The sequence below is a fragment of the Aythya marila genome, assembly GCF_965140915.1.
Source record: "Aythya marila genome assembly, chromosome: 1".
NCBI lineage: Eukaryota > Metazoa > Chordata > Aves > Anseriformes > Anatidae > Aythya > Aythya marila.
In genome coordinates, this window is record NC_139042.1 from 89,481,409 (window position 1) to 89,553,497 (window position 72,089).

Genomic DNA, 72,089 nt, shown 5'->3' on the forward strand with positions numbered 1-72,089 from the left:
CAGAACTTGTTTCCGGCAGTCTTTGAAAACTCAGTTAAAACATTTGCAATTTCAGAGGCAAACTGCAGGACGCTCAAACACACAAGGACAACAAGTGATTTAAAACTTAATTCAAACAAATCTCACCTTGATTCAGCTCCTTATCTGAGCGTTTGGTTGGCTACCAGAAAACTGAACACATGGAAAATGAAAATTAAAACTACACTTGTAAACAGCCAAGGTTACTTCTCAGAAAGGAACAGAGTTGTTGCTGGCCTGTGGGAAATGCTTCCTTTTTCTAGTAGTCTTTTTCTTTCAGAAATTGTTTAGGATAAAGGCTTCAGATGTGGTGCATGGTAACAGAAGTGGTGTATATACAGATATATACACACACGAAAATTCAATAATCTCCCCACAGTCTCAGGTTGGGAATGTCACCTCATACCCACCTGTCACTAGTTTACGTGCATTGCTTTCTCTCCACCCTGTGGGGACTCCCCCACATTCATTTTCAAGTGCTGAAGTTCAGTGGGGCCTTCATCCTCCAGTACACTCAGCTGCCCATGAGCACGAACAACATCAGATATTTCTCTGCATAGGAGAAAGCTTCCTTTTGGCCTGGGAATGCTCAGACCTCAAACCCAGCCCAAATCTCCAGCAAAATATCCAGTCTTTTTCAGACATTGTTCTATCACCTCTCAGTCTGACGTCATTGGTTTAGCTGAGAAAGACGGAACTACAAAATCTTTCCCTATTGATTAGCAGAAGCAACATTTAAAGATTGCCAGGGTTTTCACCCCAGTGGATAAGCTTCGTGTTTCAGAAACAAACTGTAATCACCTGTTAGACACAACCAAGCTAGAATAGTACTTACTGATAGAGTACCAACGCTCAAAACCACAGGTTCAAGGCTGCAGTCTAAATCAGAAACCAATGAAATGATTGTAAATAATGTAAGGGCCTTGACAGACTCATTCAAGAATAAAGAAAGAAGCCTTGTGATGGTTGTCAGGGCAATAGGAGCCTCGAATCCAGCAAGGTAGGCTAGAATACATTCACAAAAGGATTATTAAAATTAGTTTGAAACATCCTTCTGCTTAGTATTTGAGAATACTAATCCATGAAGACAAATGATCAGATGACAGACTAATTCTGAAGGACAGAAATTTTCTCTGATTACAACAGCAGCCTTCTGTCACCACTCACAAAGTTACCCACAAACAATTCAAAGGGTAAACGTGAGATTGTTTCTAAGGTTCACATATAGAGATAGCCATGTAGGTGAGTACAAGAGACCTGGCCAGTAGCTTCAGCAGAAAAGGAATAACATTTAAGATTATACAACATCCAGTTTAAGAATATTTTTTTAATCCAGTTTATTAAATATTGCTTTTTGGGGACATGTTTACAACAAGCCCAAATAAATTGTTTAAGGATTCAAAGCAGTCATATTAAAATACAGCTTCAATATAAAGTTTGTCACAGTTTTACAGTATTCAAAAACGACAGACCTGCCTTAAAAAAAGACCATTACACCAAAACATAAGAAAAACAAAAAAACAAACAAGTTTGGCATTTTCATACTCTGTATAGTATAAAACAGAATATTAAATCTATTACCAGCAAGCTGATACTTCAATCTATTACCTAGTCTGAAGTGTCTCCCATTAAAACACACTATACAACAGCACTATACAAAAGTCGTGGTGATACTTATTTGATGAAAGTGCATCCCTGAAAGTTTGCCAGTTTATTAGTTAGCTCTTAAAAAAAAGTAAAATTAGAACGTCCTCTTTTAATTGAAGGCTTAATTTCAGAGAGATTTTTTTTTTTTTTGCTGTTTTGTCTCATTTTCAGCCTTCTTTTAAAAGTGTCTATGGACGCCCACCAGGGGGCAGCGTAAGATTAACCATCAAATCCCGAACGGCTGCAAATATTGTGCATTCACCTGGAACAGGGAAAAAAGACATGTTAGCATCACACGCAACAGCAGAGCAACAGGCAGGGCTTAATTCTAACAAGCAGGCGAGGCAGCGCGCTACTCGCGCCCCCTCCACGCTGGGACGTGCCCTCTGCCTGCTGGCACACTTCGCAGTGTGGCACTACTGCTGTCGTAGCCCCAAACAGGGAGGAGGTCCCAATCATTTACAAGTTTAGCTAACACAGTGGTGATACAAGAGGTTCACAGTAACTGGTGGTTGCAACTTGCAGATTCCAGTGACCTCCAGGGAAGGCTGGATTTGAAACGAGTCCAGCTGAAGAAAGTTCAGCTTCCTCCTGTTGGTCACGAAACTGCAAGAAGCCACTGACAGCAGCTCTGAGCTTTTAATAGCTTTGAGTGTCATGAGTCTATGACAGAATTTATCACATATATGGCCCTGCAAACTGTATTTGTATGTATGTTATAAATCAAGAGTGCTACATTTTATCAAGAAAAAAACAAACCAACCAACCCTTTTTCAAATTCCATTTGCATTGATTAAGAACAGAAACTAAACATTTCAGAAGACCCAAGTATGACACAGCTGGAAAATGTTCTTTTGCCCTAAGCTTACTTTTGGAAACACTTTTAATTCCAAGACTGGGCAAAAATCACTTTTTTTTTTAAATTAATTGTCTTATTTTATTTTCCCACCCAACTGAATTGCTCTGGTTCTAGCTTTGGCTTCGAAACCGCAAAACAAAACGCAGAGCAAGTAAACTTTGCTTGAAACTGTTGAAAACAGAAAAAAAAACAGCCATAGCTGTCACGAGTTTCAAATACTGGCATTTTTTTAAAAAAGACACACACATTCTGAAATAGCTTTAAAAATGGAAACCAACAGAATCAAGAGGGTTTACATAGACCAGCAAGAGGTCAAGCATTATTAGACAGAAGTAACTTTCATCTACTATTCCCAATAACAGCATACAATGAATAGCCCCTATTGTACCCTGCCACCACGGGCTGAATTGTTCCTGCATATTTTAAGAAGCATCAAGCAGAAGAGACTGCATTTTGTTGCTGAAGAAGCAGCTGTGTGAGCAAAGAGATGAGAGCAGAGCACGCGGGGTTGTATTAATCCTAACTGCCAAACTAGTGACTCCCAGGACTATTTGGGGCAAGTCATTATCATATCAAAGCTACAAATCAGGGCTAGTATCACTGAAAACCAGACATTAGGCAATGCTTAGTGATGAAGCGTTTTAAGAAATATCACACAAGTCCCTTGAGCTCCTCTCTACAGGTCACCTCCTGCGTCAGTAGGGACTTTCCTTACCAGACATCAGTCCACTACATAACGCAGGTTGTAGGCTTAGAGCTCAGGGTTAACCCTGTTATTCCAGGGCATCGATTCCATCTCAGTTCACATAAAACTATTTCCCCAAAATCAAACGTTTTTCTCCCCCATGGAGTCATTGGTAAAGTGATCTCGGAAAGGCAGCGTACTCGCACCGAGCCAGCGCTTTACTGTTAAACACAGCATCACGTGCTTGTCCACAGATCTGAAAATAAAACTCTTCCAAAAGAACTCACTTTTCAGTTACTACCATTTTATTAAGAGGAAAATTAAGCTGAATACAAAATACTTCCTCACAAAGAGAGAAAGGTAAAAAAGATACAGCCAAAATGAGGCAACACTGATTACGGGTTACAATGAAAGTGCCAATAATACCATACGTGCATGGTGGGAAGCCCTGCTCCTTTCTGACTGAAAGAGTTAAAAATTCACTTAACCATGCAGATTGCAATTAATGCAGCAGAAGAGCTAACACAGGTAGGAAAATCCTGAGCACAGCACAAAAGCATCGTAAGAGAGAGGATATGTGTTTTGGGTCTCCCATGTACTGCTGTTGTTAAAGAAGCCTCCCAGCTATCTGCTATAATCTGCTGGCTCTCCCATCACCGTCAATGCCAGAGAAAAGAAGGCATCTCTTCTCTTTTGTCAGATAAAATAATGCAAATTTTGGCAATAAGAACACAGGGAATTGCACGTTCAGTGTCCTCAGGAAAGATCCTACTTTGGGTGGGAGAAATCAACAGACTCATCTTTTCTTTCAGAAATTAGAGGAAAGCCTACTCGAAACATCCTCTGCTCAGCTGGGATTCTTCTTTGCCCGGGAGTAAGGTCCTTCTTGAGGCCAGAAATATAAAAGCTCTTTTCATATGCATTTTTTTCCCCTGTCTGTTCTCTGCTCCCTGTACTGCAGTCCTGCGTTACTTCCAGACTCATGTGACAAACAAAGGTTGTCTATCCTAATCTACCTAATGATCACCAGAAGACATCTCACCTAGGATACTCAAGAGCAGCTTTGCCAATTGCTCCCTATGCTGTAGCATTTTGTGGAGGGTTTACCTAAAAACACAATTTAGTGCAATAATACACAGCACAACAAGCAGCTACCCTTCCCCATTAGGGGGACTCAGTGGGGAAGCACCTTCCGAAAGAAACACTCGAAGTTTAGTCAAAGTGTTTTGAAATAAAAGTGCTATTCAACCAACAGTTCTATCCTACACAGAACTCTTACAGGGAACTCAAAGCTATTCTCTCTTATTTACCTACGCTATTACTACATGTTAAACAGAAAACCTTAATTTAAATCTCATCACAGTTCTCCAAAAATGTATACATATCCATACCAATGTAAGATAAACATTACCCATGTTCTAGCAATCAAAATAAACCGTCAGGCATTGTTAAAATTACCACATAACGAGAAGAATAATTATACAGAAGGAGAATTCAACCTCTGGATTCACAATTTCAAGCTATTCACTGGGTTACTGGCAAAAAACTTCCATCTTCAGTGTGCAACTACAGCAGAACTGAAAGATTTTGGCCTTTTGAACCACGTGGGTATTAGGTCCCCAAACCACTGCTTACAGACAACATACTGCCCAAAGAACCTGCTACTGCCGTTCAGTGTTGTCAGATATTGAAAAAAAAAAACTAAAAAGTGTGACAAACGAGAGGGAAAGCAAAGTACGATGCTGCTCACAGCGCACTACCTACAGGCCAATGAACATTCAGAACAATCTATTTAGCTCAAACACTTCACAGCACGTTTGGTGGAGGGGACTGTATGCTCCTCTGCTAGCGTACACACTGACAAAAGGAGCACACAATCACACCAGTTACTTTTAAATCATTCACAGCACATGGACAAGTTTTGATAACTATTTTAACATCCCTTTATATTCTACCGTTAAGCTTAATAACTTTATAGTTAACCATGAAAACTGACACTTGACCATAGCATATTTATCGTGATTCATTCTGGGCCCATTTGTAAAAACCTTAGCTCCTACTGTGCAGCAAGAGTCGGGCCAACAGGAGGTGCATCCTATTACTTGGGAGTAATACTCTGACAGTGCTATTCAGCCTGAATCACCAGTGTAACCTTCTGGCATAAAACTCTGCTGCACTGCCAGTACTTGCTATTAAGTTACGTATTGCCTGTCATATCAGGAGTTTGTGATCGCTAAAGAAGCATAATAGGAACCCAAGAAGAATTCAGACTTAAGAGAGATTTAGTTTTACACTGGAGATTTGTCACAGATGTCTGGGTGGAGAGAATATATCTACTGGACATGTACAGTACCTGGTCGTGGTGAATTCAGTTCAGCAAACCTCTTTAGAATATTGCTAACCATCATTGGAGCAGCAACAGAAGAGTTCTGTTGCCTGGGAATGTCAGCCTGTTGAGTTGTACCCGAAGCCATATCATAAATAATTGGGACAATAATACTAACAGCTTCCTGGGGGACTGTCGTTTTCTGTGTTAGCTGGAGCTGTGGGGGAAAAAAACAAACAAAAAAAAAAAACAAACAAGAATTGTGTTAAATTGAACAATGCACTTCAACACAACTTCCCATATGCTTAAACACTCTAGACCTACAGATTAAGTTCAGTTCCACCCCTTCAGTTTTCACACATCAATCCTGTAATAGAGAAATTGTCGCTGAGGAGTAAACTATTTCATTCTCAAGACCACCCTACACTGAGTGCTGCCTTGGAGCTGACACCTACACGTTTGCTCTAACCATCTCCTTCATGCTGTCCTTTCTCAGCACAGCTCATGTACATCACTCCACCAAGGCAGTAAGCGCCTCAAAGAACAAAACAACCAAAAGTTGAGCATACAAAGATACCTGCAACTCAGGGGGAACTGAGCTTTAGGATATATTGTCAGCATCTCTTTGAAAGCACAAACATTAAGAGATGCATGCAGATCTAGGCTTCCAGACATTAGAGCAGTCTTAGCTACTACGATTGCCAGAGACAGCACGTGTATGTTTTGCCCCTCACCAGCGGTGACTTCAAAGACATGCAGCCCACAAAATTTTAAAACAGGTAGCTCTACTTACAAAAAACAACATTTTGGATTTCAGCACAACTGCAGGTGTTCCTGGAGGCGCAATTGGCGGTGCACTAGGAGGAATTGTTAAACAGAACTGCACGTTCCATTTCAGCTGACTTGCCTGATCAGGGAACTGTTCAGAGAGAGCATCACAGAGAAAGAACAGCAAAAGTCTCACGTCAGTGTCATTCATCAAAAGTCTCACGTCAGTGTCAGTCAGTGTCAGGGAAGAGTTAGAAAGTAAAACCTTCCTCTACAGATGTTGCCAGGTTTAGCACAAGTCAGAGCAACTCAAAGAACTGAGCATATGGCAAACAAGAATACAGTGAGAAAGACTCCAGCCAGGCTACACATGTGCCTATAGCTCAGTCACATGCCTGAAGTTTTTCAAAATCATCAGTTTAAAGGGAGAATTTGGGGAATTTCCAGGAGAGCTAATAGTAAAATGAGAACTTCTTCATTAACACTTAGTGACATATATAGAAAGTAATTTATGTGTTTGGAGATAAAGATGTGGCACCTTTTTTTCCTTTCCTTTTTTTTTTTTTTTAAATACAGTAACTGAAGTTGAGTGAACTACGTAGAAGTTAACTTACCAGCTCAAGTTTCATGATGTGAACGCAGTCCCTGAGGATATGCGTTGGAGCCCCTAGTAATTTTGTGAAGGCTATTAGGGTGTTTGCTTTAAAAGGTGGTCCTGCAACCTAAAGAAAGACACCAATTAGTACTGCCTATTTAGATAACAGCTGCACCATTTAATATGGTAAACAGTATGAACAACTGTTAAATTTTTTTTTCCAGCCCTTACGGACGTATCCCAGTGAAACTCAGCAGAACTACTCAAAACACCAACACACAGAAATATAAATGTTATTGATTGGAGTACTTACTCTTGTTTCAAAGAACTTTTCCAAAACTTGTAACTCCTCCGATTTCCACTGTCCTGTATTTTCAGGTGTTACTTTTAGTTGCAAGGTCTGGTTGGTTTTGGGATTGAGAGCAACCCTGCACTTCAGTGCCTCTGTCTTAAACATAATTACACCTGGTTCGTTGGAGTTTAGTAACTGTAGCTGTACAAAAAGAAAAATTACGTTCAGTGAGTCGTTCATGAAATTGCCTGAGAACACACACATTCACTCTGAAGATTCTAGTGGTCAATCTGTGGTGCTTCCAAAAAGAAATGTGACATTTCTGTGACCTGTACAAAAATGACAGGTAAACATGCCTTGAGAATGAACCTTAGATTTGGCTTCTTTCCCTACTACCAAATGAACGCCAATGAAGCAAAGAAGCACGCATTGTCTGTCTCACTCTAAAGCATCATTCATGACTAGATCAGTTATTGTCAATTGATAACTAATTTCTCAGGCATTCTTGCCAGGCAGAGGCATCCACAGTAACCCTGTGGCTGTTCTGGTTCACTCACAATTGATGTGCTGAACTCACAGAAGCCAGGGCATCAGAAAATTTGGTCATAGTCCTGTTATTGTATCAGTTACTTCACCTGACCAAATAGGTTTTCCACTTCTTGCGTGGAAAAGAAGAAGAACTAAATGTTTTCTCTATATTTAGATGCTTGAGATGGCAAGTTTCAGAAGTATAGCATAATAAGTTCAATAGCAAATCCTTGTTATATTTGAAGCAGTTTGTGTCTGATTTGAAAGACACAGAGTACAGAAGTACTAAAAAGAACAGTTACGAAGTCAGACTTGCAAATCAATATTAAAACAACCTAAACCATACCGTTTCCTGTTGTATGATCCTCTGAAGATGTCTCCTCATAATAACTGATCCAAGGAATCGCTCAAGAGGGGAACAAAGATAGCTGCCAGCTAGTCCTGGCACGAGCCCAGGAGTAGGAGAGGGCAAGAGCAGAATATTCAAGGCACTGTGGGTGAGGATTGTAGGTATGGATGCAGCCCAAGAGCGCTGAGGTAGTTTACGAGGTGGAGGCATGCTCGTTGGCATTGCTTGGGAACCTATTGGTAAGGAGGAAGTACTTGTAGTAAGGAGGGATTTAAGGTGAAACCTAAGACATGTATTCACTGTTAGCTTTAACTATACAAGCAGCAGGCACCCTGGCCAAAACTTAATCTTTCTTATTTAAGAAGTTGGCTGACTAATGATAGGCAGAGCAAAGTCAAAGAATTGGAGCTTTGACCCTCCACCAATGCAGTCTCAGTTAAATTTAATCCTACTCCCTTCTCCCCTTTTTTTCTCTCAACATACCACCAGATACCAGCTTTGTACAACAAACTGAATGAAACCTAAAGATGGCTAGATAAGTCTTGCAAGAGCAGCATTACAGCTCTATAATGTAAAAAGTTACTATCTGCATAGGTAAATACGGCTATCATAGTTTTCATTCCAAAGATTTTTCTCTCAGTAATGGAGCTTTCACAGTTTAAGACTAATCTCTGCAGTTCAAGAAGAAGCATCAGTCCTGTTGAGGTTTATGCTGTATCATTCAACTCATCTTCCAATTTGTTATAAAAGACTTGAACTAGGCTGGAAAAAAGGCTTCAACTCCTTAGGTATTTTACTACACAAAGACAGTAAGAACTGTTAGGCTGAGACAAACCTATCAAAAACGATCAAATTAGAAATATTAAACATGAGTGTTTTGCAGTTTTTAACAGCAGTAACGTAACCTACTTGTTCCAGCTCGTGGGGAATGAGAGGCATCTGGGACAGGTGAATGAAGGGAAGGGTTGGCTGGTGACATTCCAGGCATCCGTGCTGCTGGTGATGGACCAGAGACCTGGGGAGATCCTGGCCAGTTCCCTGCACGCTGACTGGGTGACATCATGGTGTATGGTGAGCTTGGGTCTATGGTACCTACAGATGTTACAAGACCATCATCTTTAAAAAAGATTCAAGGTTTTCTAACCTAGAAGTCTAAAAAAATCACAGAAACATAGAAGGGTTTCGGTTGGAAGGGACCTTAAAGATCATCTAATTCCAACCCCCCTGCCATGGCCAGGGAACACCTCCTGCTACACCAGGTTGCTCAAAGCCCCCTCCAACCTGGCCTTGAACCCTTCTAAAATGCTGATCAAAATCTACTGAGTGTGAAAATGTCTTAGATTCTTTTACATATTACAACCGTATGGATAAAATGTAATGGGGAGAAAAATAAATAAATCAAGATACAAATTCAAAAAGGGTTTCTGGTTTTATTTTTCAAAAGGTAAAATAAAACTGAACATTAAGGCAAATCAGCATGTTTAACATAACTGAAACAGAACTAAAAAGCTCTTGCATCTAGACTTAGGCTTCTACTGTTCCTTAGTAGTTAAAAGCCTCAGAGACTGTTCTTAATCTATGGTGTGTCTTGTAGTAATCTTTGCAACACTACTTTTGGTTTGGTACTCCATTATAACAACTGATTAGATCAAGCTTCTTAAACAATCTACTATATAGCTCTCTCAGGTTCTCTCAGTAATTATAATGGTGTGCTAAAATTACTACCTGAACTTTCATTGATTGTGATCCGTGGAATGGTTTCCAATGCACTGTGATTACAACAAATATTTGTTTTGGCAGCTTTCAAAATACTTAATACATGAAAAGACAGAGATGTTGCTTCCACGTATGTATGTCAAATCAGCAAGACTTTGATAATGTTTTCAAGTTGCAAGGATTTGAATTTCTAATCTGTTCCAGTTTTATTTTGAGTAATCTTAGTGAAAATAAAGCAACTATTCTAACAAGAGAGCGCTCATTAGAAGCTGCAGCCATGGTTCAGCTACAAGTCCACATGGAATTTCCCCACATTAGTAACCAGGAAACAGCGACTGATAGACAATTTTTAAAATGTTAGTGAAGACGTCAACATGCCACGCAGTTACTTTTGACTACCATTGACAGTTACACCCACATGTATAAAAGCAGCTGCTTAAGACAAATACAAAACTCTATTTTTTTCCCCAAATTAATTTAAGTATGCCCAGGAACACTTAATTTCAAGCAGCAAACATGCTCCCCCGTCTCTATATGCAGACATGCCAGTAAGGAACTCACCGTGGGGGCTGGCAAAGTTAGCTGTTTGTCCCATTGTGATTCCAAGGGAGGAAGGGGAAGGTGTTGGACCAAAGGATGCTGGTGATGGTGCTCTCAAAGCTCCACTAGGTGAGCTCGCAGCATGCAAGTTTCCTAATCAAAGATACAACATCACAACACACACATTTCCCATTTTTCTGGTATATTTTTTTCTGTCAACTGCTACAGCTCTCTGCTTTTTAGGGAGACAGCAAACGAGATTCACTAGGATTTGTGCTTGCACTCGAAGGCTGTATTTTACACATGCATGAGGATTGTATTTTCCAAACTGATTCACCACACAAAAGAAGCTTTTCAAGATATTTGGCTTGAAGAATGGCATTTCCCCTTTGCCCAGCCCTTCCCCAAGCTTAAACACTTTCAGCTGTTGTACTGTAACAGCTGGGAACAGAAAGCTAAGCTTCGGTGGTAAAAACTTTTTATGAAGAAACAGGTATTTAAAACGAACAGGTTTTGACTGAGCAAGCTGTAAGGCTTAAGAATTAAATGGTCCCAAAAGATTTACGCAGCTGAAGATGACACCTTTGCCAAGGGCCCTTTTTTTTTTTTTTTTTTTTATAAAAAAAAAAAAAGCTCCAAAATGTACTTTCAAAGCTTGCCTGGCAGGACTTCACTGTTTTTCCACATCACAAGGTGCATTACCTTGGCTAACCTGGAGCTGAAACACAGCTCAAGTGACAGAAAGCCACGCACACACAAAAAGCAGCATGTGTGTTGCCAGTACACGATGAGCACACACTCTCAGCCGTCTTACCTGGTGACTGTGTGTGCATCATAGATGGAGAAGGTGTCACTGTGTTGTGATAGGAGGTGGGTGGAGAAGTAAGAGGATACGCTCCTGATGCTCCTGCCTGTTTCGCAAATGGCTGAAAGTGTCAACACAAGACAACAAAAGCCTTTGATCATTTTGAACTCAAAAAGTAAGTATCTGCAAGAGAATACTAAATGAGAGTTTGGTCCCCACCTATGATTTATTCGCCTCACTACACCACCTTGCTCATAGTTCACTATTTTTTCCAGAGTCTTTCTATAGTTCTTCCGAGACATAACACACCTGTACCTCATTCTTTTCTATCTGCCACATTATAAGGAGATTCCTCCTAACTCTCCGCTCTGTCCCCTCCCCATATCTTTTTATCTTAAACAGTCGATTTCCCTCCCTCTGTCCTTTGCTTCTGAAGTAGCAAGTCTCACGTGGCCCTCCACAGCTGCTGTTCACCTGCCGTGGGCTTTTTACACTGGAACAAGAAATGACAAAATAATGTTTTGCCCTAAGGGCAATTCCACCGCACACTTTTGTAGTGTCCCTTTCCATTTTTTATCAACTTTTGGAAGTTAAGTTCTTAAAAACCCACAGTTGTGGAAGACAAACACTTATTTTGTCTGCAGGCTACCTGTTGTTGTGGTTGCTGTGGTGGTTGCTGGGGTTGAAGCTGTGATATCAAAGAATCCATCATGTCACCCCCGATAGGAGAAGGTGGGTTATCGTCTTCATTTACAGATCGTCTTCGTGCATCCTGATTGCTGTCAACAAACATGTTGAGGAACGTCTGTGGATAAATCAGTCTTGTTATCAAACAGTTTCTCCGTTTACATTTTATGATATAAAATGACCACAGTATTTCCTAAGGTTGTTAGCAGTAGTAGAACTAACTACTAGTGGGCATTTAATACACACAGTATGAATAGTTTACAAAATATAGCAATTTCATAGAGTTTCTCAGAGTATATTTAAACTTAGTTCCCTCCCCCTCTTTTTTTTCTGTTCGAAAATAAAGGGGCCTTTCATCACCACCAAACAAGAAACCTTGCTCATGAATATGAAACATCTCTAGTTACCTGAGATACCAACATTCTTCTTTTTTTCTTACAAACAAGGAAAAGTCTACAACTAGAAATGTCTCTTCCCATTCCTGTACTTGGGCAGTTCTATAGCGGTTCCAGAACAAGTCACCAGTAGCCAAAACCTACTGGGCTCTTGTACCACACCTACAATTGCTCTGTTTGGTTACAAATGCACAGATCACCTCCTCCATAGCATTCTCTTGTACCCAAAGCAATTTAGTGTTCATTTGTGATTGAAGAAAAATCAGCAAACTAATCACAAAGCTTCACCTAGTTTTAATAAAAAATCCTCCCTAAAAAAAGCCTCAACATTATTTTTATCACCTGGTTAAGAAAAAAAAAATTCTGATATTTGAAGTTAGCTTTCTTAAAGGAAATGTTTTAATTCAAGCTAATTAATAAATTTACATATGAATCAGAAAATTCCTCCTGCATTCAAAATTTTGGAAGGACTACAGCTCTCTACAAAAGCTCTTCACATCAGCTCCATGCTTCAAGTTAGAAGCTCACTTTTACACACATGCCAGAAAACACAGAAATAGTCACCTTTAATCCAGGTGCAGGGTAAAACCCTTCAACTATTTTGCTGTTGTCAAAAAGACTGTATGCTCCGTCACGTATCGCTACCACGCCACGACTCCGGCAGTAGATGTCAATGCAGTACATATTCCTAAAAGCCAGCCTGATATGCGTGGGTGACTGTGGCAGAATTGAGAAACACTGATAGGCAGTGTTGGTGCGTTGAGTCAGACCCAGCATGGGCACAGTTGGAAGTTTGTTGATGGCATTTAACGGAGCCTGAGTGTCAAACAGAACCTGAAAGAGAACAGATATTGAGATGAGGTAGCTTACCTTTAAGTACAAGTCTGCAAAAATCTGGGTGGGGGAGAATGATAAGGGCAAGAAAGATAGAATGCTCCCCAAGCCACCTTCTGCCAATGAAATGCATAAGCAATCATAATACACACCTAATTTTGAAGACAAGAGTTTCATCAGAACCCAGCTCTTATTTACCCTGCGCTTTCCTCGAGAGAAATGTTTAAAACATTACCTGTAACAACAGCACCACATTTGGTGTTTTATTGAACATCTCCTGGAGCTGGTGCAGAATTGTGTTGTGACAGTTGCTGCAACCTGAGTTTGGGCCAACAGTTCCCAGTGAAATGTGGAACTTCTGGAGTATGGAGTTCCACTGAATGCTGATCTACAACATCAAGAACATGAAATGATCTTGGAAACTAGAATTAAGAGGTTAGAAACAAGAAAGCTGATTTGCTGTCATTTTCCCCATTTTTCATGAAACCTCAACAGATTCCTAGCTCAACTTCCTCAAGTTGTTGAGGTTCTGAAAAGAATGCTGTTAGCTTTGACACAGCTAATGCATTTAGTTAGCTGGATTGTTGTCAACCATAAAACTGGACAATTACTCTGCCAAGTCAAACAAAATGAACCATCTCAACAAAGGTGAGATTAAGGAAAATAAACTCGAGAGATTCACACCACAGATACTGATTAAGAGTTGCTGGAGGTAGGCTGATTTTCTCAGCCATATCACACACACATGCTGATACGTAAGGAAGCGACATGCAACATCCAGACTGCTACTCAGTGAGATTAACTGTCACAATCAAATGGATATAGAAGAACTCTTAAAAATTCAGCTTAAAACACGAACAAAAAACCCTTTTAGGATGCAAATTTCAAGTGCATCAACTACTTTGCATCAGTTGCACACAAAAATACATTCTTTGTCTGTAATAAACATTACAGACACCAGTTACACCTCTACCCTGCATTTAATGCAAGGGTATGAGCAAGTACATAGTTGTCAAAGTAATTAATATGCTGTAAATTCGAATACTACAGAATAAGCTAGACTTCTGAACAAGAGAACAGTACTGCTACAAAATACTTAAGGACTGCATAATTTGAAAGCACATTACTACATTTAAAACTAAGTCCTTTCTAATAAGGCAGCATTAAGCATATAACCTATGTTCAGATCAAAAGATTGACATATCCCAGTATAACAGGGAGCAGTGGCAATGCATTTGTTAGAAAAAAAAGTTATTAAGCCATCTTTCACCAGCCAGGAGCACATTAACTGTCCTTCACACTACGTGAAGTACATTATACAAGTTCTCAAAAATCTCCACAATAATGTAACGCAAGGAAATATTTTGTAGCACAATTCTGAGAACTCTACACCTACCCATTCTGTTTTCAAATATACATTTTCAGTGCACTTAGGAAATACTTACTGAGCTCCCCTTGGTAGTTCCATAACAAAGGATAAGTTTTCGGTAATTGTAGATACGAACTTCTGAGAAAACGTTTAAGTGGTTAGGTATGTCTTTGAAGAGAGGAGGGAAAAAGAGAGTGAGAAAAATTGTAGTAATCTGGCAAACACAATTTTCAGATCAAAGGAGATTGTTTCTGTACCTGGTAAGGATCGTGCAAACTCCAGGACACATTCATAGAGCCGAGCGATACTATTCCAGTCATTGAGGAACATCTCAACAACTTTGCGACCTCCAACTGGTTCAGATAACTGGTTTTCATACGTCAGGTAAACATGACGGGTTGGTCCTGCAATGTTAGGAGAACAGCAAATACTGATTGAACCAGTAGTTCCTAACCAATAGTTTACAGACTATAACCAAACCGTGATAAGCAACCAGGAAGCATACTTAAATAATAAAAAGTTCATCAACTCAACAGCCAAAAAAAGTCTGATTCAGGTGCACTGTGGCTCATGAGAATTCTTAAGAGCAGACGGTTATCCGTATCGCCACAACAGCAGAACTATACTGGAGCAGACAAAGTAAAACACAAAGGAACAAAATTTACCTGACCTCTCTTACCTTGCTCCCTGGATGAAGTGCTATTAAGCGGACAATTTGCAAACACCAGCTCAGCCACCCACGTGCGATTATTTCTACCTTGTAACCGGAAAGTGCAATCAAGAAGAGATCGGTCCAGAGCCTTCTGCGTTTCCTCATTCACACCTTTACAGGGAGGAATTCTATTCGTGAAGAAAAGAGGTCCTCAGTTGTACACAGTATAGCCCCCAAACTGCAAAATACTACTTTTTTACAATTTCTGGAAGACTTTCAAGTCTGGACGTGAAAGAAAGAACAAACCAATGGCAAGACAGACAGCTGGACTGCACAGATGGATATCTTATTCCTCTTCAAGGACTCTAATAACTGTGTTATAAAAGCAATCTGAGTTGAATAAGTATAAAAACTGCTCTTAACACCTGTGAATTACAGACTACTAAGGGATCTGATGAATTGTCCTGATCTCCAGATGGAACTATAAAGCTTTTATCCAGAGGCACCAGGCCCTACCTTTTTAAGACTGATGCCTTTATACCACCACATATTGCAGCAGCATAAAAGAAGATTATGCTTTAGGAGGTCTATTTTTTTCTTCTTCATTCTTTGGGATTAACACAGAGACCAATAGCATTAAACAAATTCAACAGCCTACATGATGCAAAGGAATATAAAGTTTGCAGGTGATGCAGTTTGCCAAACCGAAGGAAGCACTCCGTATGCTGGTGGACAGGGCTGCCATTCAGAGGGACCTCGGCTGGCTCAAGGATGAGGTAACAGAAACCTCATGAAGTTCAAAAAAAACACAAATTCAGTCCTACACTTGGGAGCAGATAACTTCATGCAACAGCTCAGGGTGGGGACTGACTGGCTGGGTAGCAGTTCTGCAGAAATAGAGTGTGGGGGCCCAAGAGAGATGCTGAACAGGAGTCAGCAGATGCCCTTGTAGCAGTGGCAGACCACTGCATCCTGGGCTGTATTAGCATCAGCTTAGCCAGACAAATCAAGTGACCGCTCCCCTCTGGTCAGCATTTGAGACGTGTCCCACAAAACCCTTGGAGAATGGAAAATTCGGCTGATCAGCCCTGCTTTGAGCAGAATGTTGGACCAGATGACCTGCACAGGTCCCTTTCCATGCTAAATTACTGTAGGACTCTCAGATGTTTCCTCCACAACTTCTTAGCCTTGAGTTTGTCTTTTTTAGGATTCCTTGCATTTTCCTCTGCAGTATTAGATACTGGTCATTGTTAAATAACACACGGATTAAGTAGGCCTCTGACCTACCTAAAATTACATGTTCCTCAGTCACCACCATACTGCATCTTCCTTAGCACTGCCTGAATGTAAGGACTGAGCACCATCAAAGGCTGTTTTCAGAGCTCCACAGTTTAGGCTAATGACAGAAACAAATCATAGTTGGCTCTGAATCTACTCTTGCCTTCCTCTTTCTACTACACTGCTTCACACAGGAGTGCAAGGCACACAATAATTGTGTGAAACGAAATGGAACAAACTCTCCCTCCACCCCACCCCCCAACATTTTTAGTGTTACTCTCCAAACAATCCTTTTTATTTCCTCAAGCATACGTAATGTAATGAAAACAGACACATGAGCATATCCTCTTACTTTAATAAACGTATGGCATGGCTGAAGCCATCTCCTTCTACTTGTACTCCTTGGTGAGGAATGTCCATATTAGATAACTACAAATGAAAAAGAAAAACGTTATCCCATACAAAAACAAGTGAAGCTTTTTCAAGCTTCTTTTTCTGTCTTTTTTTTTCTCCTTTCTCTAGGGGGTGACAGATGTTTCACACCCTCAAGCACTGGAAGGCCAAAAAACGGGCTGTGCAAATCTGGTATAAAGTAGTCTCTCACGCCCTCCCCACAAGGATCTCTTTCATCCTCTCATTTTCCCTTTTCCCTAAACTTCTCAAGTCTTTTGTAGTTAGTGCTTGGTATTACAGAACCAGCTACAGCAGGAATAGAGCAACCCTGTGTAGAACATCAGCCACCCAGGCTTAGCTAGCAAGAGAACTAGGAAGTGAACATGTCCACAAGTTCTCCAGACAGTCACATCTAGACAAGAGAATCAGAAGCAGTGGAGGGAAAGAAGCAAACAAAGTGTTTCTGAATACGTACCTCCATACGAAGCCCTATAAACGGCATATTTGTATCACACATGGCTACTATATGAGCTAGGACTTTATTGAAGGCACACATTTCTCCCGACCGTTTTGGTTTCTTAGGTTCTATGGAACATGTATCACCAGATAACTGGAATTAAAATAAAGACAAATGTACTTGCACGTTTGGAGTAAACATTTTTAAAAGATGTCAGAGCACCATCTCACTCATTCATGTTCTAAATGAACCATGCCCTGAGCACAAACTCCTAAAATGATTCGTTCCACTTCAAAGCTACAGAAATTGAAGTAATTTAATAATCACCTCCTTCCTCAAAATGGTATTTACCCATCACCAAGTCAGGTCAACCTGACCTGAAGTAGCTCTTATCAGCTCCCACAAGTCTTTCAGAGACTACGTGGTCTATATGGCACTAAGCATATCATACAGATACCAGCACTTTGCTTATACTCTAGCTACCTCTGCCCAGCATTCTGCCTTGGCTCTTCAGAGCAGCTGAGAAGGCCTGGCACCAATTAAAAGACAATAACCGTTGCAAAATAGTTTCCCAACACCTCCCCAGGGAAGTTAGCCCAGAGAACCAAGCCTCAATGTAAGTTGTCAGCCACACAAACTTTGAAACAATACTAAAACTGGTACTAATGCTCAGAACATGTCTTTGGTTTCCACACTCTAGTACTAGCCCGAAGGCTTCTGAAGCACATACCTTGCGCTTGACACCACTTTTCATTTGTTTCCCACTTTTTGTGTCTAGTACCAACTCTTCAATGTTTGGTTTGAACTGTTGTAATAAAAGTGCAGTAGCAGGGCTGTCATCTCCTTCAGCATAGCTCACAGAGAGAAAATGGTACTTGTACTCTAGTTCTGTGGGGTTGCCAGAAACGTCAAACATCTCTACAACCTATATTTAAACAAAACAACAAATCAACAAGACCCTCAATTAAGAATATGTCTACATCAGTTCCTATCCTTCCCCCTTTCAAAGAAAACATACTCTTTTTTTTTTTAAGATATTTATACTCGTGGCTCAGAAAGGGATCCAAGAAGAGAAGGCAGACTAAACTTTCAGGAAGTAAGAAAACAATGCTACAGCCACAGAGTAATAAATATTTATGTCCCTCCTCTCTATGAACCTAACTGCTTAACAAACCCACTGACAGAGTAGGTAGAAAAATGTTAGAGGCAAAAGGATTACAACTATGACTTTGTTCCTAATGTTAGAGTTACCAGTACAAACTGCCTGAGAAAAAAAGATAAAGAGGCATTTTTTCAGTTACTTACAATGTAGTACTGTGGAAGGCGAGTGAGTTTGATAAACAATTTGTGTTTGGAAAGGTTTCCCACTGGATGGCTAGCGTAATTAGCTAGCTGAAGAGTTTCACTGCTTACTGTAGGCAGATGCTTTATAGACTGTTTGCAGCGCTGCTGTCCAAGCCAGAACCTTACAATGAAATAAAGGTTTTAGTACCCCAAGACTGTTTTAAATTATTCTAGTACATTGCTGCTCAAAGCATTAGTGTTGAATTAAGACCCAATCAGATTCCAAGACAACACCTAACTTTGCCACACAAAAGCTAAACACAGAAAATCACACAGAAAATTTCTTGAGTTTATATTTTCTTATTACTATCTTTATATATTGTCTTCTGCCTGGGTAACAGACAGCTGCTAATTTATGAAGAAAAGCCCTGACATTATTTGCTCAAGGAATATATAATAATTTTTTACAGAACACGATATAAAATTACAATCTAAAAAAGAAGGGATAAGTTGTAAACCATGCAGATTACAGTCATTTTATGATTTAGCATTTTCAATTATTTTTGGTATAGAAAAGTACAGTTTGCTCCTGTACGATGGTACACAATACGCTAAGAGAGTCACCTAGGATGGATTAATGTCACTCTAGATTATATTATAAACAAACTCATTCACCTGAGTAAGTTTGAAAGTGAAGAGCCACAGCAAGACATCAAATTTATTCTGATGTTTGGATTTAAACTTTATTCTGCTCCGATGGATTTTGACCATAGTGGCAAGACTAGAAAGCCCAGCTAGGCTCTAAGGGCCTCAGAAATGCGTGGCTTAATTTCTCAGTGAAAATTCCACTGAGCACAGCAGTAAAAGGTGTGGGTGTTCAACGTCCCTCCATCAGGAGAAGCCATGTTTATTCTCATAGATACATATGAGGTATCTGTCCTAAAAGACATTTCACAGGACTGCCTAGCTTCCTCAAAAACAGCAGCACTACCCAAGCCATTATCCGGAGTACATTATCTATAACAAAGGGAGGTTGATTAGTTTCTCCAGGGTGCCAGTGCTTCATGCGTCATCATGCTTCTTTTAGAAGCAAAATTCCTCAAACAGAGGGTTCACTCTGCAATTAGCTCAGAGTCCTGGGAATTTCCAAAAAGACTGAGCAGGTGGAACTCAATTTTCATGCAGATGCAAACCGTATTTGTATTAGTTGCTACAGCCTCTTACAGGGGAGCCAAATGTACCTTGTGCCTAAATCTCAGGGCTTTATAAAGGGCAGAGGTTTAAAGCAGCAAGGGCTGAGGTGTTAGAAGATAGACAAGATACTCTTTAAATCATTCCAGGCCAATTCCTGGTTTTCCCTCTGTATTGTGAAAAGGGAGATTGTTCTTGCTGAGAAACAAGCAGAATTCAGCTGTAGAAACAGAGTGGAGTAGAGGAGATGGAAAATGAGCATGGAAACAAAATGAGAACCCTAGGAAGCAAGAGATCTGCTACTGACAAAGTGAGAAGACCTCACACAACATGTGCACACAGCAACACCTGAGGCTACAAGCAACAAGGCAAACTAAAGGAGGACTATGGAATACTCTTCCAGCAAAACCAGAACTTCCTCGATCCATTTAGAGGAGACAGCAAATACTCAAATTTGCATAGAACAGAGAGGAAGGATATTCCCTACTGTGGCAAAGCACAAAGCCAAGCAAGTATGCTCATCCAAAATACAAACATGGTGATTCATTCTGTGCAAACTAAATTAATTATACAAGTCACTTACTTGAGCTGCTGGAGCCAAGGAATGATACGTTTCATATCATCATTAACAGACTTCTCTATGTCATCCAGCGTCAGTTGATCTGTAAGAATATTAGGTGAGTAAATGATCTTAACAGCTGTTCTTAAAACAGCAAACTTTTGACCTGTTAATGAAAATGTCTCATCTAATTTAACAACCACAATTAAGACACAGAACAAACGACCCATAATGCCTGTAGAACCAAAGCAGTACATTTTAATGCAATTAAGTTAAAAGAATTAACTTTTATCTCTCTCTCTGTCTCTTTTTTTTTTTTAAAGGTAATCTGAAACCTCAAGTTCGACTTGAACCAATATCTCAAAAAATTTAAAGTCACATAATGCAATTCTCAGTTAGGCCCATATGAAATGACTGCATCAATTATCAGTACTGCCCAGAGATCACAAGCCATAAAGAACAAGAATTGCAAATGATGCCTAACAATGCTTAAGTCTGTCCTGCTCTTAAAAGATGCTTAACTGAACCATAGATCTTGAACACAAAGATCCACTTTTCCATTCCCCATAAACTCAAAGACCTATCTGATTAGTCAACATGCAGTGTTTATTTGCTTAACTCTTATTTACTCACAGAGCTTCACAGATTTGACAGAACTGTTCACACAAAATAACCTCATAATACAGGGTTGTTGCAAGATATCAAATACAGCCTGTTTTTTCACCTACTTACCAGCACCATAGAGCATCAGTTGAAACATTCCAGAATGAAGATCGACAAAAACATGCAGACACTCTGATCGACCACATGGTTCCAAAATTGGAATTACAAGAGTTGGAAGAGCTGTCTCAATGAATGCTAAAAAAAAAAAAAAAAAAAAGAGGATGTTAATAATTTGACACAAAAATCAAGCCCATCATATTAAAACTCAGACCATTATAACACTCATACATGTTTGTTTTTAATAGGAACAATCTACTTCCAGCAGTCCTGAATTCAGTATGAGTATTTGCACATTATTACACTCAATATAAAGAGGGAATTGAATACAAGAATTTCTATGAAAACAGTGCTAATAATAAACCAGCCAGAAGAAACAGACTAAATTTGACAAAGATTATAAATCCTTGAATAACTTCTAACTCACTGCTTCAAGATTATAGGTTCGATTTGAATCACAAATGTTTTGAAAGCAATTAAAGCAAGGTCTTCACCCAAAACCAATTCAAGAAAGTGGAAGATTTGCTTTCGATTCCAAACAAGTTTCACAATACACAATGTTTAATCATTCTAGCCAAAATCATAGAATCATAGAATATCCCAAGTTGGAAGAGACCCATAAGGATCATCAAGTCCAACTCCTGGCAGCGCACAGGTCTATCCAAAAGTTTAGACCATGTGACTAAGTGCACAGTCCAATCACTCCTTAAATTCAGACAGGCTTGGTGCAGTGACTACGTCCCTGGGGAGCCTGTTCCAGTGTGCAACCACCCTCTTGGTGAAGAACCCCCTCCTGATGTCAAGCCTAAACTTCCCCTGCCTCAGCTTAACACCGTTCCTGTGGGTCCTATCACTGGTGTTTACAGAGAATAGGTCACCAAATATAATACTCTATCAACTTTACCTATTATACTATATAAAAGGTAGATATTGTTGAGTATTTTAGTTATCAATGCATAATCATTTAATGCTAGGTCTTATTTTCGAACACACTGTCTTTTATTTTTGTTCATGTATTTTGTTCAAATTAATGAAAACAAGAAACAACAAAAAAAAGGGAAAACATTCCCAGGCATAAAGGGAAATAAACTTGAAATAATGTTCAGTAGAAAACACATACAGTTGTCATTAACATTGTAGCTCTTAAGAATGGCTTTCAGCTCCTGGAGTTTCTGATGAGATCTCGCATGGACACTGTCTATCAGGAGTTTTTCTATTGATAGATGGTCAATCTGTAAAAAAACAAAAACAAAAACAACAAAAAAACACAAAAACAAAACAAAACAAAAAAAACAAAAAAAAAACGTGAGCAAGTTCAAGTTTGATGCATAAGCTTTATGAACTAGCACACAAGAACAATGCTTAATAAAATGATCATTCTGGAATTAATTTGCTGAGATCTGTGGTGAATCAAATACATTATTAACCTTAGTATTCGGGTCACTACAAAACACGACAAACATATGATGTTGCTTGTGAAGCATGCAGCAGGAGGCCTTTTGAGAGTAGAAGAAGATGCAAAAGAAAAGTTTTACAAACTATGCTGTTATCACTTGCTGTGCACACCTACTTGTTCTGGATAAAGGCTGGAGTATTCTCCACCTTGGCATTTTTAACTAGCCTAAACTAAGGAAAAATAAACAAAACTCTATTAGAATGTGATTGCCTCTACAAAATCACAGAATCATAGAATGGTTTGGTTGAAAGGACCTTAAAGATCATCTACATGTAGTTTCAACCTCCATCCCCCAGCCATGATCAGGGACGCCACCCACTAAACCAGGTTGCCCAAGGCCCCATCCAACCTGGCCTTGAACACCTCCAGGGCTGGGGCAGCCACAGCTTCTCTGGGCAACCTCTCCCAGTGCCTCACCACCCTCTGAGTGAAGAATCCTTCTCATGTCTAACCTAAAACTCCCCTCTTTTAGTTTAGAGCTGTTACTTACTGCTTGTCCTATCCCTACACTCCCTGACAGAGTCCCTCCCCAGCTTTCCCGTAGGCCCCCTTTAGGTACTGGAAGGCCACTATAAGGTCTCCCCGGAGCCTTCTCTTCTCCAGGCCAAACAACCTCAGCTCTCTCAGCCTCATTTCATAGGAGATGTGTTCCAGCTCCGGTCCTCTGATCATTTTTATGGCCGTCCTTCGTGGTCCAAATACATACATAACTATAGCATGAAATATAACATACTAGTTTTAGTTTTGCTAATAGGGTAACAATAGGGTTAAGATGCAGTGACAGAGTGTAAAAATGAGCTACCCTACTGAATCTAGGAATTCTCTACAGGCTTGTTGCACTTCCAGCACTGAAGCTCATGTCACCAGCTTATATTCAATGTAAGTGACTTGTGCAACACAAATTGAAGCATTCGCATTCATATCCATTCGCATTAGTTACATTCTTTACATATTTTGCATAAGCAAAGCCACGGCTTACTACAGACCCTTTCTCTAGTTAACATCACGCTGTTTTGAAAACTGTTCAAGGTGAATTAAACCCAAATTTTATTCTAGCACAGGAGATAAATGAAGAAGAGTTTTATACCAGCGCAGAATTACAAAGAATTTTAGTACCTGCCTTCAGGTATACCAGAACAACCTTCGCCTAAAAGACAGCTTTCCAAGGCAAGGTCTTAAAATCAAATGTTTATCCATTCACAAGAATATTTCAACTCAGCAGCCAGTCAAGTCCCTGTCTTCACTAACAATTGACTACAGCTTCTACTGCTACAAGAAATTTTCAGTACACTGATGTATAATAACCCACTTAGCCATATGTTTGAGCCAGCTTTGTGTATTAGCATGTTGCATTTGTTTGTTTAAGATATCTACATCATTAAAGCTAAGATCATTATTCAAACAGTAGAGCAGCAGCATTTTTACCATAGCCAATAAAATTTCTAAGCTCTGAGCAAGTAGTTAAAGGGAACCAGCATTAATATTGCTAAATCTCAAATTTACAGCAACTTCATTAGTGATAACTTAAAACCAAGCCTTGAATAACCCTCATAACAAGAAACCCACATTAACTCTTTTGTACATTTCCAAACCATAACGTAAGATTTTCTAAACTCAATAGCACTGCTGGGAAGCCAGCTCAAGCTACATGGGGAAGCTGAGTTTCAGCGGAAGGCTATGCAGCATCTCCAAGACAGGAAAGGGAAGAACTGGCTCCTTACGAAGTATTTCACACCAAGCACTAACCGTAACTGAAACTTTGCTGCTGTTCCCTCCCAGCCCCAGAATTTTGTCATCAAAGGTGGTATAAAAGGCACTGAAAAATAGGTGTAACGTTAAAGAAAGTGAAGACCACTAGTTTGTAACAACAATTTAGTCACAACATAACACACTGTGACCTAGAGTAACACGAGTGTAAATCTTAGTACTGCTAGGAATCAAAGCAGAACAAATGTTTTTAAGTTGCTCATTTATAAAACAGATGCCTATGGCAAAGCAAACTTTTACCTTCATGGCTCTTTCCATCAGCTTGGAATCACACGCTGGCAGTGGAGGTTCATGAGATATTTGTAAGGGTTTTGAAACATCAGTCTCATCAATCTTAATAGTGACCTTGTGAACAGAAGCAGTCCCCGTTTTCCTGCCAAGCACCTGTTGGCTTAAAATAAAACGAAAAATTAAAACATGTAATTGGAGTAGCACGAAGTATGCTTTCCGATAGCTAACCCTTGATTCTGAGAGTTCTGCACAAAAATAGTATTACCTAAGCTGAACTGAAAAAACATTTTTGTTTAACCTTTTAATGCAGAGAGATTAGTAAACTATACCCCCATAAGTCTTATATATTATATATTTTATTTTGTCATGTAAGTCAAGCAATAGCTACAGTGAAACTCTAACAAAGAATTGTCCATTTATTTATATATTCACATAAATACAAGCTGATTTTATGACTGCATCTACTGTTCTCATGCACACCCCTCACTTCTTTGCAAGTACAGCAACATGTAGGTACTTAATAACACGAATCTCAGAGTCCCACATCAAGAAGAAAATACAGTTCTGAAAATTCTGGCTCAGGCTTGTAAATGAAAATGTTCCTATTGTTTCATTTATTGTTAACAGCCCTTTTTAAATCAACTTACTTCCAAACAGAGAGTGAGAGGCACTTTCCTGCATGGTATCGCTCCACTTGCACTAGGTCACCCCAGCGCTCTCGAATCAGCATTAGTGTTTGTGAATGCAAGACTTCCAGCTGAAGCGCTAAGCAGAAGGAGTCTGAGGAACGGAGTTAAGAAAACAGAACACATCCAAAGAGTCTGTAAACTACACAAATCCATTTCTGTATGTGACCTAAACCCATTCGTCACAAAAGTCAGACGAGATGCTACCTGAAAACACACTAATGAACTAATCCAGAGATAAACACACACAAACAGAATCCAAGGGTTGTTTTGTTTGTTTTTTACACTACAGAACTACAGTTCTACAGGAAGAATTGTCAGCTCACATGCCTTTAATGCAGCACTGTATTCCATCTCCAGAATCAGCACATGCAAACAGCTGCTGCTTCACTGACTTACTGCACTGCCTGATGTTTCAAGCACCTAACCTTTGTTAAGTGTGTAAAATATTTTTTTTTTTTTTTTTAATACACGGGCAAGTGAGAATAACCATCTCCAAGGCCATCACTTTTTACTCTACTTCCAGACATTTCTCCTTAGCTTAATAGGGCATCCATCTTCCTTGACTTCCAGCTACTAGAAACGGTAAGACTACATCACACAACTTATTCAGAATCAACTTTCAGAAGGATACGCAGACAGCTGTACATGTCCTGAAGTGGCTTTTCATCAGCGAACAGTCGGGACTGGACCAACTGATGGATGAAGTTGATCTGCATGCTGTGAACCAAGGCTCGACCATCTTTCAGGAATTAAAAATAATTCACGAGACATCAGGAAAGCAGGTATTTAAAATAATTAGATTATAAAAAAATAAATTAATAAATCATAAAAAGAGAGACAACTGTACAAAGCAATTGCCACACTGGACTTTCTAAGAAAGTAACATAATCCTTGGTTTACTCTGTAAATTTTACTCAGTCTACTGTAATGTCATAGACTACTACTGGTAAGGTATCAAAAGCATACAGAGTATGGTGAAAACCAGACATCTATATGCTGCTTCATTATCTCAAGTTGTGATATGCAACACAGTGTATAAACAAGATTTGCTGTACCAGAGATAAACATCACATTAAAATTGAAGTGTAAATATGTTATTATTATTATTATTACCGCCAGTTTCCTTGTCTTCAACCAAAATTTCCAGCTTGAGAAGGCGCCAGGGGATGTCAGGGTCATCACCCATCACAGTCAAGGTGGCCTCAAACTCCCCCTCAACTCGGAATTTCACACGGCCATTAGCTAAGGAAGAAAAAAATGTTTTATTTTCCTCAGTCTTACAAGATGCCTTATACAGTGGGCAGACAGTGATAAGACAAGGGGTAATGGTTTTAAACTAGAAGAGGGGAAATTTAGATTAGATGTTAAGGAGGGAATTCTTTACTCAGAGGCTGGTACTGACACAGGCTGCCCAGAGAAGCTGTGGGTGCCCCATCCCTGGAGGTGCTCAAGGCCAGGCTGGATGGGCCTTTGGGCAACCTGGGCTGGTGGGAGGTGTCCCTGCCCATGGCAGGGGGGATGGAACTGGATGTTCTTTCAGATCCCTTCCAACCCAAGCTATTCTGTGATAATATCAGTGTAGTAGCTCCTGGCACTCACATGGATTACTTCCCTGTAATCTTTGCTCTGCTGCGTATGTTTCTGTTCCACTCTGAAGACGTGACAGCTACTTATGTAACAGGACCAGCACCAATAAGCAGCGTGGACAGAAGTCCCCAACTGTCTTGCACAGCAGTACTTCAGTCAGGATAATTTAGCCTTTGTGCTACTTTAACACAGAGTAACATTGAGTTGACTGCTAGCATGTCAAGTTACATAAACAAAATGTCTACGTTAATTTTCCAATTCTTTGCATTCTCAATAACTAATACTTGAAGCAATATCCAAAAGAGGTTCATGAACAAAAAGTCCAGGCTAGCATGGGAAACATATAATGTTAATTAAATGATTTGCAATGACATAAAAATATTTTAACTTCATTTTTATGTAGTTTTTAAGATACACTTTTGCACAATTTAAATATATGCACACAAGCAAAGATTAGGTACGCTATTTATGCAATTGACACATATGTCCTTACACTTTTGTAAACACTGCTATCAGTTTCAAGAGCTGGGAACAAAGATGGCCAAAATTATGTAAGTAAGGTCATAAAGGGAATGAGTAGCACAGCAGACAATTTGGTGCAAATCATTAATATAAACTGTGGGTCAATCTTTTCAATCACCTAGCAAAATATGTCATACATACACCTTTACAATTATTGAAATTTAGAAAAATTCCTACTGCAATTTTAACCATTGAAACTCAAAGTTGCATATTCTGAAGCATACCAGACATGCTCTTAAAACAAAGTAAGTCCAAACCAGAAACTACTAATCATTGAAATGTTAACTAAACAATCTGAAGACTCAGATGTGTATTTACAATACATTTACACTACAGACAAAAAAAAAGGCTCTATTACTATGATTTTTCAGAAACAGCTTCAGTCTAGATCTGTGGGGTATGAGTTATATGTGCCTAATATTGTGTTAGTGAAAAGTATGGCCTAAGTCCATCCCAGACCTATTTTCTGTCTGCGATTCTGCAATAATCTAGTTTATAGCCACCCTGCCTGTTAAAAAAAAAAAAAGACAAAACGTCATCGTAATGTCTACCACTACTTAGGCTAAGCGAAAACAGATCTCAAAACAGATCTCTGTTAATAAAGAGATCTGGAGCTGCAATGAGCCACAGAACAAAATGTGTGCAGAAATACGAACAGATTTCATGCGTGAAGATGAATATCAAAACAGACTAAAAAAAGCAACATTTGAGTAACTTGCTTAAGCTAAAATTCCAAGTTTCTACAAGAAACATCAACCAGTATAATTATATCACATTTTTAAAGTAACTTAAGGCAAAGCAGTCACACTGTTAGGTTTAACATGGACCAGGAAATGAGCATCTCTATTTGTTACAGTATTGTCTTAGAAAAGGGGAGAACCTTTCATAATACACTTGTTGAAAGAGCAAGGCAGTGTCTACAACCTTTTGCTACCACCTGCAAAACATTTCTGTTTGAAAGTAAATATTTCAGCAAGATTCTGAGTGTCCTCATTTTTCAATATGGGAAAAGACATAATTTGACATGCCGAGGCAGAATCCCAGTTTTATAGATCAAAGATGCCTGATGACTGCCTAACAATCTCACTTCAGTTTTTAGCTCTTTTTTTTTTTTTTAAAGAAAAAAAAAACAAAACAAAAAAAAAAACACTAAAGCAATAATTTTAAGTCAGTTGGAAACAAACTGTTCTTCAAGAAGTAATTCCAGTTCTTACCAACTGTAAGATTTGCCAACTGGGGAGGGAGATCTGTAGTCACTAGTCGATGTCGAAGAATCTGGTTTAGCTGATGAAGGGTGGTTTGCTTTTCACTCTTTGTAATTGGGTCAGGAGGAATAATTTTATCCTGTTAAAATAAACACAAAATAATCTATACATCTCAAACACATTTAATACATTACCAGAAGCAATGACAGAAACTTATCAGAAGTCTGAAAATATGAATACTACAGGCTAATACAGCTGAGGAAAGCTGTTTCCAAACCTCCCCCTCCCCCCCAGTTATTTACATTTTACCTGAGGCTGATATCACAGAATAAAACTGCTCAACTTGGATCAGTCAAAACAACTCTTGGCCTTACAACAGGCTAAACTCCTTGTTAAATACTAACATTTGAAAGCCATTCCTTATCTATAGCTATAGGTCTAAGTCACAGATACTGCTGTTTATATTTCTTCACAAGTCTTCTTATTTTGCATTTCATCAGTAAGGAAAGGCAGCAGCATTAAAGAGATCAGTGATTAGTTCAGTACGTTTCCAAATATAATATGCTATAGCCAAAACAGAGAACATCAGATGCCACTAATTTTTACACCACATTTTTCTGGGATGGTGTCTTAGCATGTACAAATTGATGAAGAATGCAAAGAAAAGTTGTTATTATACTCACCCTAGAGCAGAACCAGTTTAAACTGAAAGAATGTTTTACTGGGAAAGGAAGCCTTTTTCAAATAGGAAGTGTTCTGTCAGAAACTGACGCTACAGAGACTTGGCGTTACGCCTGTATTAAACTACACTTCCATTTGCACATATCAGAAACTTAGGTTCATTAGCATGCATTTGATTGGGATCCCTCTCACCCCAAAACATACTGTAGTGTTATTTACCCTAATGCAGGTAGGCAGACGTGGGTATGATCCAGTTGTCAGAACATCAATTGCATATGGGATAGCAAAACTAGGTAGCCGAGCATGAACCAACGCATCTCTAGCTAGAGATGCCAGACGATCAGCAGTGTCCACAAACAGAATGGCTTGCTGATCTAAAAAACTTGATATCATCTGTAGAAGACAAGGGGAAGGAAAAAGATTGTCAAAAAAAAAAAAAATCACAAGTCAATGGCTGTTTACATTCAGCTCATCTAGAGCACATAGGACTGAGATGATTCTATCCCTATCTGTTACTTCCTTTCCGTTCAAGTAATCACATCTGTAAAACAAAGAATGAATGTTCCGGCCGTTTCTTACATTCAGATGCTGAGGACACTTTAAATCTGCATGCCATTTCTGATGCTGCGGAGGATCTGTGAAGCCTCACAGCTCTTTATCTGATTATTCCTACCGGAATGCTACCAAACTTGTTTGTCATCACTCCAGGCTTGGTGTTTGGTTTGCAACATTCTGGGCTGTACTCATATTTAGCCAAGAACAGGATGAAAATGATAAGAACTAACACACTGAGATCGCCACCTTCCCCAGCCTATCGCCTAACCCCCGAGCACTCCTAGAAACTCCGTGCAGACATGTCTTTTTCATTTGCTGCCACTGAGTTTTTGGGAACATGACCTGTTACGAGACAGTATTATACATTTTTTTAATAGGAGGAAACTGGTTGTCACTTAGTATACCTTTGCCTGTGAAATACAAGTTTGGGTTTGTTTTAAACTTCCATAGCAAGGAAAAGGCAGGGTGTACCAAAATCCCATAGCACTAAAAATTATTCCATACCAACCTCTGTTACCAACTTACCGCACACTTTTCCACCTTTCCAGCATTATTAGCCCATTTGACTAAGGCTAACAGACGAACAAACAGTTGACGAGTGCGGCTTGCAAACTGTACTATCTCTATTTTTCTGCAAAAACAAGAAACAAACAGACATTAAACCAGCATTCAGATAAATAGTAAAGCTGCAATTCAACTCTTTACCAGTTAAAAAAAAAAAAAAAAAAAAGAAAGCTGCAATGATAACTTCTATTGGTGTTAATGTAGGCGTCACTAATAGACTGCATGTTTGAACAGAGTATGTGCTTAAAACAGTGAGCTGAATTTTTTTTCCATAAATGCTAACAACGTGCAGAGATTCTAACCAACCAAGACTGGCTGGGGAAACAAAAACGCATACTCATGTGAATTAATTACTAATTTGAAGAGAAACAATTCCCTAGTGAACTCAACTACATTATCTGTTATACCTTCTATGATTAAGTTTAAAGTAACGAGAGAAAGCAGACAAGAACATTCCTCACCACAACAGGTATTAGCCTCTACCAAACAGAACTTGTATCTCTCCTTCTGATCCTAACCTGTAAAATACATGCTCATAACACAGACTGCCAAGTGTTGGTGTAACGAGGTAAACCCTTTTGTGTCCTACATAAAGCACAATCTGATTGTAGCAGGTGACTGTTTAGGCCAGAAGTACCACTAATACCATCTATTAGTGGTTCAGCCTCCTGTGTTACGTACTATAAGCCTCATCCAAAAACGTGGGCATCAAGTCAGTAACTTCTCTGCATTGCAGAGCATGTGTTTCAGAATGCCATCCAGCCCAATATTAAATTTTCATATGATAGACAAGCTGCTATGTAAGTATCACTCTAATACTACAGTAACTATAGGAATCAAAGCAAGATGTTACAAATTTTAAAAGGTTAACAAAAACATAATGGTATTTGGAAGATGTCTACAGTGAGACTTCAGAACATCAGAAATCTCCCCAAAAGATTCACCACAGAGGATGCTAAAATCTAGAAGTAGTTACATCAACCAAACATTTGTGGTGAAAAAGGCATGATAGCAAGAAAAATTAAAACTGATGTTCTGTGGATGGAAATCAAAGGGTATCCAAAACAATAAATAAAGAAAAAAAGCACAGCAATTTAACAACTATTTTTTTTTTTATTAAAGTACAGTATTGCAGTAACTGTTTCATTAATACCACTATATAAAATTATAGAAGGCTTGTTATTTCAATATGAGACAATCCTATTCCCATAATCATGGCTATCACCCCTAAATCACAACTGCACTTAGAAATCAACATCCATCTACACCTCTACCAAGAACCCATAGAGTTTTTCCAATATTGCCGTGTTCTTTCATTCTTCATTACAGATACAGAACCTTATGTTGGGCTGCACAAAAAAGAAATTGTTCAAGGAAGATGAAACTTCAGGAAAGAATACATTTACAAGTCCTATAAATGCAAAGCAGAGCACATTAAAAAGCTTTTTAGTGACCACGTTTAAGAAACCCTTCAAAATAATTCATCTTTAATATAACCAAAAATCACAAATGCTTTGTTTCTAACAAAGCCTGTTGCAAGGAGCAGAGCCAAGCAGGTTTGGCAGAGGCCAGCTTGACTGAACAGGGAACCCCTGACCAAACTTAATGCAAATGGCAAGCACAAAGAAGGTGAGAGAGGGCAATACACAAGAACTGTTCAAGCATGCAAGTGTAGGAAAATCAGAACTCAGAAGCAAAACTAACTGCAGAAGAAAGTCAAGAAGGACTTCTAAAGGCACATCAGCAGCAAAAGACTAAGGAAACAAAAATCCAGTGCTCAGCAGAGCAAGATGCAATTGACATGGAAAAAGCCATGGTACTGAGTACATTCTTTGCCTTCGTCTTTACTGGTAAGTTCTGATCTTGGATACTTCACGTCCTTCATCCTAGTGGCATAGTATGGGGGTGTCCTGGTTTCAGTTAGGACAGAGTTAATTTCCCTCCTAGGAGCTGGTAGGGTGCTATGTCTTGGATTAGGACGAGAAGAGTGCTGGTAACACGCTGATGTTTTAATTGTTGCAGGGCAGTGCTTACACCAAGCCAAGGACTTTCCAGCTCCTCGCTCTGTCCTGCCAGCGGGCAGGCTGGGGGTGCAGCAGGAGCTGGGAGGGGACAGCATTAGCTACAGCAGGAGAATACCAAGTTAAGGACCACTTAAGAAAACCTGAAATACTAAAGTCCATCGGAGCAGGTCTTCATAACTGGAAAAAGACAAACAACATGCCAACCTTCAAGAAGAAGGATTCAGGAACCCATGTGCCAGTCAGCCTAAGCTCAGTTAACAAGAAATATTATGTAGAAAATCTTTCCAGAAGCTACGTCCAGGTAAGCAACAATCACGAAAGTGGTTTGGGAGCTGTCAGCGCAGATCTGCCAAGGACAAGCCATCCCTGAACAACACAACTGCCTTCCACAGGACAGCCAGCTCCATGATCAGGGGGAGAACAGAAGATGTATTTACACTGACTTTTCCACAGCTTTTGACAAAACTGCCCATTAGTATCCTTACAGCCAAGTTGGTAACATACGGATATGTAAGTGCCAGACATAAAAGGCTGACTGGCTGCCAGTTGGATTTCCTCAATGGTGGTTACTACTCATGTTTCTTAAGAGTCAACACTAGGGCCAATACAATTTAACACTGCCATCAACAACCTGTATGATGTGAAGGAACGCACCCTTTGAAAACTTGTGGGTCACGTCAAACTGGACAGAGCAAACAAAGGGACATCAGTTGGACAGAGGAACTGGTTGACATGAATCTGAACTGGGTTCACTTGGCAATGGTTTGGTAGCAAGGGGGTTGCAGGGGCAGCTTCCGTAAGCATAGCCTCACACCAGATCAGAGCCAGCTCCAGCTGGCTCCAAAAGGGACCTGCTGCTGGCCAGAACTGAGCCAGGGAGCAACGCTGGGTGGGCCTCTGGGAGAGCAGAGTTAAGGAAAGGAAAAAAACACCATGCAACAGCAGCTGGGAGAAAGGAGTGAGAACATGTGAGGGAACCAGCCCTGCAGCCCCCAGGTGAGTGCAGCAGGAGGGCAGGAGGTGCTCCAGGCAGGCAGCAGCAGTTCCCCTGCGGGCTGTGGAGAGGCCCCTGGTGGAGCAGGCTGTCCCCCTGCAGCCCATGGGTCCCACATGGAGCAGATCTCCACGCTGCAGCCCCCCCATGGGTGGAGGAGCCCCCATGGAGCAGGTGGATGTGGCCTGGAGGAGGCTGTGGCCCATGGAGAGCCCCCGCAGGAGCAGGCCCTGGGCCGGAGCTGCAGCCCATGGGCAGTTTGCTCCTGGGGGATGAAGCTCGAGGAGCTGCTGCCTGTGGGCAGCCCATGTGGGATCAGCTGGGGAAGGACGGCATCCCGTGGGAGGGACCCCACGGGGAGCAGGGGCAGGGAGGGAGTGGCAGAAATCAAGCCTCAGGGACTGACTGCAGCCCTAAGGAGGGCACAGGTGGGGTTGATGGGGGGAAGGTGTCTTTATTTTACTTTTCTTACCACTCTAGTCTGGTAGTGGTAGGCAATAAATTACATTAATCTCCCTGTGTTGAGTCTGTTTTGCCTGTGACAGTAATTGGTGAGTGATCTCCCCGTCCTTATCTCAACCCTTGAGCCCTTTCCATTGTATTTTCTCCCCTTTTTCATTTAAAGAGGGGGAGTGAGAGCACTACTGTGGAAGTCAGCTGCCCAGCAGGGTAAAACCACCACAGAACCTCATGAAGCAAAGACATGCAAAGTCCTGAATGTGTAACCAAATAAAATCATGTAACAGCAGAGGCTGGAGACAATGCAGCAGCTGGGCAGATATGCAGAAATGGACCTGAAGGTCCCGGTGGACAGGCATCAGCAACGTGCCCTTGCAACAACAGCAGGCTGTATTACCACTAACCCAGCCTAGCTCAGGGAAAGTGATTATTTGCCTTGAGTCAGCAATTGTCACACTGCACCTGAAGCATTACACCCAGTTTTAACTCCCTAGCCTAGAATGATTATCACCATACAGAAGTTAGGGGCCAGCACACAGGAGATACAAAGAGCAGCTGAGGAAACTTTCTTTGCTTTTGCTTAAGAGATTATGGTTAGATACTCCTGCTGTCTTCAAATATCTAAAGGGGTGTTATGGCAAAGATGGACACAGATTCTTCTCAGAAGTGCAAAAGGATAAGGAAAGGCAGCCACAAACTACAACATGGAAGCACTAGTTAGATACTAGGAAAGCAAAAACAAACAAGCAAAACAAAACAAAAACAACACACACACAATGAGTTAGTCAAAGACTGAAGCAGGTTGCCCAGAAAGATTGCAGGAATTCTATCCCTGAAGATACTTAGAACTCAACTGGACACGACCGTGAGCAAATTGAACCAGCTTTGAAACTGTCTTTTACTTCAGGCAGAGATTTGGGCCAGGTATCTCCGAAGCACGTTGCAAACCAAAATTATGTATGCCTATGAAATGAGTGAAAAAGCAGCTATTTTGTCATTATTAAGGAATGAAAAATGAACATTTTATAAAAGACAGGCAATTGTACTGCTGTTGAAGTTATGAATAACCCATTTTTACAACAGCTCTGAACTCTGTTCTCCTTAAAATCTTCTCATGTAGATGATAGCCTTTCTTGCAAATTTGAGAAAGTAACAGACTGGTTCACTAACTACTGCAAAAGAAGAGGGAAAATTCTTGGTTTTAGGAAGTGTTTATGTAGTTGTTGGAAGAATAATAACAGGAATTGTTTGTTGGGAAACACAGGTATAAGGTTCTACCTTCCATTTGCCAACAAAAGAAGACAGGGCCTTGCAAAGGCTTTGTAATCCGGGTTCCGGTTAAAAATCTTATACAGGCATTACTGTATTTAGAAAAAGAATTTCATGTACATTACACTGTTGGAGGATAAAGGAAAAGAAGATAAAGAATACTGAGCAAAACAATTCCCATTACCAAGAAGAAAGTCCCTGGATTTTCCCTAGAATTCAACACTATTTTACACCACGTTATGGTTTTTAATCCAATTACTTTCTTGACAGAAAAAGATTTCAAGGGTGATTTATTCCTATCAGTGATAATTATGCTAATAAACGATGTTTTGCAAAGAAAAGCCAATATTATATTAAGATTTATAACTTTCTATCAGTTTTTCTCTTCACAGCTTCTCTTAGCTTGGCACCATAGTAAAGAATTTAGATTTTATGTGAACTTTATTAGAGGATAACAGCATCACATCTTCATCAAAGTATGTATGCCATGTCACTAGGCTAGCTTCAAGAAGCAGTGCTTAAAGCACAGCTACTGCTGCCATTGCAGATCTCAAAGCTCAGAAAAAATTGAATAATTTGGGTAGTTAAACTACTCCCCTTAAGAGACATCCTACAGAGCTGGAAAGCCATTTCATCAAGAAGAGCTATATAAGTCAAAGTTAACATGCATATGAACATTTAGTTTCAAGATGCTTTCAATGCAGGACATCCTTTGTGACCATTCAAGACAGTCCTAAGAGAATACAAGTAAAAGAAAGTCAGCCCAACATGTTACTTCAACCCTGCGTGCCCCACACAGCAGGGAAGCCCCCAGATGAGTAAGAGGGAGCTCTGGACCCAAGCTGAATGTCATAGCTTCAATAAATATAGTGAAATTTTCAAATACAAGTAGATTTTTTTTCTTTATAAAACATTATGCATAAGAAAAAGGAGGTGCAAGGAATCACCCCAGGTTACGACTTTCTGAAAACGGGATCAATTTCACAACAGGTTATCAGAGTTTTGAGGTAATTGAATTAATGCTCATCCTGTTACACAGAATTCTTTACTGGCATTCTTAGAAATATCGTCGCTGTTATGTGTCTCCGAAGAAAAATAGGTCAATAAGAGTGTTAATACAAATAATAAAGGAAATTAAGTTTATTTAAAAGAATAAATAATGAAATCTCATAAAATTTATTCAGAGAGACAAAAATCAAGCTCTTTAACCTTTGTGGAAGGGGATGGCGGACATTTAAAAAAGGAAAGCCTGTTCTGGTCTCTTACACTTGTACTCTAATAATCTTAATAATGCAAAACCACAAAGAACAGGTGAAGAACATGGCTCTTTTAAATGATATCCTTATGATAAGGAAGACAGGTAACACAGAAAAAGGCAGAAAAGTTTTTACCTTGTTTCCATTGTTGAACTGCTACTTCTGATCAAAATGTTTCTTTATCACACTAACTAGAACCTATTTAAGTTCTGCAGCTCCCTTGCACATTAGATTTACTGTCACTTCACTGCTATTAAGAGAGAAATGCCCTTAACAGATTTCACCTACTATAACAACAACAGTACGTTACTGAACTGTGCAAAAAAAAAAAAAAAAGAGCCCCAAAACCACCCTCCCCCACAGAAAAAAAGTTAGTATTGCCATTGATGCTGAGGAAAATCTTGAAGCTATGTGGTGACAGCAAGACAATGAAGGCTTATTTTCTTGTATAAAATATAAAATTAGGAGAAAAATAGTCTATTGAAACAATTCTTAACATTCTAAACAAAGCTGTGTATTTTAATAGGCATTACAGACTGTCTTATCATAACTCACCTTTCCATATCAGTCTTTCTTGGTAGTCTGTATTAAAAAAAGGAAAAAAAGAAAAAGCATATTACATATTGTTCCATTCCATGTCATACCACTATGAGAAATCACTAGTAACCTTCAACTAAGCGCATGAAGAACTTACACATACCTACAAAGAGCATAAGAGCATTTCAAAGTTTCTACAGTTGCAAATGTTTCCTAAATACAAGGAAATTGCATGTTTGACATCTCTAGAAAATGGTCTAGTTTAGGCAGTAGGGGGGTGGGGAGCAGGGAGAATCAGGTGTGTGCTGATACCTGCTGGGACCCTGTACCGGTTAAGCTGGAACTGACCAAATGAATTTAAAAGCTTGAAGAACATTAAAATCCAAAGGCTTCTGCTAAACCAGGAGAGCCACACGTACAGTACCACTACCTGCGCTTCGCAATTTAGGTTCTCAGTAAGCATCCGTGACAAGCATTAATTAATTCATAGTAGCAATCCTAAATCACGTACAGCAGGTGTTAAATTCGGCTGTTTACTGACTCGCCTGAAGTGAGTTTCTCTTTCAGCAGTCTAGACGGGAAGAAGTGCCCATACTGCGGAGCTTTCTCAGCTACCTGTACGACAGATTCTGCTGCAGAGAGAAGACTGTAGCCCTGTAAATCACAGTGTTCTAGAGGTGTTACAGGCACCTCGTTTCACGTAGTTTTCATTCCAGGACTAGGCTGATGCTGGTAAAGGGGCAAGAACTCATTTTGTTGGAAGGAAGAATACTTCCCAGACAAGCTTTTTATTAGCCAAATCCACACTTTACAGGGAAATACAGCAGAAAACTCTAGCTCATTCCACTTTTGGAGGAGACATCACATAGCTTATAAACTACCTGGCGAATCAAAGTGCTGAAAGCAGTCTCCACGTGTTTTTCAAGCTAATTTACTTTGTACCTTAATTACACTCAAGTCAAAAGAACCAGCTCCACACCATCAAACAAGCATAGAAGACATCAGAGGCACACGCTCCTACAAGAACGTGCACAGAACCAATTGCTGCCTGCAGATACCATAAGCATAAAGGAAAGATACTGAGTAAATTCTGGAAGCTTTCCGTTGCAAACTAAGAGTCCTTGTCCTTTCTAGAGTTTGAACAGTCTTAACCCCAAGTTTGCACGCTCGCCAGGTATTGTGTTGTATAAGAGCTATATGTGTTTTTGTCCCTATTTTGCTGTGTGTGTTGCATCTTAAAACATACACAAACCTCACAGGAATCTCTAAAGTTAAGCAGGCTAAAAGAGAAAGAGGTTCGCTCGCTGTCTGAACGCTTTCAGGAAAGTTTCCCTTGGCCCAAAAACATTCCTTTGTTTTGCCACTTCAAACGCAACAGCATTAGCACGACAGACTGCGAAGCAAACATAAATATTTTCTTTTCCTCCCAAACACCCAAGCGGTGTTTTAAAGAGTGCTTGAGCAACTCCCAGAGCTGCAGCACCTGAAAATGGATTAATTAACGCCTTAGCTGCGTGCATTTCGTGCAATTTGACATCAGCAGCAACACCACAGCTGTGCTTTTTGGCTGTCCCGGGGCTGTCCCGGTGCAAGGCAGCGCTCCGCGAACCGGGCACCGCCGGGGGTGGCCGAGGAGCCCCGGAGCCCCCCGGAGCCCCCCGGGGCCGGGCCACAACGCGTCGGGGAGGGAGAGGGGTGTCACTCACAGGTCTGCCAGCACGGTGAGCTCGGCGTAGGTGCGGTGCAGCAGGAAGTCGATGAGGGTGCTGAGCCGGTAGCCGGGGCTGGCGGCGGCTGTCACGGCGCCGGGGGCCGGCGGGGCCGGTGCTGAGGCGGGGCCCCCGCCGGCCGGCACCAGCTGGTTGCTCTCCAGCTGCACCGGCGCCATGGCGGCGGCGGCGGCAGCGCCTCAAGGCCGGGCAGGAGCGATCTCGGCAGCCCGGGGAGCGAAGAACCGGGAGGAACCGGGGGGTGGCGGAGCCCGGGGGGGGAGCGGAGCGGAGCGGGGCGGGCGGAGCTCAAGGCCCGCCGGGCGCAGGGGCCGCCGCCATCTTGGCGGCACGGAACCGGAAGCGAGGGGCCGGGGCGGACCGGAAGGAGAACCGCGGCGGCACGGCCAGCGGCGGCGGGGGCTACTCCGCGAGGGGGCGTGGCTTTAATTGAAGGGGCGTGGCCTCGTGTAAGGGGCGTGGCCTCACGGAGGGGGGTTGATCTCGCACAAGGGGGCGGAGCCTCAGGGAGGGGGTGGGGCCTGCGGGGGGAGGGTGCTTGCGGCCGTTGGCGGTGGCCGTTGCGGGGAGCTCGCGCCGAGCCGTTGGGGCGGGGCCGCCTGAGGGGGAAATGGCGCCGCGCAGAGAGCCCGGGGGGGAGGCTGTGTGGGGAGAGGGGCAGCCGGGCTGCTGCGGGTGTCCGTGCGCAGCGCGGGGAGCCTTTCTGAGGCGCCTCGGGGTGTTTTTGGCTTCCCCAGCAACTGTTTGTTTTTTTTTTGTATAAAGAAATATATAAAGAATATATAAAGTATAAAGAAATGACGTGGGGGTGAGGAGGGGAGCGGTGTAAATCCCGGGGGGGTTCGTTAACGGCTCGCTCGAGTGTTAAACCGTAAATTCTTGCCGGGTGACTACAAAGAGTTCCCCAAAGTAGACGTAATATAGGCAATAAATAACCCAAACCTGCAACAGGTAGCAAAATGCTACCACTTCTCAAAGTTTTTTAAAAGAAATTCTACTTGTTTTTTAAAATGCAGACTTTTAAAACATCTCTTCTTACCTATCTCTTCCAAGAGGACACTAAGCAATAAAAAGCAAAGTTGTTTGTTTGTTTTTTTGTTTTTGTTTTTTTTTTTCCAAAGTGAGAAATGTGTAATCAACAGTTAAATAAACATGCATCTGTGCCAGGAGCGAGGAGAGTCAGTTGTGTTCCTGCAGGGAGTGCTCACTGCACCAGGTTGCGAGCCTGTTGCCGGCTGACAAGGAGCAGCTTCGCCTCTCTGCCATAACCACTGTGGAATCACAGAATCGTTAATGTTGGAAGAGACCTCCAGGATCACCTGGTCCAACCACCCCCTACCACCAGTATCACCCACTAAACCCTGTCCTCAAGCACCGTATCCAATCTCTCCTTGAACACTCCCAGGGACAGTGACTTCACCACCTCCTTGGGCAACCCGTCCCAGTGCCTGGCTGCTCTTTCTGAGCAGAAATGTCTCCTCATTTCCAACCTGAACCTCCCTGGCACAACTTGAGGCCATTCCCTCTAGTCCTATCACCAGCTACCTGTGAGAAGAGGCTGACCCCTAGCTCCCCACACCTTCCTTTCAGGTAGCTGTAGAGAGCAATGAGGTCTCCCCTGAGCCTCCTCCAGACTAATCAACCCCAGTTCCCTCAGCCACTCATCGAGGCAGTACGTTGAGCAAAGCAGTCTGGCTCTCCATCCCGTGCATCCACCTGGAGTGGAGTGTGGGTTAGAAAGGGGCTGGATTGCTACAGTGGTGAGCTGTGCCAGCCCCATTACTTGGTGCTGTGCTCTGCAAAAAATAATTCTGTAGACTGCTTTGGTGGAAGTGAGACAGATGTACAATCCTTAGACTGGCAGATGGGCACTGCTGCTTGTTTGGGAATTTTTTATTCCTAAAACCCTTAAAATATATTCAGAGCTATGTTTTACTCCTCCTTTACCCCCCAGTACAGGTAAAAGAAATGCCTGCTTTGTGCTGCTAAAATTACAAAGGATGGAATGATGAATACTATCGGGATTATATTGTGAACCAAACAAGTGTGTTTTGCTTGGTGTGTATTGAAAGTTCTTGCAAAGATGTGTTTTTCCAAGTGTATGAAAAGCATTTTTCCCCTCTCTGTGCATGAATAAATGCCATGTACCCATTTTATGGCCAACTAGTTGCATTACTGAAGAAAATGCCAACTTCAACATGCACTGGAATGTGATTAGACTGTATATTATAAGGCCTATAACTTAGAAATACAGGCTATTTTTTAATTGTTCTTTCTCCTTCTTCCCATCTCTTCTCTTACAATTTAGTCCAGAATAAAATTCCCATTGATTTTAGTGGTGCAGGCTGAGACTTTTTGATGAGGCAGGTGGAAACTCGTGATGGGGTCTGACTTTGCCCCTGTGAGAGCTGTTCCTATAGCCCTGGTGAATTCTCCAGCTTTGCTGGAGAGAGGCTGAAGGAGGCTGCCTTTTTCCATTTACCTTGGAGAGGAGAAGGTTCAGCAGAGCTGCTGCAGGGATCACGCTGAGCTCTCCTCTCACGTGGCTGCCGAGGAGAGAAGCCCTTGATACTGTTTTGAAGGAATTGAAGCTCAAGGCTTATGCTTGCGGGCAGACAACAATGGTGCTGTTGGGAGACTCTGCAAGATTTGTTGTTTTGACAGTAAGCTGGAGATGAATATTAGGAGCTCAAAAATCGAGTGACTGGCCTACATAGTACTCATGAGAAAAGAAACATACGTACATATATATGTGGTTTTGCTTTTTGTTGCCTCTCTGAGGTTGGCAGCGCTCACACCCTTTCTTAAACCACTTCTAAGAAGAATGAGCATTGTATCTAAACTTAAAAACCCTGCCTTAAAGAATGTGGAAATAGGTTTCACAACTCTTTTGGGGTGGCAAAGGCAGAACTATAGGAGGGAGAAAGCAGGGGCTGTTGGGGTTACTGTAAAGGTACCAGGATTTTTGGGGCAGAGGAAACTCCACACCATGTTGTGATAAAGACCTGATGAATTGCACAGCTGTTAGGGAGATTGTAGATAACCTCTGTATAATCTACCGTTCTCCCTAAGGTTGATGAATGGAGTTTGGATTTAATCGAGTTCTAAAAAAGGACAACAAAGCTCCTGCAATCTCACAGATACTCAATTTCTTAACATTTAATTGCACGAATGGAAAACGGTATATCTGGTTGTGGACTGCAGCTGTGGGCTGCAGATCAGGCCTGCAGTCATATCTGCATGTACATAGCAAAGTGTCTTAATATTTCGAGACAAATAGCATTCTCTAGATGCAGTTCTCCAAATAAAAAAATGGACTCCCGATACAATATTTAAGCAGAATAGTCAAGCAGAAGCAATGAAAAGGGACGAAAATTAATCCAAGTTGCATTCTTTGGTACAGTAATATGTATCTTGGGAGACTGATTGGGAATTAAAGAATTTTGCAGTTAGCAAGTGTAAGAGGATAACAAGGCATAAAATATAATCTGATTTCATTTGACAGGTGTAGTTTATTTTTCTGTTTATAGTTAATCAACTGCAGTTGGTCTGTTTCTGTAGTGCCTTGTTACTGTGATCATGAGAGCTTACTAAAACTTCTGAATCTGCCATTGAATAATTTAAAAGCAATGAAATTTTAACAGTCCAGTATTGCTGTGCTCTCCTGTTGCTTTTTTTGCTAAGAGAGAGACAGTGCCAATTTGTGGGGAGGAGAAGGATGACTGTGTTCACGTGCTCATGTGCCTTTCTTTGTTAGGTGTGGTTTTCCTCCTGCTGTCACCAGCGTAGCTGGCTTGCCTACAGCCCTTGCCTAGATGCAGCGGAGCCCTGCTGGTTTACGGCCCGACTAAAACGTGCTCAGCCAGATGCCAGCCCGGCCAGCTGCTGCTGTGTACATCGTGTCCTCCGCTGTCTGGTAGATGTCTGTCGCTAGCAGTGTGGTAGTTTACCCTGTTATAATGACTGTACTGCAGTTGTAACTGCTTAGTCTGGCTTAAAGGAGGTTTGTGCTCAAAGGAGGATGGAGCATTCCTGCTGCCAGGAGTACACCAAGGAATCGGAATACCACGTTCTCCTGCTAACATTATTATTAATATTCCTTGTGCCTCCAGGCAAACCATTTCCTCTCTCTGTGCCTTGACTTCCCTTCCCTTTACTTCACTTGTGAAATAGCTACAGTAATAATTGCAATTAATATTTACTCAAGTGTGCAGGTAAATATTTTAAATTGGCTCCTCATTGTTACCATAATGGTAAGCCTGACCTCAGATATGGATTTGCTGGTCAACTAAAACCCGTTGCTATTCAGTCACTGTTAGCATCCACAGTCATGGAGCTAACTGTGACAGAGCCAAAAGGAAGGATGGCAGATAGCCTTTGGTTTCCAGAAGAGTTAGACATTTAGTATTCTTTGAAGCTGTGGGATAAATGTTCAGTGGGAGGTATGCAAACCATATTGCACTCAATGGTTGTGAGACAGCCTCCCAGCCATTCTGTGCTTCTGTGCTTTGGAGTTTGGACGTTCTGTTTGTCTGTCAAAACTTTTTTAATCAGAGAACTATCTAATCACATGGATGATAATCACACAGTCCTCCTGGGCTTGACATTTAAGCATTCTTTTAATAGTAAAAAAAAAAAAAAAAGCACATGAATATTATATAGTGCAAAGATTTTTTGTTAATCACTTCGTTTATAAAATGTTGTGACATTTCACAATATTATAACCAAATGCCTATACGAATTATGAGTAATAAAAGTTTTGTATCTTCCATCCTTTTCAGAAGACATCAGAGAATCGGATATATTGTGGGTGAGTTTACATCTGTAGTGCTGCGTATCATGAACTTAAAATGCTTCAGCCTTGCATTCAATAAAAGCTGAGGTACGTATTTAAATTCTAATGAGATAACGTGCATCATTATACATTAAACACATAACCACTACCCAAAAATATTTAGCCTTTTCCATTTTAGCCCTTGCATGAATGTAAGTTTTTTTTCTGTTTTGATGGAAGGCCAGTTGAAAAATATTGATAACCTTGTAATCACAAAATAAGGAAGAACAAACAAATGATTTTTTTAGCTTGTGTTTTTATCATCAGTGATTGCATTATTCTTTGACAGTTCAGTGCTTCATGACAAATCACTGGTTTGTGACTGTACGAGGCTATTGTACCTACAGTAGATCACACTTTGCAGAAGTGTATTTGTGTGTGTTACAGGAATGGGGTTCATAGCTGGTTACTGCACAAGTGCTCTGTTTTTTTCCTTTATTGAAAGGGTTACAGAGGGAAGCAAATTTTGAAAAAAAAAAAAAAAAGTTTTAAAATAATAAGTTATTTCTCTCTTTTTTTTTTTTTTTTATCTGCTTTGTTCATATGATTAAGTTTGTCAACTATTTATGGAATGGGAGAAAATACATAGTAGCAGCTTGAAAGTTCTCTGGCAGTCATTCACGCTTTGTAAAACAGTGTGCCACTGTGAGATAGAGCATCTCTTGTACAGTGTGTAGTAAAGTACCCTACAGTTCTAATTATATGTTGTGAACAACTTAAGAAAAGAAACATTCTCCAAGTCATAAAATAGAATCTTTGATTTTATTTGAATTTACAAAAGTTCCCTTTCTTATAATAACACAAAAATTGATTATTTTTTAAATGCTGAACATAGCCTTATTGGTCTGAGCTGCTTTTTTGGCTTCTTTACTGACAACGTTGATGTACGCTGTAAATCTTATATTGGTTTGGCTCTGTCAGACTGGAACTAACTCTAGCTAAAGGTCTTGTTATCCTCAAAAGAGTGTATTTTCATTATTATTATAATTCAGTTAATTACAACTCAATTTACTATTTCAACCGTACAAGCTGCATTTTTCTGTGGGTAAAAATGCTTTGTCCACAAGTAATTCTGAAATGGGAGCAAAACAGTAACATCCTTTCTGGACCCCTCATCTTTGAAAAGCTAACAAAGGAGAAAGGACCCCTGATCTAACTCGTGGCAGTGAAACGATGAATTGCACTGTTCAGTCATTGCCTCGAAAAAGTTGACAATATCATCCATAATCTGTGATTCTTCCTTGTCTAACACTTCCTGAGTGTTACTCACAGAGCTTGAAAAAATAAACATACGAAGTAAAAATGCAAAGTGAACACTGACTGCAACATGAAAGTACTTTTGGCAGAAAGAATTTATGTGCAGAAACACCTAAAGAGATGGAAAGACTATCGGGAAGTAGATCTGATTAGTCATACCCAGTGGGAGAAGGACTGCAGCTGTGAGGTATTCTGTCCTAAACTTAGAAATAGACAGCTCGATTGTATTTAACTGCTGCTGGCTAACACATTCAGACAGTGCAAACTCTTGCACTCTTCTAAGACAAGGGTGGGTATCAGAACGTACTTAATTGCAAATGCTTTGTAGATCTGCAGCTGTGGTCAGATAGCGTTTAAATGCTGATCCTCACACTCACTCAAAAGTAAGGACATACTTAGAGAATTATTCCTGAGTTGCCATCCTCCACACTGACTTTGGAGGCGAAAGGAATTGTCTGAATTTTTAGGCTAAGATACTATCCAAAAAGTTCTTGCACAGCTTCTAGAATGGACTTTTTTTTTCTTTCCTTTATTTATTTATTTATTTATTTATTTATTTTTTCCTGAAAGGATAAATTAGCACTTTTATAGAAGTTAGGAGAAACTTACCTGAACTCTACCTCTGTCAAAAAAACTCCAAGATGTCAGCTTTGACAGAAGGGCTGCAAGAATGGGTTTGACTCCAGAGACTGAAGAGCTGATTACATGTTTAGCTGTGAGACTGCAGACCTGGGGGACTGTGAGTGAATTCCAGGTGCTCTTCAATGTGGGGACTGTTAAAATTGAAAGAAAAGCACAGTGAAAAGGCAGAATGTTACATCTGTAGCAGTGCAGGTATACTGGTCCTGTGGAGGATTGCAGTATATTTTGCTTATGGACAAGAGGAACAGGTTGCTCTTGGTAGTTGTTGGAGCACGTAGGAGTCAGTGCCAGTTTTGGAGGCTAATGGAGGTTGAGGGTGGAATCACCTCTGTGAAAGGATCCCAGTTCTCCAGGAAGCACAAACTTCTTATACCAAACTAATTATTGCCTACTATGCCAGAGGGATGTGTGGCATGTTACGTGGGATTGGGCAGCACATAGCCTAGTAGTTGTTTATGTGGGGCACAGACCACGTGTTGAGGTTTGCATATATCCCACCACACATGCACCTTACAATTTACCTAAGAAGACAAAGGTTCCTGGCCCTGCTGATTGAAAAGATAACCGACAGCCAGTGGCATGTTGTAGTGCTGTCCAAGCTTACAAAATGTTAAAAATTGTTACCTTTTCGCATAGCTGAAGAATGCAGAAGATATGGTACAATCTCGCTATATCCCAGCATTTCATTTTAAGCTGAGGTTTAGCCAGGAAGGCTGTAGCCCTTTCTGTCCTTTGTTTGTGTTTTAGAAAATGATCTGAACCTGAAAATGGGTACTTCTTGTGAAAATGCTTTCTCAACAGAAAATACAGCACTGTACAATGGCGCTGTACCACACAAGGAATAGATCATGGGGGGGAATGACTGAGCTGCACCTCCGTACGTCACGCATTAAAATTGTTTCCTTCGGGCTTGAGAGCATGACTGGAAAGAAGAGCAATAGCAAAGCTATCTCTCTCCCTCTAGTGCCTACAAAGCCAGACTTTTCAGTGTGACAGCTCAAAGTAAGACTGAAAGAGATGGAAAAAAATGGTGTTTTTCTGCAGTGTATTTAGGACAAGCAAAAGAACATTCACAGCTAATTTTAAGCAGCCTTCAGAATGCAGTGTAACACCTTATTAACTCACTTGTACTTAATCCATTGCATTCTGGTATTTTTAGAAGCCATCATGCAATTCAGCAGTACTTTCAGACCATATCTTCTTTGTAGTGGCTGACACCGCTCTGTTTCTCGTTTTAATATAGAATTAGCTTTGACAATAAGTGTAGCTCACACACGAAGTTATACTGATTTCACTAAATTAATTTAGAAACGACATTGAAAATGCCCACTTTTCCTTCCCTTCCCTTCCCCCTACCATGGCATTTTTAAGTTGGCTGAATGCCTTTTGTTGCAAAGTAGGATGAACTGGTAAAGGCCTACCTTCCACACTTGCCCGTGTCTAATCCTTTGCAAAGCAAGGAGAGTTTTGTCTACTTGAACCTCTTGCAATCTGAAAGTGTAGGAGGGTGAAGTCACCTTCACAGATTTAGGGCTCTTTGCCAGAGGGTTAGCTCCCTTTACCAGATTTGTAGCGCAAGTACCCCTGCAAGTACCTGATCACAGCAATTTGAATGGATACCCTTTGAGTCTTTTGAAGGTAGTGCTTCTTCATTTACTACCATCTATCTTATTTTTTTTTTTTGATCATATGGAAATTTGGTACATAGTTGTATCAAGTGTAAACAGTCCTATTTTGTCTGTGCATAGTTTTATCTTGATCCACTATCTCCCAGCCAGGAGACGTACGTTAGCTTTGGGCTGCCTCTAATGGGCTGAAAAGGAAAACAACATCCTCTAAGCTATGGTTTCTCATTGTTACATATTATCTAATCGTAGTTCTCTGAAACAGGCCTTTGGAAACATGTTCTCTGCACCAGTACATGAACTGCACTTATCAGACAGTTTATGTTAAGTCCTCTCAGGAGCAGAGAGAAACCTGCAGGAGTCTTTTTGATGACTTTTTTGACTTTTTTTTTTTTTTTCCTTCTGAATCTATAATGCATTTGCTTATAGATGTACGAAAAAAAAATCCTCTCTCTAATGTCTCCTAGAGCAATAGTCAGAGGTACAGTATGTAAAATACCACTATATCAAGATGTAAGAATTTAGAAAAAGGTACAGTAATGCCCCACTGTTTGTTTGTTTGTTTGTTTGTTTTTTCTGTAGGAAAACAAGAAATGCAAAACAAAAAACAATTCCTCTTCCTTTGGCTTGGTAGAATGTAGATAAAGAGAGAACTAACATTTCTAGGGACGGTTTTGTGCACATAGGAAAGCTGATGGGAAATCAGTGAACATAGGTACTTAAAACATGGTTATTCCACACTTTTCCTTGCATGGATCCCTTCATTCCACAGGAAGAGTGTCCTCTTCCAGGTCAGCTTATCTGTTTCCAAAGGGTGAAAGAAAAGAGACCACATGATGATCTAATGCAGAGTATCTGCTGCAGAATAGCTGATCAGACCCATTTCTCTATGCAAAGAAGTTCTAGTTTAACTGCAGTTAGTGCAATCAGAAAGGAGCGACAGATCTCTGTGCATGAGGCATGTATCAGTCTAAAATGTGACAAGAGCACAAAACTTCCCCCGGAAGTGTTATCTCAGCCCTTGCCTGGAGTTGTCCCTTCATTTTACCCTAAAGTTTGTCTGTTAAAGAGGTTCACAATTTATAGTTGTATTACATTGCTAATTTCTTCATAATATTTCATTATATGAGGAATTCATACCTATGCCATGAGTGTGCTGGTAATTGCATACTCAGCTCTTGGAAAGAGGGGCAAAAGGACAAGTGAATGAGTATGCAAATGCTTATCAATTGTAAGTATTTTACATGGCTACTTGAGTATGGGAGAACTTAGATTCTTCACATGCTCTGGACTGTATCTAATTTTGATGGCCAAATGAGCTGATGTGAATACTGCTACTGTACAGCCACACAGATACAGGTAGTGGAAGCGTGTGTGTACACAGTACGTAGCAGCAGGAAGTGCTGAGCTTGACTGGGGCCATTATTCTCTCCTATAATAACGGCCATAAATCACAATTTCAGAAAGTGCAGGGGAAGTAGCAAAGAGCGATGTAGATGGGGGCTGCCGTGTCCCCTCTCCCCCTGTGAGGAAGGAAAGCCAGTCTTCTATCCCAGAACAATTTAATTCAATAGTCTGTTTGGTTCCTCCCTTCAGGGCACCATTTCATTTTCAAACACAGAGACGACAAACTATCTGGAAGCAACTGACTTCCCAACGCAGAGCATCCTCCACTTGGTCTTTCTTCCGTCTGACTCCAGTCTCATTGTGTCAGAGGCTTTTAAAATGTGGCTGAAGACATGTGATTCACAACTTGTCAAGGCTGATGGAAATGAGAGCTAACTAGGGTACTAATTAGGCCACTGAAGAACTCTGGTCCAAGGAGTCTTACAGAAAGGTGCTTTGTATTGAACCTATTGTTAGGGCAAGCTCTTACCTCTTCAATATCTGCAGTTCAGACTGTGTGTCTGCATGCGTTCTGAGTGTAAAACGTTACCATGAAAATAGGAAATAAATTGTATAAAATATTATAAATAATAAATAAATATTCAGAAATAAAAAATATTTCTGCTTAACCCATGAAGACAGGCATACATCCTCTGGATGTGTGCATTCCACGTGTGCTCCCATCAGAGCTTGAGCATGAGGGGCTGTGGCAGAGCACATAATTTCTCTCTGTCATATGAGAAGCAGAAATGACAAAAGCATTTCCAGTACGTTGCTAGGAGAATGCTGTGAGATGACACATGTACATTCAGAAATTACTCTTCTGAACAGAGAGAGTTTAGTTTCTGGGATTGCTGGTTCTGTGTTTGTGTCCATTGATAAAGGAAGGAAGATGTTCTCGTGTTAGGGAAAGGAGGAGGATGGATTCAGCAGGTGAAGGGAGTAGGGAGAAGTCCTCTTTGTTTTGAAAGAATAATGGTCAGTGTGCTCAATACCCAAAAGGTCTTGCTTTTTATTTCTTTGTGTAATCTGTATTTCACAGAATTACAGAGTATACGATTATCTCTTTTGAACTTCTGTACTAACCCTATTACTGAGCCTCACACGTTCAAATACCTTGTCTTTGACATGATGTGTCTCGAAGAAAGAGTCCTGTCTTGGTCCGAAAATACCAAAAGATTCAACAGCCAAGATTTTACCTACAGTTTTATTTCAGAGAGGAATCGCTTTCACATTTTGAGTACCATGCTGCTGTTAGCTCCACTTTTGCAGTCCTCCAAAACAGGGTAGGTCATAGTTGATAATGCTTTTCAGTGCTTCACATATTTGGCCTAACATCCCTACAGGCAGATTATCCTAGAGGTCTAGAGGTGCTGTGCTTGAAGGGGGATTCTGTAACACTCTCATGCTCCGACATCTAGGAGAACATGACAGAAGTATAGAAGGGAAGGAAAGGGAAAAAAAATCATTACTGCATATCCAGAACAGTGAGAAACAGTTCCTCTGTTTCTAGGCATCTAGATTATACTCCCATTAGCAGAGAAAAACTGAGCTATTCAGACCGCTTTTTACTGCGAAAAGGGTCAGTCCTCTTTGCTCTTCAGACTCCCTCCTACGTGATCCTGACTTACCCTTGGGCTGATGTGCATATTCACTGAGCTGATTCCTCTTATTAACCCAGCAGAAGACTGTCCCCTTTTTAATTCTCTGGATTTATTTTCAGCCAGTTCAGTGAAGGGTTAGGTGAGTGTAAAACATGCTGCAAGGAAGCATCAGTGAGGAACATAGGGGTGCAATTAGGAGAAGGAAGAGGGAAAAAGACAGGAAAAAGCAAGATGAAAGAACAGGATTGCTTCTTTCTATGACAAAAAGCCTTATTTACTTATTAAGATCAGCCAAATTTACTTTATTTGCATTGTTAGGAAGGTAATTTGATAGAAGCATAGAATGGTTTGGGTTGGAAGGGACCTTAAAGACCACCTGGTTCCAACCCCCCTGCCATGGGCAGGGACACCTCCCACCAGCCCAGGCTGCCCAAAGCCCCATCCAGCCTGGCCTTGAGCACCTCCAGGGATGGGGCACCCACAGCTTCTCTGGGCAGCCTGTGCCAGGGCCTCACCACCCTCTGAGTAAATAATTTCTTCCTTATATCTCATTTAAATCTGTCTTTTTTAGTTTAAACACATTGCTCGTTGTCCTTTAAGGGATGGCTAAAAAGGATGTAGCCCAATTTGGATTAGGCAATTTGGGTTAGGCAATGTAAATATGCCTGTTCTTTACTGCAAAGATCACTGTGGATTAAAGATTTAAAATACAGTTAATGTCTACATGCCCGGAAAACCAAAATAATGGTCTCTAGTTCAGATCTCTAAAAGGCAGTCCATGAAGGCCTCAACTACAACCAGAAAGACCATGTAAGTCCAGACAGTAGTGCAACTACAGAAGTACCGGGTAAATCAGCTATGAGGTTTTGTCTCAGGCAAGAAGGTTTGTGAAGCTGATGTTACTTGACATTTGCTTAGACTCTGTCTGAGGAGAAAATCAGGAGCAATTTTCCAGCGTACAGCTTGCTTCCACCAGCGGAGTTTTCCCTGCCACTCCCTGCATGCCACCAACTCTTTCCCTAACTTTGTTTTTCTCTTGTTCGTTCCACTTCCGCCATTATTTGTAAAAACTACTATCGAAAGTGACCTACATAAATAAATAAATTGAATGAATAAATTATGAGGGAGAGAATGAATGTGTGAGTGTGTGTAGGTGGATGACACAGAGAACCAGGCTGGTGGGAGCAGCAGGAGCTATCAGCTCATTTGCTGTCAGCAGCAGAGCCCCAGGAAGGGTAAGGACATTAAGTACCTGATCATGCAAGGTGCTGAGTGCCTTCATCTTCTGTCAGTTTTGGTGGTAATTGAAAGCATTTCCATACCTTGTCAGGAGAGGCTTCAAGGAAGGAAGAAGAGGGCAGCAGCCTACACCTGTGGTTTTCAGTCTTTTTTTAGTTTGTAGTTCCCTAAGGATTTTCCCCCATTAAGGAATCTCAGCTGAGTGACATAGGTTCACTTTTTTATAAAAAAAAAACCTTTCATGGAGCCTTTTAAAATAACCAATGGGCCGTCCGTCAGTGGCCAGTGCAGCTGAACTGTTGGCCTTCAGATGAAGCAGCTAAGCAACTCCAGAGAAACTTCTCTCTTGCAAGAGCAAAGCTGGAAGTGACATTTCAGAGTTGATATCAGTTGTGCCCGCTCAGGGACGATCTCTCCATGGAAGACACCAGCCATTACGTTCATCAAATAGCCGAGCCACTGGCCTCTTGCCACACCACCTAACCCTGGGACTTTTGCTGTGCACAATCACGAGGTGAGTGCTGCAGTGCACCCTGCCGATGTGCCACAACTTGCCCCACAGCTGAAACGTGCCTGTTTTTCTGTGCTGTGGAGCCACACATGCCAGCAGCTTTGCCCTTCAGGCCAGGGCATGTACACCTGGAATTCAGCTGTTTGCAGAAAGACAATTGTGTTATTAAATGGATAAATATAGGGAAAAAAAGTGTTTTACTTGTCAGCAGTAAGCATTTAGTAACACTGACGCTGCACCGATCCTTTTTTTTTTTTTTTTTTTTTTTTTCCTGAAGTAGTTCAAGCCTTTGTATGATATTTCCACAGTATAAGGTTATATTAATGTACCTGGTAGACTAAGGAGCATTTTAAAGAATGCTTGGAGATGTGTGTGTACATCTGTGTATTTTGTATGAGTACAATTTCCTCTCTCCTTCTTCAAGCATGCAGCTCTCCAGCACTTTTCATAGGAGTCTAGGTATCCCTCACAAATGGTAAACAATAGGGCTAGAGCTAACAAAATAGTCTTGATTTTCTCTTCAAAACAAGTGTAGCCTGTTTCTCATCCCTTCTAAAATGTCCAGCTGTTGGCCTGACTTGAACTGTACTCTTTATATCTGTCCCTTGGAGCTGTTGTGGGAGACCCAAATGATACATTGTGCAGCCAACCCTTAGGTAGATTACCCACTCCCTTTGAAAGCACTGGAAAGGAAAACACGATTTTTCAAATTTCCAAAGCATTCATGGCAGCAGCAGAGAAGATAATAGGACATAAAGGATAAAGCATCATTTGTTGCTGGCTGTGCTTTTGAGAAGATGTGATGTTCTGAATCCATTTTCACTTTAGACTTGGCAATTCCATATGCAGGAGCAGAGAATGATAAAGCACGGGATTCATAAATATGCTTATAACTCCGGTCAAGTCAAAATCCCTCAAAGAGTAAGAAAGGGGCATGGTCTGCCTATCAGTCACAGGTAGTGCAGTCTCTGCAGATTGCTCTACAGTGATTGTTCTTAATCAAGACTTTATTCATCTGCGTGGCGCTGTTAACATACCAAGCAGGCCTGGCTGTATCTGGCTGTTATTGACAGCCAGTCCAGTGACCGAGTCTAGGGCTTGTTGCAGATGTGTGTGTAAGCTCAAGGTTACCTGTATTAACACAGGAAGCAGGAGAGAATTAAAAGGAAATCTGGGCAGTCACACCACAGCCTCGTTAGCGTAAATCTATGAGACCCCAGAATGTCTTGTAAATGTCACTGCTGAGTGAAATGCCACCAGCTTTCTGTATCCTTTCTTGTCTTGGACATTTTCTGTCATTTTTCACAGCATGATGTCTTGAAACAATGGAAGAAGAAGCAAGTCTTGGCCATAGGGTAAAGTGGGCAGCAGTAAAAATGCTGCTCTCTTAGAGATCATGCATGTTATCTTCTATTTGAACTCTTTCTCAGGTGGCCAACAAAAGAAATAATAAAATATCTACATGACACAGAACCCCACATCCCCTTTTCAGAGAGGACTGAGCCCTACAAGTACTTAAGGCCTCACTGAGAGTCAGTGGGCCAGATCTTACAGAATATTTAGGTCAAAGACCAAGCACATGCTTAGCAGGATTTCTAGAAGGATTTAATTACTTAAGGATCACAGTGATTTAAGAGTAGTTGCCTAACTACATAAGCACTTTTATAAACCTACCAAGTATGCACTTGTATGTGTAGATGTCCAAACATATATACATGTATTTGTATGGCACTTAAAAACTCTGAAAATAAGGCTTTCTACGCAGCTCCAGTCCTTTCGGACTGTACAGTTGTGCTAACGTGGCACTGCCTCTCAGCAGGGGCTGGCACAACACGGAGCTAACTCAGACACATGACTTCTCAACCAGAACTGCACTTGTATGCTTTTGAAAATGCTACCTTATCTAGCTAGAACAAAACAAGCGGAGTGAGCAACCCACTCTATCAGTGCCCTCTGCTCCTTCGGGTAAGGATTATCGTCACTTCATTGCACTTCATACAGCCTCGATGGGAAACAAATGAGGTAACTGCTCAGCACTTTTCTCCAAGTATATCATTGCCAGCTTCCTGTGTTTCTCAATTCTTGAATGTAAAAAAAAATAATAAATTAAAACAAAACCAAGGCAATTAAAAGGTGCACTGATAACATTTACTTGCAGGGCTTTGTGAATTTAAATAATTCAAACTGCCTCAGCTACCTTGCCTGATAATCAGAACAGCAATACAGAATAGTACGTGCTTCTTTTCACCTGCATTCTTTCCATCAGTGTTGCAATCCAGTACCCAGAACACCATCCTGAATACAGATTTTCTTTTTCCTGCTATGCTTATTTCCTTTAAGCCATTTTTTCCTTCTTTTTTTTTTTTTTTTTTTTGGGGTGTGTGTGTGTGTGTGTGCATGGATTGAAAGACTTACCAACACCAGCTAAGATTCACTTAATATGCCTAACATAAGCCAACCAGTATCCTGTCCTGTCACTCCACTCCATAGTCTTTTCTTTGAAGGAATTGTTTATAGCTGCAATTATTTGCATTATCTGCATAAATATGTACAAAATGCAGTAGTCTGTTAGTCAGGCATTGCTGTAATCTATTTCAAATTTTAACTCGATAAGCCAGTTCTTCAGCTGCCCAGTTGGATATTTGTTTTGTTTCTCCCTTTGTCTCTCCTGAGGTAATATCCCCGGGAAGCAGCAGCACAGCACCACCTCGGGCTGGATGCTGCACTCTCTGTGCATGCAGATCATGCAGAGGAGTCAAGGGAAATCTGCACCTACTAGGCCTGCAGAGTCAGTCCCAGGTGCCAAATGTTGAGATCAGTACCGTACAGCAAGTCTTTGAATTTTCATTTTTCATTCATTAAAGGACGGTCGGAATGAAAGAAACTCCATTCTCACCCTCCTGAGGCCTGTCACACTCATCCATGTCTGCGCTCACACTGCTGCCTTTAAAGCGAGTACCCTGGGATGTAACAGCACAGTAAGCCGAGAACCATACCATGTTTACCTGGATTGTGGGGTATATTTTTATGGATCCCGCTGCAGAAGGTTCTTTCCTATTCTCTTTAGGTTTTAGTATCTTGCAAAAATATGTCTTCTCCTTCCTCTGTTCATCAGAAATCCCTGACATTAAGCAAAATGTTTCTCTTATTAATCCCCATGGGTACATATTGCTTCAGATTTGCTGCTGAGTGTCCTGGCTCTTCCCAAGATCACCAAAAACACTTATTCTGAACGTGCTTATCTACCTGTAGGAGTACGGTCCTTGGCTACCTTCCTGTGGGCAAGCCTCAGTGCAATAGCCAGTCTGAGGTTACGGGACACTCTTGAGTGCTGGTGGAAAGAGTGCAGGCAAAACTGTCAAAGGTGCCTGGTGAATGCAAAGCAGTCACGTGGGTATCACCTCTTGGGTGCATAAACTAATAATAGCAAAGGAAAAAATGCCTTTACTCACTGGAGAGACTGTGACATGGCACGGCCAACTCACCCACAGTCACCCACATTTCTGCATCTTTGGCATTCATTTCCCAATCTGCAAACAAACTTTGTTTCATTTTGGTGGGTTATGCCTAAATGTAAAGGGCACCACCTGGGATGATGGGGCCATTATCAATATATACCTGCATGCACTTTATTCGTGGAAATAGCAGTGTCAGCTTCTGGGGACAGTCCTTTCTCTGCCATTGAACAAATGGCTAGGGACAGTCCCCTCGCAAAGTAAGTCTCTTAGGAGTACTCCTTGAACTCTTGAACTTAAAGAGCAGCATTCACATTCTCTGGCCAAAGTGGTCTCTGGTCTTCAGGGGAGTGTGTAGAAATGCATGTGGGTCAAAAGCAATGGACAAATGTTGTCCTTGCAGTTTGCAGGCAGAAATTTGTTCCTGTAAAAAGAGTGTTTTTGTCACTCTGAAAATCTGTGCCAGGAATGTAAGAACAGGCAAATATTTGAGATGCAGACTGCTAGAGACAGGAAATCAGGAATATGCTTGCCCTCTTTTTATAAACTTTTCTAGGCATCCAGTTTTGACCATTATTGGCGAAAGGGGTGCTGGGCTAGATAGTGTGTAAGTCTAACTCAGTGAGATATTTATTATTGGATATGCAGTGGCTAATGACTGAAGAAACAACGTGATCAGGAAGCACTTCATTCATGTATTTTTGCATCTCCATTGGCTTTCAGTTGAGATGGTAGGTCTCCGACCCAAATCAGGCCAACAGCTGAGAAATGTTTTTTCAGCACAAGTATTTTTTGTTCCTTTTCCAAGTTGTTTGACCCCACTGAATAGCCTCCATAATCTATTTCACAGTTAAGAAGCAAGAGTAAGCCACATACCGCGGATTATGTGCTCCGTTGCAGTTAAAGGGCAGCAGGTGGAAATGAAAGTTGGTTTAGCTACCAGTTAGGGAAAGGTGCTTGTTGGATAAAAAATAGAGGCAACTGATGCAATGTCCCCTTCCTTTTCCAGTCGCTGCACGAATCACCTCACTTTCAAATACAGCACTCAGTCCAAGGAAAGCTCCATTCAGTTTCTTAGATCTTGGAGGAGTTTTCAGTTAAAAAGTATTGCAGGATAAGGACATTACTTAGTGTGAAGAGTTGTACACTTTCACTCACCACAGATTTTCCTCTTTTCCAGGCTCATGTGGTGCTCTCTTGCTCTGCCTTGTTACTTTTAGGTGTTTGCATAAGAAATGAAGAATGATGAGATAGAGGAAACAACTTTTTTTTTTTTTTTCTTTGCTTACAGAATGTGAAATAATAAAATACTACTCTTCATGATATCAGTTGCAAAGACATCCCAATTACGCTTGGGAGAGCTTTTTTTTTTTTTTTTTTTGGTCCCCCCTAACATTTGGGCTACACTGACCTCTTCCTGTATCATTTAGAAGTTATGAGGAGAGTAAGTGCTTAAGTGCTGCTCTGGAAAATTTCAGCTTGTCAGAAGTGGTGCTGCGTTGGTACAGGATGGGATTTTCATTGTATTGCCTGTCTTTTCTGTGACTCTCCTCCTGCTCCCAGCCCCATCTATTTCCATATTACAGTCTTGTTACCACGGGCTGGAATACCACAGGAAGAAAATCATCCTAGTATGGATTTATTTCAAGGCACATTTCTCACATGCTCATTTTGTCCTGATCTTCTGTTAACTATCATAAGATAAAATCGGACAGTTTGACATTTTTATTGCGTTTTCCATACAACAGGCTGGATCAACCTGTGTAGGATTCCCATATGTAACTTACCCGGCTAATTTGTGTGGAGAATACCAAATCCATTGTCCTCACTTGGATTGTAGTTTGAATTAGCTACCTCAATGTAAGAGCAAACCTTGTTTCAAAATGAAGACGTGCTTTTTCCTCATCTGAGGTAGTTTGTCTTCCTGCACAGATGTAATGTAAGGGAACGTATATTTTTTTTTTCTGTTGTTTCGTTTTCTTATTTCCAATTCCACACTTGAAAGGCAGGAGGAGAATGGAAAATAAATGTTCTGAAAAGTCTGATCACTGCTGATACCACACCTGCCACATGGATGAGGAAGAAGGCAGAAATCCTTTTAACGTGAGGTGTTTAGTTCCTATTCAAAGGATCATGCTTAATATTTTAAAACAAAATCCACCTATTTTTGTCTGCATCATGCAAGACCGCACACATCCTGGAAAAATCAATTGAAGGGTTTCAGTGTTACAAAGCATAGGCACTTTTAAATTATTGCTCTTAGCTTAAGGCTACGCTTCTGTGTGACTAGTTAACCTAAATCTGTTAAAACTCGTTTACAGCTCAGAATTCAGCAGCATTAGCAGTTCTGATTGCACTAAGTTGTTATTGGAAATGCTAGTACTGAGCCCAACTTCAAAATAACTAAAGCAACTAGCATGTAGCTCTTACTACTGATTATTTAGCCTGAATACAAATTAATGAGGATGTAGTATTTCGTCTTTATTTAAATATATATATATATATATATATAATTTGCTTATTTGGAGGGGCCAGAAAATAACTCGTGGGGAATGGAGTATAAAAACCACTTTTGCCATTGAACAAAACCATTCACAGTTTTACCAGAGGGGGTTTGAACAAGCCCATCAAAATGTCTGCACACAGACTGGCCCTGCAGCACAGGAGCAGCAGCATGCACTGCCACAAGGGAGATGTGTCGAGGTATTTATACCATGCTCATTGCTATGGTAACAGAAAGCCTTATGAAATGTAGACATTACATACAGAAGTGCTTGTGCTTTTCTGCCTCTCTCACACTCGCTCTTTCCTTCCCCCCACCACCACTGGGGCTTTTATGGATGCTTTTACAGCGAGGAGGCCTGGGGTCAGAGCATGACTTGCACTGATTCCCAAAACCTTGGGATTCCCGTCCAGACCCCCTCTAGATACTGTCCTTCAGCTGCATCCTCTGGTCCCTCAGCCATCCACCACTAGCCAGCTTTCCTCAGGCCCCTTGAGTGTGGCTGGGGATTTCATTGTCCCCCAGCAATATCTGCAGGGCATAGACGTGGGGAAAGACCACCCAGACTTAACTCATAGGAAGTCTCCTGCCTCCTCAGGGATGGAGTGAAAAGAGTCATGTCCTCACTCCTGTCCTCTGAGGAAATGCTGCTGTAGCACCATGCTGCTCTCTGTGCCTTAAGATGATGGAGAGGGATGTGTGCGTGTGTTCAGCCCATGCAGCAGAGCATGGTATTTAAAATGTGGACCATCATGGATTTCTTGCTTCTTCATACAAAACATTTTCTTGCTAAGCAGATGCATCCCAAAATGGTTCCAGATAGGAACTCTTCTGTCTTCATATCAGACACTATGTAAATTTTAGGAAGGTAATAATCATGCTTTTGGACCTCCAGACCTCACAGGCATGTCACAAGACTTTGTTCATTAATATCACTGTAAAGTACCTGGGAGGTAATTGAATGAAGCCAATATCAATAAAAGTATCCTGAATCTCGTTGCAAAGAAATTAGTCTATTTCTGCTTCTGCCTATAAACAAGGCTCACCCTAAGAGCTGGGTAATTGCTAAGCTTTGGATCTCTTAACCCCTGTCTGTACAATTTGCAAAGGTGGGTTTAAAATGATGCTTCAAGTTAATATGCTGATACTAACTAATTTTCTAAAGAAAAAGGCTGACTGCAGGTCTACAGAAGGAAATATGTGGAAACACTGTGCTTAGTTTTATGGCAGTCTGTTGCACTAGCCAAGAAAAATTCAGGACCAGCTTTCAGGCATTTTGGAGCACTTGGAGTTAGGAATGCTGTGGAAGTAAAGTGAGTCTTGCTTCACAGGGACTTCTCCTCCATGATACAAAATAATTGCTGTGATAGATTTAAAAGAAATAGACCCCACTGCCCTGGGCCTTGGAGAGTTTGCTAATGACAGGGAAATTAAGGCAGGAGATTCTGAAATGGAGAACAAAGATGACTAAAGCCAGTAAAAAGGTGCATTATGGTTACAGTATATTGTTGCTTTTAGGAGTTTCTTAGTCTTTTAGTTTAAAAATGGTTGTATTGTTAATGTAGCACTTCTTTTGCTATAGCTACACACTTAAGTAGGCATAATCCAACACCAGAAATTGCTTCCTAGAGATCTAGTATTTTGTACACAGTATGATTTCTAATTGCTTGAATAGTACTGCACTATGGAATAACTTCTTACTCAGTGAGAGTTGTTTCTCAGTGCCTGAGATATAATAACCTCTTGGGAAGTCATGGAGCTGCAAACTATAATGATCTATATAGAGCATTTTTGCTCAGTCTGTACTCTTAAAATGCTCAGCATTCAGAAAAAAAATAATGAATCGGGAGAAGCTGGTAAAGTAAGTTGCAGCAACTGAATGAGATGGCTCTTCAGAATTATATATAGAACCCTTTTTAGACGCCCACAGTCCCTATATTAACAACAGTGATTCAGAAAAACAGACAGCAGATTCCTGAGCTGAACCGTTGTGCGTAATTTTTGCAGTCCACATTCGAAATGACAAATTGTTTACAAGAACGAAGTGAGCATTGCAAGACACTTTTTCAATAAAGCCTTTTTGCAGTGTAGTCTCTTTATGTGGATAAGAGCTCTCTTCATGTTGCTATTTTTAATATACCGGTTCGTTATATGCATATATGCGTTTATAAAAACAGTTTTTCCTCTCCGAAAAATATGAAATAATTCACCCATATATTTGCACAGTAATATTCAAAACAAACAAAGTGAGCCTGAAAACAGGAGCAAAATCGTATATCTAATGCCTACAGCAAAGAACGCAGAGGTAAGAAGCTATTGTGCTTAAGCCTACCAGCAAGTCAAGTGCTTGCCACCCAGACACAGAAATCACCTTTTATGTTTTGAAAGATGTGTCCCACACTCGCTGAGCAGGACTTCAGGGGCCGAGTGCAGCCCAGGCTCTGCTCATCACTCTTCCAACTCGCCTCACAAGAGAGGGGCCACTTGAAACGTTTTGGTTCATCAGTCAAACCACAGTAGGCCAATGTTAGCTGAACTCCCTGGAGGGACAAAGCCGTTTGCAGTTTTCACGTCAGTTGAGTTGAGCTAAAGGGGAGGTCTCTCTGACGGGGAGGTCTCTCTCTGGTACCATCTGCTCCCCAGGCATGGAGCTACCATGGCTAGGGAAGTGCCTGAAGACCTCCATGCCAAGGCCCCAGCTGGCATCAGCATCTGGTATGGGGCAGAGGCAATGTTTAGGACACAATCCAAAACAGGAACTGTGGCATTATTTAGAAACTTTTACGTATGAAGACGTTCTTGCTTCTTACCAAGCAGTGAGACAGATAGGAGTCAGGAGTCTTCCTGCTGTAATAGACAACGAACCCTAATGGACAGGCCAGGAGCCCCATCGGGGCAGACCCAGTCTTTGGTGCCAGGAGTGAGACTACAGCTGTTCTTTGCACAAGGAACCGAAGGGATTTTGTGTCCTTTCTGCTTCCTTCTTCCTCATTCATGGCAGCGTGAGAGGTTGCTGGTTCAGCACGAGCAACAGGAAGGTGGCTGTGCACGTCACGTAGCCACTTCAGTGGGCTGGAAACTAAGGCAAGCAAATACATTTTAAATTGTGCCCTGAAATAGTGTTATTGTGGTGTATAGAGGTGAGGTGAGGACTATTTCTTGATAAAGCTCTCACTGCTATTGACCTACCTGTGCAGGAGGGTGATCCCGGACTGCAGAGATCCCAGAGGAGCGATTGCTCGATAACTGCTGCCGTCACCCTGCTGACCCAGGCCGTGAAGCTGTTGTGCAAGAGCAGCCAGCACAAGCCCTCACTGCCGTATCAGGGCAAAAATTCCCCGGAGGGCCGGCTCCTCACTCAAACAGAGCTTGAAAGCCGCAAAAGAGAGGAACTACCTAACACATAAAACCTCCTTCTCCACCAGAGAAAAGCTTCCAGCATGAGGGTAAGAAAGACAGTAACTTTCCAAAGGAGAATCTGTGTATTCACACAGCATGGCAGATGACCTTCTTAAATGCTCTTGCCCAGGTGAATATTTTGGTTTTGCTCTGAATTATATTCCAGATTCAGTATGGAGCAACACCGACGGTGGCTGTGCATATGTAGGCATGTAAATAGACTGCAAGTTGAGTAATAAAGAAAAAAAGAAGAAAAAAAAAAAGACACCCTAAGGACTTTTATAGGCAATTAGGGCTACCTGGTCAGGCTGAAGGACTGTAGGTATTTATTCTTTTCCTGGCTCCTCTGCTCTAACAGCAGTGGAACAGTTTTCCTAAATACCAATGTTTAATCCACTGCTATCTTTCTCTGGAGTGGGCTTTTCTAGATGGAAACTAGCAGTAACCCCAGCACTTCACAGCAACAATAAGCCTTTGTTTCCCTTCTAATGCCAGCAAGAGAGGTCTGTTATGGAGGATGAAAGTCACTAGTCGAGAATAAGGTACATATTCACCAACACTTTATTTGCTGTTTCAGACCAGAGATCAGTTCTGTGCCATCTCGTGAGCTAATATGGAGATTTCATGGGCAATTTCTGAGTCCCCATAGAGGTTAAGGAAAGCCAGAATTCATACAGAAAGAAATCAGAGCATATTTCAAGCACAGCCCCCTGGTTTATGATTTCTCCAGTGCTTTTCAAAAGGTGCTGGTGCTCCCAAAAAGGGCCTGCAGCCCTCCGTTCCCCTTCAGGGCCTTCCTGGCCCTGTATGGGCAGCACGAGGCTTCCTCCCTGGTCCCCTCCTGGCCTGTGCCTGGCCTGTAGAGCTGGTGTTTGACACAGGCAGCACTTGGCCTCTCTGCAGGAATTGCCACCTGGCTGAGCAGCAACAGGGACAGTTTGCCCCAGTATGTGGAGGTGTCTGCTTACGACAGAGGCTTCCACATGACTAGAAAATGCCTCTCTCCAAAACTCCACGTAACCCAGAACCAGGCAAATAAACAGCAGGCAGGAGGTCCTGGTAAGCAAGGTTTGCCTCGTTCAGCACGCATCGGAGGCATCCTGCATCTGTGTGATTTGTGGGAAGGGCTGCCTTTAAACGATGCTCCGACTGCGGCGGCTGGCTAGTGTGGGGCATTGTGTGGGGTTGTGTAACCACAATGAAAGGCCTTATTGTAATGTGCGCTGCTTATGGCATAGGAAATTGTTGTGAGATTTGCAGGCTAAAGTCTCCTGTTAGCGCTATCCCGGCACTGTGCTAGTTGGGCATAGATTTTGCTCTGTGCCATTAAGGAGCTGTCGGAGGACAACCCAAATGGAAGATGAGTACTTTGGAGAGGAAAGATGAAAAGAAAAAAAAAAAAAAAAAGTGTATGGATTGCAACAGTGGAGGTATACTGGAGATCTCACCATTTTTCACTCTAGCCTTTCCACAACACAGGATTACATCTACTGAGCACAGCATTTTTATTTCTTCTACTATACATTCTTACCCAGCATTTCTGTATTTAATGGTAGGTGCATGAAGAATACTAATGCATAAATAAATTAGGACAAAACCCCAAAGTTGATAAAGCCTGATGTAGACAGTCTGGAGCATTACAGAAGAAACCAGGGAAATAAACATAAAAGATCAAGACCTGAATTGGACTAAAAATGGTTTAAACCTATGTCTGGACTCCCAAAGTATCTGCAGTTACATTAGATCACATTTCAGATATTTGGAAGCAATACAAAGTTTCCTCTGTTAGCAAATTACTCCCTTAACTGTCCACTACAGAGTTTCTTTCATTTCCCCTCTGAAACATCTGGTAGTAGATGCTGCAGAAACCCGCAGTCAGCAAGATATGCAAGCAGGGACCTAACTTTAGTTCATGAGTCACTGCAGCGGCTCCAGTGGGACAGTTCAGGTGGTTAAAGTTAAGCATGCACTTAAGTACTTTGCTGAAACGGAGCCAGGGAGAGGTTACTGGCTAGGTGGAGAACTGGTCTGCTGCCTAGCAGCGTGTCCTTAGCTGTTTATAAAAGGGATTCTTTCAAAACATCATTAGAGGATGCACCTCTGCCACGAGAGCGGTGATTTCTAAACACTTTCAGTAAGTGGACCGCTGTCAGCCCTCACAGCTGCCCCATTAGGATCACACTGCTAACTGGAAACACTATAATAGGGTTTGGGGGAGCAGGGAGCAATGGCTTGCAAGGGGCTTGATTGCTTGCTTTCCTTCCAGCTTTCGTGCTACAAACCCAGAAACAGGTAACAAGTTTGCAGGTTATGTGGGGTTTGTGCTTTGCAGTAGGCATATCTGAGCAGCTTTCACATAGAATACACCATTTGTATTATTGTGCCTACACAGGAGCTGTATGATGCTTCCAGATAACAGTTTTAATAAAATCAGGGAATTATTTGTAACTGAATCATTTCAAAACTCATTAAGAGTATCTGTGTCACCAGTATTTCCCTTTTTTTTCTGGAAAAAAAAAAAAAAAGAAAAAAAAATAAGAAAGAAAACTTTTGCCAAATACAAAGCAAAATACTATTATCTCTATAGTATTTCTCCTTCCACATTTTTTCCCCAACCTGCCAAAATCGTAAGACTGAAAACTATAATGCCAGCAGCTTTGCTAGAAAATGTCAGGCAGCCAAACATTTTTCGGAAGAACAACGGAGTCTATTTTATCTTGGGCAGCATTGTTTAAAATTGAGTTTCTAAAGTCCCCAGGTTTCCATTTCCAAGCCAAGGCTAGCAGAGAAATTTCCCTTCCAAAGGTAAGATACACAGCAACTGCAAACAGGGATTTAGGGAGGAACGGCCGTCTCAGCAGTCATTTTGAACATTGGTATCTTTTGACGTTTTAATACTGGTGGCAGTGATTCACCTGGAAGAGAGACTTAGCTGGGATTTGTTTATATGTCTTCCAAACACCGAGCGTCAATCACCACTCTTTCATGTTTCCGCTTTTCCTCCACAGGAAAAGCTCTCAGGGCTTCTGCCTTCCACTGAATCATCATGCGGCACAGGTTTTATTATTTACTCCCCATTCATTGTGTTAGGCAAGCTTTTCTCTCCTCCAGCAGCTTCATTCTCTGCCGACTGAGCAGGGCCTGAGCTGCAGGTGTGCTCCCAGGCTCTGGGTGAATGAGGGGGCCTCCATTTCCACCCGCACCACTCAGAGGCCAAGGTCGTGCGCAAGAAGGCAGAAGGCAGCACAACTGGTTGGGAAAATGTCTATGAGTATGAGGAAACGGCATTATTGGAGACTGCAGAAGAAAGCTTTGGGTTGTTGTCTGTAAGAGAAGTTAGCTCAAGGGACTTTTTTTTCATGCAGCATATGGAAATGTTGCTTTGGCCAGATCCTAGGGATGGATAAAGGAGGCATTGCCACACACCGATGCTCTCCTGCTGGTAAGCAAATATCATGGCCTTTATTTGAATACACAGGCATAATAACTCTTTGGCAGATGACTCATAAACACTACCAGGAGTTCCCTTGAAATTAGGAACATTCAAGTATTTCTCCACTTCAGGAATTTTTCTGGCCCAGGAGCCTTCTCCAGTCCGGCCATGCTGTTGAATTGCCCACCTTCCTTTGAACCCGCTGCTTGCAAAACCAGGGTGGCAGCCTGTGCTCCCGGGCTGGGAGTGCAAGGCTGGCAGGAGGAAGACAACGCACACCGTGGGAGAGGAGCAGCACTGAAATAACAAAATGGAAATGATCTTCCGTGGCATGGAAGCAGAGCGGTGGAGTCAAAAAGCAAGGCCGTCCTCTCCGCTGGATCATCACCTGCACCATTTAAATGCAGACAGTCATACAGTCCTCGCAGGCACGTTTCCTGTTTATTTCAGCTGGAGGAAGTTAGGTAGCAGAGAATACAAAAGGGCCAGGCAAAGGACCTGCCCCAAATGATGGCTTGTGCAGCTGTCCTCAGAGCAAGGCGAGGCTGACAAAGAAGGCTGCAGAGGAGAGGGAGCTTAGGCCAGTCGAAATTCTTTTTCCTGCTCCCTTTCCCCTACTGTCTGATTTCCCTCCATGTATCTTTCCCCTGACTTTTGTGTCCTGCTTCCAATCTTCTGACTTCAAAAAAGTTGTGGTAGCTCTTTACCTACCTGGTCACTGTTTCCTGCACAACCGAGTAAAGAGCACAGCCTGAGCAGGAGCGCTGAGCATCTTGCTGCAGAGCCACAGGTTGTCTGGGGTGAGCTTTTACAGCCTTGATTTCCTCTCTTCTCCCCTCCCTGCCCCAAGCTTCAGTTCAACGCAGACCAAGCTGTCCACAACACGGTCCCATGCTGCTGCTGAGAGCTGTCAGTGAGCTTTTTTTCTTCTAGTGGTTGTACATCTGTGGTCCAACAGGCATGTATACTTCATAAAACTTCTTCTATAAAAACACATGCCTTTACAGGATCCAAAGAGGTTATTTATCACTAGCCTAAATTTTCTCCCATGAAATGTATGCCCGAACTTAGGCATCTGTTTTTGCCCAGATAGACTCATAGCAATCTGCTGGTCCCTAGGGACACGGGGTTATCGCTCCAAACACTTGAAAATGCTTCCACAGGGCAAAGGCTTGTATACAGACCAATTACTTATCTAATGCAAAATTTTCTGAGGATCACTTCTTCCATTTAGAGAAGAGTCAAAAAAAAAAAGAAAAAAAAGAAAGAAAAAAAAAAAAAGAAACCTCTCAAAAAAAATAATTTTCAGTTGCTCTGTACTAAAGGAATGCAAGAGTACTTGTCGCAGTAGTCACATTAATGTACTCTGTAATTCTGTCTGGAATGGGAAAGGAATATAAACAAATTATTTCATACAGTGTGGTTCTGTCTGTGACAGAGAGGAAGTGAAACTGTTCAGTGACACTATTTAACCCTTGGAGGATCAAATATTAGCAGCCCAGCTTAAATGACGGCATTGTTTTGCATGTTTTCTCTTCCCAAGTAGAAGCAGAGGCAAGGGAATACACACTCTTTTCAAGGAGAAACAAGCTTTCAGAGTGTATGCCTACTTCCTTTCAAAAATATTGCAGAATGAGTGCGTGCCTTTTTCTGAAACTAGGTAAATATGATTTTGTGCCCCCTCATTTAAACTAAACCCCAGCTTAACCCCAAAGTTAAGGAGGACTGTTTAAGAACTTATTCTAAGCATAAGTCTACGTTGAATATATTGCATACTGTTTTATCAAATAATACAAGGGGAATTTAGTAATCTGTGCTGAACTGTGACTCTTCACGCAACTTTCTGAGTGAGAGTGTTTATTGCCATCAATATGCTCAGCAGCCCATCACCTGCAGCCCCAGAACAAACGAATCAAAATCCGCAGTCAAAACCTGTGCTGGAAGAAATAAAATGTGCAGACACCGAGGCCAAGCACAATAGGTGCCACTTCTTGTACCAGCTGTGCACGAGATGTCCAACCAGTGCACTCTGTTGACAAAATATCCCTGATATGGGACAGGGCATGGCTGAATTGATAAAGCTTTCTGGGTTTCTGCTGTAGCAGAACCACCACCCCTTGGAGGAAACAATTGCTGCCAGTGGAAGTGCTGTATTGCCAGTGTCACTCTGTTTGCACAAGGGGTTTCTTCTGGCAGCAGTGAGTATTTTGCCTCGTTATGCCCCTGGGAGATGTAGGTGCGTTGGCAGTTTCCCATCGCTGGCAAAACGCTATGACGGAGACCTGGGCATCCACACTGAATAGTGCTGATCCACACAGTGTTATTTCTGAACAATTATTACCTTCAGCATTTACACAGCCTTAAAGGTAGATTACTGTTCAGAATGAAAATTGAGTAGCATCTACCTTTGGCATTTAAGTGAGCCAAATAACAGTTTTCTAAACAAGCAACAACAGCGAAATAGATCTTAAGACTCTAATGTCAAAACAAACTGCATTACAGGTGTCAAGGCTAAGCCATAAAGAAGCAGCTGTGTGGTCAGCATCACACTGAATTCATCTGACAGAGCTGAATTTATGGCAATTTTTCTTCTTCTTTCAAAAGTTTTTTGTTCTTTGTCCTTTGGAGAATGGAATGCAGCTCCTTCTTTCATCATTACCTTTCCCTCCAAGTCTGACGCAATTTTTAGTTATGGCTTTATGATGAGAATGTGTTTATGGTTCTGCAAACATGCAGAAACATTTCCTCACGTTTCCTCATCCCTCAGGTCCCGGGAGAGAAATGATGGGATCCATCTGACCAAGTGTGTGCTCCCGCAAGCCACAGAAGGCTCTCTGGAATGTCAGCTGGAAAGAAACAGGCCCTTGTAGGGCACAATTCCCTCGTTTAAAAAACAGCTGCCTTTGGAGAAGGCAGCCTTTTTGAATTTTCAAAGTATTTATCACCTTTACGTGTGTGTATCTACATCAGGATGGGGTGAATTGCATCCCGAAAAGGCTTGCTTCCCTCCAGTTGGCTCCAAAGGGAGCCTTGTCAGCTACAGCAGGTGTAGCTGTCTACACCACAGAGGTCTGAAGTTAGAAGAGACCAGTCTTGCCCCAAAATGTCGTCCTACCTCAGCCTCTTCTGTAACACGGCTGCACAGACATGCAAGTTTACCCTGTGCTATAGGCACATAATGCCAGTTGAGCATCCCTGGCTGCCTCTGCCACGAACCCACCTGCAGGTTGGCCTACACACCGAACTTTAAGCTCTTCAGGTCCACCTCTGCAGCTGGTGGGACTCACCCCGAATGTGAACGCTTCCTTTAGGGCTGCAGGTAATGCTAGCCTTGGACGAGAAAGCTGCTGCATTAGCAGTATGACAACAAACCTGAGCTGTCGGGGATGGCCCTGTTACCGCCCGCCAGGTATCTGCTGGTAACCAACCCCCCTTACACACACAGCCAGGCTCCGCAGTGGTGTGGTGCAACTCCAGGTGTGGTTTGACACGATGGCAGAGCCTGTCCAGCAGCTCGCTGCGGCTGCAGAAGCAGCCCCGCTCCCCCTCTGCAATGCCCCGGTTCCCACCCCTCCGCCTCCTCCTCCCTGACACTGGGGCTCCTCCTTTCTACCAAAGTGGGTCGTGGTTTTCCGAGTGCCCTAAATACCAGTTTTCTGTTAATCCCTCTTTTTTCTCAAGTAACTGTTGCTTCATCACCACTTTGTCATCCTTAGCATTACAACAGGAGATCTGTTTGATTACTTTGTGTAATCTGAAGTGGTCCTCGGTCTCTGGTCCCTTTTCCTGTCCTGTTATTTTGGTAGCTGGAACCAACGAGGGACCAGCAAAGCAGCTGGTGGGAACATGACACGCAGCAGCACGAACTTAGCTGAGTCAAGCCTGAATCCCCTCCCTAGGACCTCAAATAAGGCTTCAGCAAAAGGGCAGATATGGGCACAAAGCCCATGCTGAGTCAGAGAGGTCGCCAATGCTGTCATGATCATTTTCACGACCATCACGACTTCTCTGCCTGGGTCCAAAGAGCACTGGGACAGAGCCAGGGACTTGGGTCTTTTTTTGTGTGTTAAATGATTTGGATGGCTCTGTTTATCTTGTATCTATGTGATAAAGCCATTCTGAAAGACTTCTAACCAAAGCTGCTGTGGAAGTCACTCGCCAACGCTTGGTTCTCTGACAGCCTTGAGGAAGCTCCCAGGGTGAGATGCCACCAGATGCTCTCAGTCCGTGTGACAAATAGCAGCAATTGTAAGGGAATCCTGAGGTGTCACTTGAAATGAAAGGTTGAACTGAAGGGTGTACTGTTTGACAAGGCGCAGACACCAAAGGAGGTTGTGCTGCTCTCCCCTTACCCCCAGTCATCCCACCCAGCCTTGCTGAGTCTGCCAGAACAGCTGGTTCTGGGTTCACATGGCAAGATAGCACCAGGAGACTGACCAGGTTGAAAACAACCTTATTTTCCCTTTCCCTTTCCCTTTCCCTTTCCCTTTCCCTTTCCCTTTCCCTTTCCCTTTCCCTTTCCCTTTCCCTTTCCCTTTCCCTTTCCCTTTCCCTTTCCCTTTCCCTTTCCCTTTCCCTTTCCCTTCCCCTTCCCCTTCCCCTTCCCCTTCCCCTTCCCTTTCCCCTTCCCCTTCCCTTTCCCCTTCCCCTTCCCCTTTCCCCTTCCCCTTCCCCTTTTTCTTTTTTCCCAGGGACAGAGAGAAGCTGCTGGAAGTGAGCAGAACTATTCCATGTGATAGCAGTATCTATTTGCTTAAACACTGAACAAGTTGCACACCAAGGAGAAAGGTAAAAATGACTGTCAGCAAAAGTTTAGAGGTGGTTGTTAAGTGTGTGTCCTATCAAGACAAATTGTTCCTAGAATGTAGTAAATGTTAATTATTTCTGCATGGCAGCTCTAGAAAGGGCAATGTATTTAAGCAGCACTAGAAAATGTGGTCTATCTACCAGCTTCAAACAGTCCCTGCCGACAAGCTTCCTAATTTGGGGCAGTTTGAGATGTCATCCTGCAAAGGAGGTCTGAGCAATAAGCAAAACACATTGGGACCTTAGTTTCAGTTCTGCTTTGTGTTGCTTGCAGCCCAGTCATTTTCTAGTTACAGCCTTTGAACTTTTCACAAGCACTCAGAGTGCTCGATTTCAGGACTGGCTGGTAGGCAGGATGTGTTGCAACTGCCAGGAGAAATTAATTGAAAGAGAAGTGTAAATGAACACCAGTAGCTGCACACGCACACACACAAACACATCAATTTAACTACTTTCATTTAGAAAAGATTGAAACAAATTGGTACAATCTTCTTTATGGACAACATTAGAATGCAGAATGCATTTTGTACCCTGTCAGGTACAAAACCTGAGTGTTTGAACTGCACCATCGCCGATAAAGGGAAGCTGTAGCTGTGACTCTCTACCAGTTATAAGATGCAGTTACAACAAAATAGGTGTAAAAGTAGCTATGAGCTACCCATATTTTTGTAGAAATTACCTCCACATGCATTGCACTGAATTCAGTTGGAGTTGCTGACATTTCTCCTGTAGCAAAGTTATCATTTTGTTTTACTGTGGGGTTTTCATTAATTTGTCTGGGATGTATCTGCATGGATGTCCTAGCTCTAACAAAGCCACTAAAAATCTGTCAGTGATGTCAGGATGACTAGGAGTTCACATTAAATGATTTACCGCAATGCAAAAAGAATTTAATAAATGCATCTCTGTAGCCATTGAATTCTGGCTATTATGTAATTCCTGAAACTTCATGGACATCCGTATTATGTGTACTCAGCACACAGGTTAAAAGGTACACGCAGAAATGTATTACTGTTTCAAAGAGAACAAAATAGCAAATAGCCTTGAGCAAAATGAAGCACAGGATCATGGAGCCATAGCATGGTTTATGTTGGAAGGGACCTCAAAGACCACCTGGTTCCAACCCCCCTGCCATGGGCAGGGACACCTCCCACCAGACCAGGCTGCCCAAAGCCCCATCCAGCCTGGCCTTGAGCACCTCCAGGGATGGGGCAGCCACAGCTTCTCTGGGCAGCCTGTGCCAGGGCCTCACCACGCCCAGAATATAGAGTTTTTTCCTTATATCTAATTGAAATTTACCCTTTTTTAGTTTAAAACCATTACTCCTTGTCCTATCACTACACTCCCTGACAGAATCCCTCTCCTACTTCACTGCAGCCCCCCTTTAGGTACTGGAAAGCCACTATAAGGTCTCCCCAGAGTCTTCTCTTCTCCAGGCTGAACAACCCCAACTCTCTGCCTATCTTCATAGGAGCCCTCTGATCATCTATGAACATACCTAAATAAAATTTATCTTGATTATAAAGACTGTATTGACTATAAAGACTATACTGAAACAGGGGTTTTCTGCTGATGAGCATACCATAAATTATTCCAGCTCCGTTTTCAGATACTAATAATTATAATTAATTATGAGTTGGAGCAAATGGAGTCAAAGATAAAGGGTTAGAGGCATCTGTCCAAACATAAGTGGTACCTACCATCCATGCCTGCTTCAGAGACCGGCCCATTGGCTGTGCTGAGGCAGAGCAGACACAGGTTTTGTGGGAGTGATTCCTCAGCCTACAGCAGACCAGGATGAACTTACTTCTCCACATTTTACACTCCCAAATGCCCAAAAGGACACCTCCCGATGCTTTATTTGCTTATTCAGTTTGAATAGAGATCAGACATCAATCTTTACAAGAGGAGAGAAAAATGTGGTTTTCTCAAGTGTGACTGAAAATAGGAAATTACGATGCCAACAGCTGCTCGGTCTGACCTCTGATATAAATGCTGCCATGGGCGTTTGTGAACACATTTAGGAGAAAAGGGGAAAATGGCGCTTGTTAAATTGATTTATCTGTGTTAGCTATGCTGTATGAAAGTGCTGGCAGTCAGATTACCTCTCCTAATGCTGCAGTGAGAGGCCACATCCCCTGCCGTGTTGAACCCAAATCACCAGATTAATCTGGGAGTCCCTGAGGAAAAGTGGGGAAGTTCCAAAAACATCGACAGCTGGTGGAGGGGAAGTTTCAACAAACTCAGTGCTTCCCCAGCACTTAATCCTAGTGCTCAGGAAATGCTTGCAGTCTAACATTGGAGCAGATTTTTTATGGGGTTAGTTTATGTCGCTTGGAGGATTCATGTGACTGTCACTGCTGGGTTTTGCTTTCATTTTCAGTAGTACTGAATTTTATGGCCTGATCACACCAACCCTTTCATTTTTTATTCAGTTTCAAGTCTTGCAAGGGGATGGTTTCTAATATGCCTATAGTTAAAGGCAAGTTTACCCCTGAGCTGCATAACAAACTGATGTGACATCTAATACAACCTGTTTTCCATCTCACAACATTTAGTTCCTCAGACTATAAGCAAATACATCATTTGTCTAGAAAGGACTTTCATTTCCTTCTGATGCACATTACCTCAAGAATTATTAAACTCGGGGCTTATTTTGCGAAATGCAATTTCCGCTTCATCCAACAACCCCCAGTGGCTGCTGGCGGGGCTGTGCACGGTAGCAACAGTGCCAGCAGAGCTGCTGGGCTGCGAGGATGCCCATGCACATCCTAAGGTGTGCAGGGAGAAACTTTCTCCTCCTCACTGCTCAGAAGGACATGGCAGGAAGCAGAGGGCTTGGTGCTACCCTCTTTGGAAGTGCAAACAGGACTTCAGCTGCTCCCTGCCACCTCCCTGGGAAGTGCACAGTTCACAGTAGCT

General features: G+C 41.7%; 1 protein-coding gene across 1 annotated transcript; it reads right to left on the bottom strand.

The window, feature by feature from the left end:
• Positions 1 to 1,345: 1,345 nt before the first annotated feature.
• On the bottom strand, positions 1,346 to 38,722 carry MED14 (mediator complex subunit 14). The gene is made up of 31 exons (XM_082772769.1): positions 38,450 to 38,722; positions 36,762 to 36,788; positions 30,166 to 30,271; positions 29,305 to 29,478; positions 28,414 to 28,543; positions 26,204 to 26,332; positions 25,722 to 25,829; positions 25,049 to 25,181; positions 24,411 to 24,561; positions 22,068 to 22,179; positions 20,960 to 21,085; positions 20,252 to 20,330; positions 18,499 to 18,658; positions 17,924 to 18,118; positions 17,212 to 17,346; positions 16,696 to 16,772; positions 15,093 to 15,253; positions 14,671 to 14,817; positions 14,490 to 14,581; positions 13,280 to 13,432; positions 12,775 to 13,044; positions 11,778 to 11,933; positions 11,138 to 11,249; positions 10,345 to 10,476; positions 8,977 to 9,159; positions 8,065 to 8,300; positions 7,212 to 7,391; positions 6,918 to 7,025; positions 6,329 to 6,454; positions 5,563 to 5,752; positions 1,346 to 1,927 (listed from the first exon to the last, which is right to left on the bottom strand). The coding sequence occupies exons 1-31, from the start codon at positions 38,629 to 38,631 to the stop codon at positions 1,854 to 1,856; spliced, it is 4,344 nt and encodes a 1,447-aa protein (XP_082628895.1). The 5' UTR covers positions 38,632 to 38,722; the 3' UTR covers positions 1,346 to 1,853.
• Between the last annotated feature and the right edge of the window lie 33,367 nt (positions 38,723 to 72,089).

Bases quoted from the DNA above. Each gene is read 5' to 3' on its own strand.
- MED14 (XM_082772769.1), bottom strand. From the start codon at position 38,631: ATGGCGCCGGTGCAGCTGGAGAGCAACCAGCTGGTGCCGGCCGGCGGG. The intron at 30,272-36,761 runs GTGAGTTATGAT...TTGTTTTTGCAG, and splicing joins AGAAAGACTGATATGGAAAG to AAAAATAGAGATAGTACAGT. The intron at 5,753-6,328 runs GTAAGTAGAGCT...TTTCCCCCACAG, and splicing joins AATCCAAAATGTTGTTTTTT to CTCCAGCTAACACAGAAAAC.